The following is a 72,089-nucleotide window of genomic DNA, read 5'->3' as shown; positions in this document are numbered from 1 at the left end:
CGTTTGCATCAAATCCAGTAGTTCTGATTTTTCGGAGTCTTGTTTATGATGTTGGCTCAATGAATAATCCTTATAGTTAGGAACTTTTAAAGAAAGTGTAATACTGTGTTTTATGACACCTATCCTATGTAAAAAGTTCTAAAACAGCTCTCGGATTACTCGTATTTTTGAGTGTTGTAAAAAATACATAACTTTAGATTGAACTGCTTAGCTTTCAATGTAGTGAAAGAAAACGCTTAGTCACTATAATATTACTTACAGCTCACGGAGTAAAACAGGCCAATGTTGAGTCATTCGTCTTATTGGCTTTTGCTAATTTCACGGGAACGGCGATTCGCGCCCAAAGCCATTCCTGATGTCCTTGGGCAACTAAGTGGTTGAAATATAAATGCCATTAGATTGTACAAGAAATTTCGTCTCGTAAAAAGCTGCTAATTGCAATCTTCATTGGTCAAGTTAATTATATATTTGATTTTGGATAAAGTGTCATTCTACGAGTATAGAACTTGCTAATTATCTAAACAAACCGCCATATTGAAACTGTCACTGAATGATGATTTCAGTATGGCGGTTTGTTTACATAGTTAGCAAATTCCATAGAATGACACTTTATATAGAAAGCATTGACTAAAAATATTTCGTAAACTACTTACAACAACTTAGGTGTTTTTTTGTACAAAAGCTATATACATGGGGGTCAAATCGGTAGTTTTTAAGGTTCTATTATCATATTGACCTTCTGCTTGATCCGTACTGAATGTTACACCTTGTATAAGTAAATGGTTTCTTAAGCAACAAGACACTTGCAGTTAAAATCAGAATAATAATAATATCTCCTGGTCGGCGATGGTGTTGACGCTCCGTCAATAGATATGAGTCTAAAAAGGCGAAAATAAAATCTATAAGTAAAAAGAACAAAGACAAAACTTTCCGAAAAAAAATCTACACCTTATAGAACTCCTTGGTGAAAGTTAAAATGTTTTAATGTAGTTAGAACGTTTTGTGTAACTCGAGTTTTTTTCACTTGACCGGTTCACTTTCAGTTTATTTGAATTCTAATGAAACCCTTTTCCTTATACCTGTTTTACTCCCATCGGAAAAATGTTAAGCTCCAAACAAATTTCATCGCGTTTCGTTCTCAATTCGTTTTGTTATTATATCCATAACATTAAGCTCAATGGAATTTGTGATTAAATGAAAAACAATTGTTGTTTTACTGTTCCATTGTCAGAGCTAGTCAGATATAATGAAAGTCAGTAAGTTTTATGCGCAAAATATTTAACATGAAATTGGAATTTATTCATTGAATAATTTTACGGTTTAGACTCACTTGTTTTTAGTCACTCGCGCGACATGTTTCGGAGAGCCTAGGTCTCTAGGTCGTGTCGGGTCGCAGCGTGCGACGCGGCGAGCCGCAGTGCGCGATACACGGCCGTCGTGAACGCTGCTCGCACTGTTTAGTGCTTGAGAAAGGAGACCTAGGCTCTCCGAAACATGTCGCGCGAGTGACTAAAAACAAGTGAGTCTAAACCGTAAAATTATTCAATGTTAGTATGTCTCACAACAGTTTAAATTCGATTATTGGAATTTATTCGTTTATTTACGAACTCAAAGTGATAATTTGAATGGTCTCGAATAAAGTGCTTGTACAATACGATCACAAAAGCTCACAGTAATACGAGGCACTCGTTAGGCCGTCAAAGTTACGGTGTAGGCTGTGAGCTGTGAATTTCAACAATCGATATGCAAAGTTCTCTTTTTTTGCAGGCTGGAGAATTTGAAAAACTGACGCAGTAGTTTTATTGTACTGCTAGTTAAGCTCTATCAATTAATTGTGCATGGCAAAAGAATATTATTATGCTATTACTAACTGTTGCCCGCGACTTTGGGCCCGATTCGGATTTTGGAATAGAAATCTATTAGATATATTTTAGACATCACCAAGATACGATAACGATATGTTTAAACATCTTAAGATCTAACCTGTCAAATTTGACATTTGCGCGATTCTGGAGATACTCTAGAACGATTTCCTCAGGATATGACTTAGAGATCCAATTCACATCTAATAGATATCTTACGCTATCTATCGTAAAAGTGACATTGGTTGCCCGAATTGCGCTGCAAAAGAGAACTAATTGATATCTAAACTATAACGTATCTAGTACGTGTCGTCTCTTGTGAATATCTTGAAGTTCGAATACGGCAGTTTGTTCGGTTTCCCTTTTCACTCCTTAGTATAAGGATTCGTTCACAAGGAAGTACCAACGTTACTTGATTTTTTTTGTTCCACAAATAAATCAAGTCAATATGGCAGGATTGGAACTAACTACGTACATATTATAATGTTATATACTCGTAAAATCATCAGAAATCCGTGATTAAAATCTGTCGGGCTACGCGTTTCATCATCTTACCTATTTCTAGATTTTTGAGCACTATAAAATGTACAACATTTGTAAGGAGTCAAGATGTTTCAAAGAATAAAGATTCCAAATCAAAACACTTTTTCGATATTCTCGACAAAATTATGCTCGAACACAGATGTTCACTTTAAAAGTTAAACATTAAAAGTCGAGGTAAAAATGATAAGTTCGCGAACAAAAGGGGCCGTGTCTCCAGTATATGAGAGGGCTTTAAGGGTGACACTAAATTATTGACAGGCTCCAACCCTCATTAAATGTCCAAGGAACGCGCAATCATAAAAATTCGCTAGCATTTTTAACCGACTTTTACAACGAGAAGGGTCTCATTAAAAATTTCGGCGTGAAAGTGTTAAACGTGCTTTTGCAACTTTAGAAGTAAAATTGAAGTAATAAAAGCAAAAATATATTTTTGCCCAAGAATTTATATTACATTTAAAATCCATCTTTATCCACGAGAGAAGTCACCACGTGCCCAGTAATGGGATGTGTACCTATAAAAAAATACAATCACATCAATTTAGATTGAATAGGTACAGTCAACTAATTTGATTCCGAGCCAGTATGTAATCATGTCATAATGAATCAATTTATGTCAATCTTCTAGGGCAGTGCTTATTGAGTAAATTATGTTAGTTATATGTATATCTAGTAGTTTGAGCGACAAGGTTATATACCTATAGTCGTCTAGGAACCAAATTGGTTGACTGTACAATATGGTATCAAACTAGCAAGTAAAATTAATTGGTTTTCAAAACGTCAGCTGAATTTGATCAGTCAGTAGCTAACATGTTCGAATGGATGACTAAAGCGGTTTTTAACAGGTCAAGAACTGATTTTGGGCTCCTGCAGAAATCAAGGGATTTCTTTAAATACTTATAACAAGTACACCCATTTTAGTTTTGGTATTTTTAGCCAACTACAGCAACGGTTATAATTTTAGTTCTTCTCATGTGATTTTAATCGTAGCGTCAAAACTACACAACCTATTGTGGTGGCAATCGATTGTTTTTTGTGACGCGGGTGAAGTAACATTTTTGTTAAACTTTGAAGGATGTTTGATGAAAAAAGAGAGGTACAATAGTGGGTACAAGTTTTTCAAATGTTTTGCTTGTTAGTAACTTGTGTTTGATTCCCTTTTGGTACTGTACTATAATTTCAATATAATATGATAGTGAGAGATAAGTTACTCATAAGACGTCGCTAATTAGGATCGCTATTAGAAAATAAATACTTTAATATATACCTAAACATCTTTTTTATAGTAACTTTATTACGCTACGCTCAAGTTAGAAAGGTACCGAAAATTTAATTAAGTTCGTAGTACAAACTAATTAACCAAAAATCGTAAATAGTGTGTGTATTTAACAGAAAATGCGTTCACAGCTATTTATATCATTTACGCCATACATCTTCGCATACCTTTCACAAAATAAGGCTCACAGGGATTCGTATTAAAAATACCAAGCTTTAAGTAGCTACATTCTGTTAGGAGCCTACATTCAAACTCTGAAAGGAGCTGGTCTCATGAAAATCGCTAAAAGAATACTTCACTTAGTATTAAGCGTACAATATTGACAGAAGGGGACAATAGCGATTAATCCTCTGCGACTGATGTGCGGTCTATCAGACACCGCCAAATAATTTATTTGTTTATATGTCGGCGTACGGGCCGATATAGCTCGGTCTTGCTCGTTACCTTCCTCAAAAGACTCGCGGCATCGGACAGTGATGCCCGAGCGGCAACGTGGTGCATGCACCGGAAGATATGAGCTGCGGGTGTCCCACAGACGTGAGCACAGCAATAAGACGTGGGTCTGACAGATCGCACCTCAGAAAAATATGTATTTGTTCATACTAATTATGGTGTCTGTCAGACGTCACCTCACAAAAATATGAATGTTTCTATAGTGTTTGAGAGACCTCACCACATAAATAATTATATTTTACATGGCTGATCGAGGAAAATCCTTTAAAATAAGTACCAACTTCAGGACTGATTGATTAGTACCTTATTCTGTCTTTAGATTTTCTTTATGTTTTTTTAGGTATAAATACAATGTTCAAAAGAAGGAAAATTATTTAAGTTACTTGAAGTTGTTGATTATTAAGATTTTTTTAATTTTTTTGTTAGCCTAAGTACAAATTGTAAGAAACTGTGATGTCATTAAAGTTTGTTATATATTTTTTTATGTAAATTTTAAACCTATTTTACAAATGAATTTATTAAAATATAAATGGAATGATAGTAGCAGAGGGTACACCAAACTAGCCGCAGAGCTTTAAGTAAGTATATGCGAATATATTCTACATGATGTCTTGCAAAATATTGTACATTTTTCTGTGAAAAACTTTAGGAAAAAGTACAGTAATGAAGGTTAATTGAAAAAATAATTATATGATGTAGACAATATCCGTGTAGGTACGCTGGTATAGAATACCAATATGTTATGTAAAAAATGATCTGAAAGTATGTGAAAATTTCCAATTTTCCTATGCTGATTCCCTTATGGTTCTGTGACAGACTAAAAAAGAAGCAGTTCATTCGTTTTCGACTTTTTTTACGTTGAATAAATAATGTGAAAAGTACATTTTGGAAATTGAAATAAGAATGGTAAATAAGGCTGAATATTTGCGTTTCCCAAACAACGTTATCCTTGTCATGGTGTCTCGGCGTTCTCCGTTTATCACGCTCAAGTAGACGGCCCACTAATGTGTTCGGAAGTGACATATATCATGTGATATTCCATCTCGCAGGTGATGAAGATATATAATATACTTATAACTACTTATAACTTTTGAAAGCGCTGGCTTGATTATTTCAATCCCTATGATAAAACACGCTTTAGTTATTACTGAATCGCGATTAGAAAGGGATTGAGATAGCTGTCAATCCATATTGATTTTGACGTAAGTGTATGGAAATCTGTTATTTCTAATCCCTTTCTGATCGCGGCATGATAATATATCGGTATTGGCGCATAAGTACAAATATACTTATTTAATTAACGGATTAAAGACCTATTTACATTAATTATCCCATATGTGAGCCTTAAATTATACGTATTACCTACGTATACTATGTCATTAGTTAGCTTATAGTGATAGAGTAGTTAATTGAATTTCATTGGATTATTCTTAGTAGAATTAGTGATAGACTATTCTTAGAGGTAATATCTGTTTTTTTTATATATTTAGTTGTGAGTCAACAATTGTTTTCTGGAGATACCTATCAATTATATAATCCATACAACTACCTTTTGAAAACAATGCTATTTCTCTACACTCTGAAAAGTAGCTATTGCTAAGTTCTTACAAAAATACATTAGATTACATTGCACCAACACTGAAAGTTACTCACAGGCTCACACTGCTCTACTGTTATTCCCGTCACTAAAATATCATTGTCGCCTGATGTGAGCCAGTATAAGTGTGAAATTGTAAAAACGGATCAAAAGATCGCACTTTTTTTACCTGACCGCCCACTTCCGTTAGAGCTCTTTGGCACTGGATATCCCGTTTTTAGAGGGTACGGTTTTCTTCATGATCCCGTTTTAGTAGTATGCGTGCAGTATCCCGCAAACAAAATGCTCGTGTGAAGGTTACTATATTAGCCCTTAGATGTTAAATATCTCTTAGGGTTCACAAACGCGCTTGCTTAAATAACTGATTCACTTAGATTTGAAGACACCTAGATCATATTTATCTATTGGCAGAGATCCATTCATAAAGCTTATTCGGAATTATATGCGACATTTTTTTTTGTTACATAGATACGAAAGAAATGGTAGACCTTAGCCTAGCAGTGGGACCCATAATAAGTTTTAAAAATTGTTACTGTTTCACCTAAAACAAGCGCTTGGTAAGCGATGTTAGTTACAGTTTTGCAGTAGGTTTCTGTAAATCAATGCCACGCGCTCGAGTTCACGCGAGGTGTCCAGGCGTCGAGTCGGGAGACTGGGTCAAAGCAGTTTAATCCGGATACTCAACTTAGCTTTCCAAGCTAGTAGGGCATTGAAACGTCTTCAGAGCCGAATGGTTGAATTTCGATTGGAATTGAAAAGATCATTCACTCTTCGATTACGATTTGGAGTTACTTTTTTGTTTAAAGGTGCTTGCTTTGTTACCGGCGCTTGGAAAATAGGAAAGCCATCGCTTAACTTAGTAACTGCTACTTTCCTTATCCTTTTACTAGACCCTGGGGTTTATTCTGAGTTATGAGTTTGGTCTGAATTTGTTGTGGATATGATCTGTCAGTATAAATACTCACACACACTCACACTTCTGATTGAAGAAACGTTTTCAACTGACTTCAATGTGTATTTCAAAAAGAGGAGTTTGTAAATTCAGTTGTATAGGTATCTTTATTATTATTTTTACGTTTGTTACCTCAGAAATCCTCCTTTGTTTAAATATATTGGTCCCATTTTTGTAAAAATCCAGTTCTGATATTGGGATCCATGAAAAATCAAATCAAACCTTCAAATCTAAGGCACACATTACATATTGATTTGTTGTGTCACCAAACTGAATTGGTACTTAACTATGACAAGGTTATATCAATCAGTTTACGTATTAAGGATGATATGATAATACGTGTAGGTACATCACCTGCTATGTAGTCTGTTTCATGTATGAACAAAAACTAAGATAATACGTCCAAATGAAATATAATATATTAAAGTATAAAATGCTGATCATTATGATTACTCTAGGTTACCTTATTAAGAAGAAATAATGCCTCGATTCTAATCATCCGTCAATTCCATTTCTAGATCCTACTATTATTTATTCATAATTTTACAAATCGTATATTATAAATGTAGCGATTTAAAAACTAAACTAAAATTAAAATAAACCTACTTAAAAATTTAACTAATACTTATAATATTATATAAAAACTAAAATATACTAATAAAATATATGAAAATAAAAAGAAGTTATAAAGAGAATACCCCTTCTAGAACCTCCGCCTGCGGCATTGAGCCCATAACTCTGGCTGCGTTACCTCTCTGTATTGCCAGCGATATGCGCTGGGAGAGGTAAGCGCCAGCTCTATGGTCTCCCGAAGCGTCGACCAGCCGTGTCGACAGGTCCCCCATGAAAGTTTTCATGTCCGCCGACCAAGGACCCATTGTTTCCACTGCAAGCGCCGCAAACTCATAATCTTGCAGTAAAGATGAGTATTTGCGGCGCTTGAGTAGTTGGGCCTGGTCGGCAGCAGCGCCAGCCTGTGCCCGGGTAGCCTGGATGTGGGACTGCGCAAAGGTGTCTACGCATGTAGCGTCCCACACCAAAGGCCTACCCAGTCTCCACGGCACCAGTGTGGCTCCGTCCGGTCGCTTACCATCGTCTCTCGCCATGCCTGAGGGTTCTAAAGTAGCAGGCACAGAAACGGTAGCAAGCGACCGCCGGACCAAATCATTAATGGTGCCGTGGCGATATAAACGGCCGGCGCTTTTGATGCAAGAGAGGCCATGTCGACCTAGCTGGTCCACGTCCTTGCCGCAAGCGCAGGTGTGGGCGGAGCATATTTTGGCCCCAATGCGCAGGCAAACTGATATTCTGAGCGTGTTTTTTTCTAAAACAGTACCAATATTGCGAGACGGTAAGGCGTTCAGCCAGTGACCCGATTCGTAACTAGAGACAGCTAGTAGGCGGGCGCGATCTGAGTCGTCCGGACTATTTTGTATTAGAGACGCGTGAGTAGCTTTAAGGCCGGGGGTATCCCAGGCTCTCTGGACATGTTTTGTGGCCGGGGCGGTCACCCCTGGGCACGTGCCACACCAAGCGGTCTCAGCCTCCGCCAAGCTCGCTATCTCAGCGCCGGAAATCTGAGGGAGATTTAAGATTTTACCGACGAGAGACAGCGAACAGTAAACGGAAGACAAGATTTCTAGATTCACGATTTAACATGTTTAACTTATTTACTTACTAAATCTCCCTCAGCTTGACTCTATCTCATTAGTTGGTGACTATTAATTTTATTAATAGCAATGGAAGTGCCAACTAATATTTAAATTAGGGTGTCAAATATTGAGACGTTTACCTTATAAACAAACCGTAATCACTTAATAAAAGAAGAGAAGAGTGTTATCTATGTACTACGTAAATGAAATTTTTACTTTACAAAATACTTTCAAAAATACTATAGTAACTTACTTCTCTCAGCTCCCTAGAATAAAAGCAAAGTCTCAATGTAAATCTAACTAATTTAATCCTTTGTTAAACAGCCTTTGTACGCAGGTACTTATTAATCGCAACTTCTCAAGAGCTTTGGACATTCGGAAAGTTTAAATCTTTTCGTTAATACGCTGGATTATGAGCCTGAAACTTTTTATTGTTTTTGTGCAGAAAATTACTTGAAATTGTACACTTTATACAGTTATACGTTTTGTTTGTGGCGGGAAAATGAGCGCTTTTATCCTTTAAACTTATTACTTGGCAAAGGGGCGTTTTTAACAGTTTCGTTTTGGGTACTAAACCGTTATCTCGTTAAGCTGTACTAATGACATTTAACTAGGTGTATTTAAAAGATTAGTTCGTTGGTACATTTAGAATGTAAACAGCATTTGGAAAGTTCCGAAGTTTGTAATCGTTAACTGTAGACATTAATATAACTTACCTACAATTAGAAATAGTAACATGTTGTTTATAACCCGCGAGCATTTATAAATATTGACACACATATGTAAGTGCGCTAGTTAACGATCCGAAGCTAAATCCTTATTTACTTATAATATTATTACACATATTTTAGGGTTCCGTCCCACAAACGGAAAAAAATAGAACCCTTATAGGACCATTAGTGCGGCTGTCAGTCCTTTTGTCTGTCAAAACCAGTTTGCTCCAAAACTATAGACAATTCAATATATATACAGTGGTACTACTAAACGAAATTAATAACTTGCTTAAATCTAAAATAGACCATTCAGTTGAAATAAAATGGTAGGAGAGATCAAGGTGAGTTGACACAAATTTTACTATTTGGGTCATTTATTTAAGCGTATGGCGTATTAATATTGTAGGCAATATAATCATGCTACTAGTATAACTAATTATAAGTCGACATCCAGGCTACGCAGCCAATCGATCGCATCAGGTGTCAGATTGGTGTAGAGGTCCTCCGGGCTGCCCTGAAAACGTCTCTTTGGGCACCGTTCTACAATGTGCTGGGTAGTTTGATCTTCAACGCCGCAGTCGCACAACGGGCTCTCTTTCCATCCCCATTTGTGTCGCATATGATTGCACCTGCCATGACCTGTGCGGATTCTGTTGAGGCGGCACCAGTATTTTCTCTGCAGTGAGAAGCCCTTCGGCTTCTGAGTAGGGTCATAACTCTGTTGTATAAGAAGCTAGATTTACGAAGTCTGTATCATCTGATAGCAAATTTCATAACCATTTACCATCGAAAACAGAAACACCATAATGTACTTAGAACTATTTAAAAACATTTGTTTTCTGCATCAATCCGATCTGTTTAAACTCTCCTAAAATTTAAACAATAAAACGTTTCAACCGGTAAACGCCAGCTCGATTTAGAATTTTAGTTTTCTATTTCGTCTTTTAGCTAGGTAGTTATAATTCAAAAAAGAAAAATATGCTACATTAATCAATATTTTTGTTGAGTAAACTAGTTGTTAGTGACTGAAGCCTTATTTTATAATGCTTATTTTATTTCTACGCGTATTTTTCAATAAGCTTTCAATTGGTATCCAAAGTTTAAAATAAAATTGAAAAAGATGATTGAACAGCCTCTGCTAAACTCAAACAAAAAATTTACGAGGTAAGTTGCAACAAGGTGTTTCAACATACCTCACCCTTGTAATTATCAGATGTTTACACTTCTTTGCACTTTTAGATTATAAAACATGGACTTTAAAACGTTGATAAGTCGAAATATATGATAAAATGTACTTCCAGAATTCTTCAAACATACAGTATGTAACTGAACGAAAAGCAGTTACTCAAACCCGTTAATGTTTAGGTCATACTAAGCAACTTTTACTATGAGACCAACCCCGAAATCGCGAAAAAAAAATTTACTCTTCTATAAGAAATTTCAACATCAGACCAGCAAAATGTATGAAACATCCAATTTTTTTTTCGCGTTTTCGGGGTTGGTCCCATAGTAAAAGTTGCTCAGTATGACCTAAACATTAACGGGTTTGAGTAATTGCTTTTCGTTCAGTTACATACTGTATATCGGAAAAATAACAAAACTGATAAAGAATATGCCTTTGAAAAAATGTCGAGAAACTTACTTTTAGTATATTCTAGCTCTTACCGCTGTAATACCTCAACTGATTACCTGAGGCCTAAACCATGTATTATAAAGTTGGTAAGAATGAAAAATGAAGCATTTCTTTTTTGGGAGTCATACTTCTAGTTTGCGAGATATGGACACTGTGTCAACTTATCTTTGTGTTAACCTACCTCGGTCTCCCCTACACATTTTTGTATATATGTACATAAATGTATGTTGGTGGCCTAAAGATGGACGTCCACCTTTTAAGGGGCCAGACCAGGCCGCTAAGGGGTAAATTAGAACAGAGCTCCGGTTATCATACGAAGGTTGAGAGAACCGGATTAAAATTTGAGATATATACATATGTATCGTGCTATAAATTTCCCCTTTCTCATATATGTAATTATGTATTACGGACTATTTTTATATTATTGGTAAAAATGGCATTTTAAGATTTTGCGTTACTCTTTTTGAAATTATGTGAGAGCTGGTGACACATTAGGTATACATATTTAAGAACCTGTTAAAATTTTACTTTGTTAAAACTATTAGGTAAGGTAAACGTACTAGTGCTCGACATACTAATGCCCAATTGATGACACCTTGCTGTCACCTCTATTGACAATGACTTAAGTTTCAAGATGACATATACTGGGACCGTGTCGAGCACCAGTACGTTTACCTTAGGTAGTATCAAACAGAAAATATTTTTAAGCACCTCTTAAATAAAACCATTGTAGGAGCTAAACCTGATCATAAGCGAATTGTCGGATTTAGTTATTCAAAAGTGTACCAACAAAAATTGATGATACGAGCTGACAATAACAAAGTCGCCTAGAGGCAGCACACATTAGATTTGTTTACATTATGTCTGTCGTTGTGCAAGTTATCTAATTTACATATAACATAGTTGTTTTGAAGAAACGATAAACACATAATTTCACGGTATCGTCTTGGGTTGTCCCATTCGTTTTTCGTCAAGTTCTTAAATTAGTCTTATTCTGCTTTCGTCACCCATTCTACATTCGTCACAATCGTCGGTGGCTTTCAATGTAGAATGCGTGACGAAAGCAGAATAGGACTCATTTAAGAACTTGACGAAAAACGAATGGGACGACCCAAGACGATACCAATTTCACATCCATGGTATATGCACAGCGCCTAATTGAAATGAATGTAGATGTGCATTTCTATGCTACTGACCTCCTCATTTTAAATCTAAAAAATGCCTGAATGACTAATTTAATACTTCTCTCAGTTTACTAATAATTATGGGTGTTAGGTACTTTGAGCATCTTAGAAAATACATTTTTTGCTAAGCAAACAAGTTGTGTTCGTTAACGCTTAACAAAAATAGGCAATGTGCGAATCAACGGTAGATTCATTTTTTTCACACAATCTTACATCATGAAGTCTAAACTGGACTTTGATTTATTGTCACAATAACAGATTTAGATAAATACGACAACTGAAATATGTTTGATTATTCGGTACAATTCCGTTGAATGATATTGAAATTGGGGGTCAAATGTTACAAATACTACGTGAACATTATGTCATTGTGTTTACATTTTTTACTACGATTTAACGTAATTTATCTCATACGCAATAATACACACGTTAAGTAAGATAGTAGGTAAGATTTCTACCTTACTACGAAAATCGTATTCGAAAGAATTTTTCAAGTACGCCTACGCAAAAATGAATGTTGTTATACACGGTGTCTTTTTCTTAGAGGGCCTAAAGCATGACTCACGCTAGACCCGGCCGGGGCCGGGCCGGAGCCTGCGGCGTTTCGTTTTCTATGGAAAAGACCACGTGATCACCGATCAGCCGTCATAGACAATGACATGTCGGACGCCTCGGCCCGGCCCGGCTCGGTCTAGCGTGAGTCACCCTTTCATCGTAAGTGTTACCAAATTGAACCCCATGTAAGTTTTGTGAAAATGCTTTTAAAAAACACTAAAAGTGTTTTAAAGGATAAAATAACTACATATCTAATTTTTAATATATTTATTTATACGTTTTTTTGGTCTTACAATACGACTATACTACCATACAATTTAAGAAGAACAGTTCGCATTTAATCTTGTGTGCAATTTTCCTCAGGTAGTCACGTGTCGCCTCCGGACGTCGTCATCTCGTGACGTAGTGCCGCAATATATTCGCGGTGGCTTGCCCTCGCAGATAACTGCTGCAAATAATAACCATTAAATGCGCTGGAGAAAAATTTCAGGTGCCTGAATGTTTTGTACATTTTGGTGAAATGTTGGACTTAGTTGTATGTGAGGTAATCTGACACAAATAATTTAAAATATCACCAGAGTGAGTTTTTCTATAGCAGCAATGACTGTAAAATAAAAGGAGGACCTCAAAAACACGATTTTATTTAACTCCTAACGTTTGTATGTAAGTATACGTGTGTATCGTGTTCGGACCAAATTATTGCCAAATTTTGCAAGCTACATTAGAGACACTTCCCATTATTCGATTAAGCTGAAACTTCATATACTTACATAATTATGTAAGTTGGCTTACAATGCGATATTATGGCATTATCGAGCTGATCTGATGGTGGACACAGGAGGTGGCCACTGAAACTATGTGATAAAACATTAACGCAACCTGACTGTGTATGGCGACTGGATGCATAAATCGGCAGACCGGGCTCTGTGGCGTACCTTGGGAGAGGCCTATGTTCAGCAGTGTACTGCAACGAGCTGATCATAATGATGATGAACTGTGTTTGGGTCTGTTAGAATTTTCTCAATGAGTATTGGTTGCCTGTTGTAAAACACAGCAAGCTTTTATTAGCTTGAACCGCCGATTTATGAGAAGATTAAAAATTTTCCTATAAAGGTTACTTAGAACGATAGACTTATTTGCGTGAACCAGAAGTTTAGTTTAGTTTAGGTGCAGAGAAAAGTGAACCTCCTGTATACATTGTGGAAAAATAAATCGGGCCCTGGAGGGAACCTACCTTAAATCCTTAAGTTGGCTCATTTTACTTAAAGGAGACAATCCATTATTTTTAAAAAGAAACCAAACTGCATTCATAGATTTTCTAAAACTCGCTTGCCTCGCCCGGGATTCGAACCGACTAAAAATTCCAAAAAATAAACACTCGCAATTTTATTCTACTAGTCGATACAGTTAATGTTAATGATAACATTTCTCCAAGAAACTTTGGGTGTTACACTCGTCTGTCGTACAAAATATCCATAAAATCTAATATTTAGTACTCAAGATTTTCTATTAGACAAGCCTAATTGAAGAAAAAAAGAAGAATCTTTGAATGCAGTTTTATTTCTTTTTAAAAATAAAGGAATGTCTCCTTTAAGTAAAATGAGCCACCTTAAGGATTAAAGGTAGTTTTTCTCCAGGGTCCGACTTATTTTTCCACACTGTATAAGTAGGTATTTCACCGAAAAGGGGATACCTACGTGTCAGTACATACGAACTTGCCTTACCCTTTAAGCTATCGCAATTTACATTGTACGGACGAATTACACCACAAGAGTAAACAAACAAGTGAATAATATTTACTTGATTTAATTTACTCAATCAAAATGGGAACAGTATGAATGCAGATGAGGCTAAAGTGTTTGCTGAGGAAAATAACATTGCAACGCTTACAATAACCATTGTATAAAAAACAAACTTTGTAAATAAGTCTATATTACCAGATCCATAAACAGATATAGTGCATAAATGTTAAATTACTTATCTATAGGAACTTAGGTAATGGAACGTACTTGCAATAAAAAAACAAGTAGTAACCTACTTGAATTAATTTACTTTAAGATTTTTTTAAACATCTCGTTATCTTATTATCGAAATTCTATTTATGTTTAATAGTTTACTTAAGACATGTTGTTTTAAACTTAATTATGTTTAGTTAGTCACCATTGACACGTGTTATCGTTATTGTAAAGATTGGTGCAGACTGATTTGTTGTTATTTTTAATTTATTACTTATTTGGTCATATCGAATATGAAGAAATATAGCTGAGCAGTGCTGCGATAGCGTTCTGTTGTCACATGTCTAAGTTATAGTGGAGTCAAACTAAAGACGAAGTTAAGTTTTTGAAGATTATTTAAAGTGGCGGTAAATTTTAGCTGGATTTCAAAAGCAAAAATACGCTTTATTTTTTATGGAGAAAGTAGGTACAGGACTATAAAAGTATATCTCTTAATAATTTTACTATTCAAAACTTCTGGCTAAAGTATACACGAACGTAGTTTTCCAAAGTACGTTCAATGTCAATAATTTGGATTTATTATAAGAAAAATTATTAAATAACAAAATAGTAACAGTTAAATAAAAACGTTTGCCTACGCACGTGAAGACGCGGATTTACTTATTGCTGAGGCGCTATCGTGGATCAGACGGAAGCACCAGACTGTCGCCAAATATCCACCGAGACAGTTTCCTACTGTAATTAAAAATATAGAAACAAATTTAATATGTGGTCAAAATTTTGTCCTCCGCTCTACTACATAATAATATTATACGTCATGTTAACTCACGTTGTAATTATAAACGGTGAAACTAGTGACAAGGAGATGACAATGAATTCCGTGTTGCATGATGTATGCAGCAGGAAATTGTCTCATTTGATTTTCAACATTTGTACCGGGAACATTAAGGTGCCAGATTTGCCGGAGTCGCGCCTTTCCAAAGTGCGGGCGAAGAGGGCGGCGTCCTTCTATAGCATGCGGCTGAAGAGGGAGATTGTCAGCGAGTGTTGTAAAGCATCTTGTACAATATCGGATATTCTCGATTATTGCCCAGAGTTCTGGTGAAAGTGGCTGTGGTGACAGTGATATATATATTAATATCTCCACGGTTTTTTTGTGAATAGTGATTTGTGATAATTTATCTAGTGACAATATTAACTTGTACATGAATAGTAGTATTAACGTGTTGTTAGGTACTAATAAACTTGATAGGGGTATAAAGTATTATGAAGTATGTAGGTTACTTATTTAAGAGTCAGAAAGGGTTATCGCATATATTTATTATGATCGCTGTAACACGGCGTTTAAATAAGAATTTTCTACGATCTCATTAAATTATATAGGTTCATTTATAATAACTATATGTTTTACGTAAGGATATTTAGGTAAGTTCATAAAATAAAACTTTTTTTTTATCAACGGAAATTCCTTTATTCATTAAATAAATATAAATGTTGTATAAAAACTTATAAACTAAAATGAAACTAGCTTTTATTAAGATACGAGATAGGTATGATACACGTAGAGTTAATCTTATCTTAATTATTATAAAATAAGTACGTCATAATTTAATTTTATTTTAATAATGTTATTTTATTATTAAATGAGCCTTTTAGTAAACAATCATTTAAAGTCGTATAAAGTTATGAAATACGAATGATTAAATGTTGTATAGTATTTTAATAAATAATCAGTGCGTGTTTTTATAATTTGGCTCGGCATTTGCATTAAAAACCACATCGCATCTGGCATTTCCCACGAACATCGTGTTTTCCTGGCATTTTATTTTCACTGTACCTACATTTTATCGTCACGCTTGTGGCGATTCAATTTACTATTAAAGCGCTTTTTTACAAATATAATAAAAAATCTGTATAAACGCGTTTTAATTTACAAAAAGATCCTTCCGGACGGTCACGTACCGCATGCCAAACATTTCCTGTTTTAAACAATGGAAATTGTTGACGATTTGTTACAGGACATTGTGCGTGACATATCATGGTAAGCCGAGGTTTATCTTTGGGCTCTTTAAGGATCATTATCCCGTAGCAAAGTGCGGTCATTTAAGCTCACAATTATAACCAAACCTCATACATTATTTTTCGGTACCAAGTTAATATATCGTATTGGAGTGTCCTAATCGGACCTTAATTTGATTTGCGTGCGGAATGGACGCCCGATAAAACGCTTAGTAAAGGCAAAATGGAATTTATGGTCTCGTGGATAACTCCGCAAAAAGGGCTATAATAAATCTTCTCTCTAACTTAATAAAATCTTGTTGAGCGCTTTATCTGAGTCTGTGACCGCCGCCTTTTTGAATATTCCCCTTTAAACGACGCACAGTCTGCTAAGTGCCCCCTTTGTTTTTTAACCTCCTGAGACCCAGAAGCAATTGTTTTGTTTTTGAAATTTGAACCCTTAGTTAAGTCTATAAAAGTTCAAAATAGATTTTGGAATATGTACAAAAAATTGTTCGCAGGGACTTAGGAGGTTAAAGGTGTTGGATTGTCTTGCAAGTATTTTTCTTGACCTTAGCTGTCAAGAAAAATACTCATAACCAATAACCAATAACTCATATCATAACATTTACGAATCAACATATTCAATGTTCTGCCGCCAGAGTACCTACAGCACTAGCTCATATTGTAAACCACAGAGTAACTTATACATAATATTTAATATGCCTTAAATATTTTTTTGACAAGTTTTCACTATGACATTGATGCATCTAGGCGATTTCTTTACAGAGGCCTACCGCGAAACGCGAAAATCGAACTTTCGTTACCTGCGTCTTTATTGCTCAAATATGCAAGAGTGATAGAGAGAGACAGATAACGAAATTTCGATTTTTGTGTTTCGCGGTAGGCCCTCAGTATGTGCTAGTGGCGCCCCCTACGCAGAGTTTTGCATAATATTCCCTATTATAGCCAATTTTAGATACGGTTGCACATATGTAGGTAAGTGCCAACCACTTAAATAGCCTCACCTATAATATATTGTGAGTATTATAATTATACGTGATATTTTTTATCAATATATCTTAAATTTGAATTGTACGCCCTGACGTTTATTGAACGACACATTAACAAGTCCGAACTTGTCTGCGCGCGAAACATCGTGATCGCAAGAGCTAATACGGGCCCTCCACATGAATAGCCTCAGTGTCACATAATCGTCCAAACCGTGCACTTAAGTTTCGCTTTCAAATTTATTTTATTATGATTAGATAATACAGATGGCATTCTATTAAGTACCTGCAGTAACGCGATAAACACAGTGTGTTTGTGACTATGGAACGTGGTAAAAAACTTACAAGTTTAGAAATTGAAAAGGTTAATTTTTATTTAACTCAAAAATTATCCCATCGTGAGATAGCTAAAAAAATAGGTCGCAGCCCTAAAGTTATTAATAAGGACGCACAAAATGTGCCACTACGGATCGTGAACGTCGACTTATTTTATACGCTCTGCTTCAAATTCCACCAAGACCGCCAGGCAAATAGCTAGTGAAATAAATACTAGAGCATCTCTCTCTACAGTTCGACGGATTATTAGAACATCATCCCACCTCAAACGAAAAAAAATCATGAGTAAACCTCCTTTGCGCGAACAACATGTGGCGGGTCGACTGTCTTTTGCTAAAAAGTACATGTGCTGGAAAATCGAGTAGCGAAATGTGATTTTTAGTGATGAGAAAAAGAGTAATCTAGATGGTCCAGATGGATTTAAATATTATTTTCACCACACCAGCTCGGAAAGGCTTACTTTGCACTTCAAAAACTGATAGCAAAGTTGCATCTTATTCACGTGTGAGGCAAAGTAATGAAATGCAAATTTTGAGTTGTTTTCTTATGTTTGCTGGTAGAATTGACTTTTAAATGATGATTTTGGATGATAAATATTTAATAACATTCATTTGGATTTGATTTGGTTTGATTTTGTTTGATATTTTACATTTAATATTTGCTTCGGGTTGGTGTGGTGAAAAATTTTGTGTTTCACTCGGGGGCAAATTTTGTTTTGACCCTCGTGCTTTGAAACCCTCGCAACGCTCAAGATTCCATTTTTCGAACCACTCGCTACGCTCGTGGTTCAATTTTGGAATCTTTCGCTTGCTCGGGTATCAATATTAGCACGAGCGGTTAAACAACAACTTTGCCCCCTTGTAAAACAAATAACTATTTCATGACCTAAGGAAAGAACCGTAAGTACTATCACGTCATCACTCAACTCTCGGATCGGTGATGGTTTGGGGAGCAATTTCTTACTATGGTTGATTTAATTGTGGTAGACGGAAGACTAAATGCTGAAAAGTATTTAAAAGAATTTATTAAAAGAAACAAAAAGTAAGATCAGTAATAGGTAGAAAAAAAAAATGTTTTATCAGCATGATAATGCTCCCATACACACGTCAGCCATAGTTACAAAGTGGTTTGAAGAAAACCAGATTGAAGTTCTAGATTGGCCATCCTTGTCCCCTGATCTGAACATCATGGAAAATGCCTGGGGTTGGCTGTCTCGGCAAGTTTATTAGAACGGAAGACAGTTTAGTAATAAAGAAGAACTGATTCAAGCTATTTACACTGTTTGGGATTCTGTGGACGTTAATTACATACATTCTTTATATGAATCACTACCTAATCGTATTTTCGAATTAATAAGGTCTAATGGAAGGTATACAAAATATTAAACGAAAGAGTTTTAATAACTAAACAGCATCTTTTAGCATGTGAGGCTATTCAAGTGGAAGGGCCAATTATTTGTTTGACGTTATTTCTTAAAACTTTGATTAGTTTACAATAAATATTTTATTTACTATTACAAGGCATTCTTGTTTTATTTCATATTTAATATTTAATGTATATCTCCTTTTTATATTAATATGAGAAATATTAATTTTGGTGAGTGAGGCTATTCAAGTGGCTGGCACTATGTGATGACAAAGACTATTTTGTATGGGGACGTGATCATGACAATTGCAAACAAGCGTACTATCCATGTGATAAGTGGATACCGTAGATGTAGCAGAAAACAAGTGATGAACAAACAACAACAACTTTTAATGCGAATTGTGTTTCATTAAAATATGTACCTACCTACATACGTATATTTATCTCTTCGTGTAATGGAGCGAGTGGGAGGCATCTTTCTCGTCAATTATTACAAAATATATAGGGTTTATGAAACACATATAAACCTAACCCATTCTAACCGCAATATATGTGACGCCCACAGGTACCAAACTACTTTTCTCAGAATGAAGCCAATTATGCTAATAGCATAGTTATCTTCTATTCCAGCGAAGCTTTGTGTTGAAGGTTGTAAAGATAGGCGGTATCGACCTAATTTTTATACGACACGTCCTAGAATCGATGTTCGTCTATAAGTGGGTCGTAGAACGCTTCCTCACGTGTGGAATCACGTCATCACATCGATATGAGATTTCTATGTCTCGGCGCGGGGAAAATATTGGATATGTGCAATCTGTACCTCGTTCTTGGAAAGATTTGCTTTATATCTTCTGTATAGAAAATGCGTATACTTTTAGTTTGAAGGAAACACAGCGGAATGTAATCTCGCTCAAAACTGAAGCAATCCAACTGGGTAAATTTTACAGAAAACTATTATATATATGTATAGCTCGTCATATGCCAAGCTGTCACGACCGTGAGTTCTAATGGACGTCTTATAATAATCATCAATACAATCCAATTCTATATACAAGTCCAAAATTATTTCCGGAAGAAATGTCTTAGGTATATCAAAATTTTGAGTATTTTATCAAGAATGTGCCTATAGTGCACTAGCGTTATTGCTGCAGTATTGCAGTGCAACGTTGCTGCCGATTGCATAGCTGCAGCAAATATCTGAGCTCTGAGAGTGTAAGGTCAGTGTAAGTGTAAAGGGGCCCACTGATTGATAGTCCGCCGGACGGTATCGGCCTGTCAGTTAGAACAAAATTTTGACAGTTCCGAACAACTGACAGGACGATACCGTCCGGCGGACTGTTAATCAGTGGGCCCCTTCAGTTATTTTCGGAAATTGTTTCTGCGTGGTTGTCAGGCGGGCCTTGAGACTCTTTGCAGAATATGCAACGAATGTGCAAGTTTATTTCATTTACTTTTGAAAAGTTTAGCAAATTTCCAACCGGTATCGAGTACGTAAACTATAATATAATTTGTAAGTTGAGTTTGAAACAAACCGTAATAATTTAATGTTCCCAAACTGAAAACAACCCATGTCAGGATGGTAATGTTTTAGTCTTTTACTGTTTAATTTATAACGAGTAGGTTGAGCTCAACTTTCTGGGTTAAACGTATAAGTAATGCCAAATGAAAAGTTATGCCACCCTTTAGGATATGAGCCCGGTTCGCTGTTTTAGCTTAAGAGGTTTTAAAACTAAATTACGGCGCTTTGAGAGATTTAGCAAGAGCATAATGAGGAATATTTTCGCCTATTAGACTCATGTATTAAGACAAAATAAGCTTCGGTCAGTTTGTAGTATTTTTTATTCCATGATATAACAACCAATGTTTACCTACGCATAAAAAATGGCTAAGGATTATTTCTTGCCAGTAGGAATATCAAAATTCCTATAAAACTTTACAAAAGAGCAATTCATTATTTTCTATGTTCACAAAACAAAGCTAAACTTGTTGAAAGCGATATTCTCTCTGAAAATGAAGGGATTTGCGTATTTACTTAAAGTTTAAGCGCGCACAGATCGAAACCAAAAAGCTTTTAAATGGATTTATCAGACAGTTGCGTTGCGCCTCTACTTAAACTTTATTTTAAGAAAGTAAAACAACATGAATAGCTACGAGAGGTTCCGTCCAATATTGTTACATTGTTCTTGTAGTAGATAATTTTTGTGGCCTACCTAGTCCATAACACGTATGTTTTACACTAGCCTAAGAATAGATATAAACTGTAAATCCAAAAACTACATATTTTATAATTTTTAAGCACACTTTGATCTGTTTGTAACTGATAGTTTGGTAAGTATTTTAAAATAAAGTTATATATACGAGTAATTACAGGAAATTATTCCCGCTCACAAAACTCCGGGGTCCTAATTAACCTTTTATTTTAAAAATGTTTTACTTAAAAATGAAAGATTTCGTAATTGGCCTTAGTGTGTCATTTTTTTTGTATCTGCAAAAATTCTATCAACATTTTCGTGGAAGGTAAAATATTCAAGGCTGGTAAGTATTCAACACGGACAACCTCCATACAATACTGCGTTCCTCGAGTTTCTTTTAATTTTTTTTCATTTTAGCTTTGTAAATATAAAGTCTGACACCTACTGCTATTTATGACTTCTAAAGTCCGACTTCCCTGGCACCTGGCACTTTTAAAATGGTTTGCACGAAAGTACATTTAAAGCATACCTAATAAAATTATTTTACGCTTATTTGTTTTTTGACGACTTGTCTGGCCTACTCGGTAGTGACCTAGTCTTTTCTAATGCATGGTAGGACTTTAGTATCTCCTGCTCCATACGTATTGGAGGGTGTCCTTCTGAATCCCTAACACCGTTTGTCCTAAAGTCACTTGCCCTAACTGGTTTGTCCTAATGGGCACATGCCCTAACGATCAATTGTCATAACGATTATTTAACATGATGGTTAGGATATATAATTTTTAGGCCTAACAATAATTAGGCAAAAAAAGAATTATGCTACATAACATTAGGATAAATACTCAATATGGAAAGTGCCATTAGGGAAAAACCTTCGAGCAACACGGAAGGGAGGCGGCATTCGCACTATTTCCCCTCTGCCGAGGTACAAGATTAGCGCGTCAATCTAATCTAGCGCGGGTAATAAAACTAGTTGCACTTGGATTTTTCACTAGACCGAGTCCAGGCGCGCGCGTGAACACTGCTGCACAAAAATGCCTGTTTGCTCGGTTTTTTGTTATAAAAAGAGGTCGGGAACATCAAATTTACAAAAAGAAAGTGTTACATTTCACATGTAATATTTTTTTTACATATCATACGTTTAATTACATTCAAACACAATTATTATATTTTAGTCTCATGTAATTGTTGGATTTATCGATTTTGCTCGCTCAGTACAAATTGCGGATCGGTCGAGCGACAAATCCGACTTCTCATCTCTCAGAATACAATAACATACTTCAACGAAAATGTGTTAGTGTGCGTGTTGTGACACTTGTCACTCGTCCGTACACAAAAAGAGATCGAGGTTTGCAAGATTTGTCTTTGGCGTGTGTCATTTTCTATGTATTTGTGTCGTCATTACAGATTGGATTTTGTATGTAAGTGTGAGAGAAGTGCGACTGTGTGCACCTTTCCCCCCGCGAAAAATGGCAGAAAGATTTGTACGGTGAGATATCGCTTGGGCCTCTCCCTTCCGATGTGTCGGAAGCCGGTGTTGCTCGAAGGGAAAAACATATCAGGACAAAAAAAAATCGGCCATTCGATAATAAGGAAACCATAATTAGGGTATACGAGTGTTAGGACAACTGATCATTATGACAAACAATATTAGGGAATGCAAAAATAGGAGAAAATACTTTAGGGATTCAGATATAGATCCGTATCGGAAATCTAATCTTTCCAAAGGAACTCTAAAAAATCCGTGGTCGGTAAATTTTAATGTCTCAGAGACGTGGATAGTGTACCTCAATCCTAGTTATATATTTAGTGGTCTACAGAGGATTGAGCCCGATAGGTTCATACAAAAGTTTCATGGGGTTTCTCAACTTCTGTGAGACGAGTCGTCTCAGACGACCTCGACTCCGAGAGCTTTTTATAAACTTTCGGAGCAAATATCTCAGTCCGGGTGAGCCGAGCGCTTTTAAATTTTTGCGGTTTATTTTGAGTGTCAGTTTTGTTGTTAGGTAGGTACCTACAACCTACCTACAAAATTAATCCAATATTTTACTATTTTCTGTTTTAAATATTCCATCTGCTATTTTCATTTATAAACTCTGGTTTATTCGCAACCCTTGACAAAGTCTTGAAAACAAATTTCATGTAAGGGACTTCTTATTATTCCTTTATATTCAGTCTTCGAAACGCGTAAGATACCTAATTTATTCATACCGAACCTGCCATTTGCTTTTCACCCTTTTGCATATTTGCCTTTAATGCTAATGTTAAATAAAATTCATAATATCGTAGCATTTCAACAGAAATGAAAGCTATATCAAATAGTATTCGTTCTTCATGCGTAGAGGGTGCCTAGGGACTGAACATTATTGGCATCGATATAACACGAAGCATCCCGCATGTCATTTCGTTGCCTGCAGGCGCAAGAAATTGCATGCAATACAACGATGATACGCCACCAGCATATTGAGATCCCCCGCACCTCGCCCGTATTCCTCAAACACGTAGATTATAAGGGCCGAGAAGTATAACGGGGAGTGTCTTTGTATTCTGGTGTTTTTACACTATACGGTATAGATGTACGGTTCATGCACTCCTACAGGGCATATTGGACGCAATCTGTGATACCTGACGTGGCTGGGAATTTCATTATAGTCCATTGACTGTTCATAACGAATAACGATCATCTACGTAGATTGAAGCGTGGCATCAAATTGTTTACCTTGGCTTCCCTCGCTGATACACCAATATGTATTATATTATGGAATCTAGGCTCTGAGATTAAATTCTTGGTCGCTTATCCAATAAACGTTAAAGTATTTTCTTTTTAAAAATGTCAGACAGAGCAGAATTAACTTGTGACAGCGTCGGGCATTTTTCTTACTAGGAATACGACAGTCGCATAGTAATAAGTAAGACCTTGATGTGATGTAGGATGGGAAGATTCATTTAAATATTGAGTAATTTTGCACAAAATAGTATATGCCTATTCATAAAAGCTTGATAAATCTCAACCATTTTTTGGTTTACTCGTAAATCATTGTGGTTCAATATAGTGCTTCAGCAAGAAATATATAATAGGTACATCACCTACTATACCGGGTGTGGCCTGTAACATGAGCAAAAAATTAAACTGTAGGCTCTACTCCTCATACTGACCAACATTTGATCAGCGACTTTTAAAAATAACTTGTGGTTGGATTTTTAATACACTTTAAAGTTTATTCTAAGACGCAATGTATTGCGAATTTTGTTATGTTTAAGGCGTGACAAGCAACGCCAATCACAATGATATGGCGTGGCGATGGCGTCCTGTGAAGATAATATTTATTTTGTATGAACAATAGGGAGTCTAAATACTTCGTAATTTTTAAAAGTTGTTGAACAAAAGTGTCACCGTTTCAGGAGTACAATCTATGTTTTAATTCTTTGCTCGTGTTACAGGCCACACCCGGTATATTTCTTACGTTAAGAACTGAAAACTGTTATTGAAACAAAATGCAATTATTAAGAGTGATTTTATTAGTCTAAATCTGTTATGCTATGATTTATCTGAAGTAATGTATAGGTAATATCTGTTATATGCTTGATTATTTTATAATTCGAACTCGTCAGTCATATCATGAAAATCGCAATTAAAATATCAAGAACATGTATTGAAAGACGTGAAATACATCATCAGTATACATACAACGGACAATAGAAACAAAAACAATTGCAGTGCAGTTGAGACCTGCATTTTCATTGATTCCACCACATGAGGTCAATGCACTGACCCTCGCAAACACTCATAAACGTATAGATGTATTGTATTAGCCGTGCAAATGCGGGGAAACACCCGGCGATAACACATGCATAGGATACTCGTGTTGAACGTTTATCACTTGTCAACTATGTAAGACGCCTGTCATTAATCATAGAGAATTATCGAATCTCTCTCGATTACCAGAAATTTGCTATGGTTCGAACAAGTACTATATATATATGTATGTATGTAAACACTTTATTGTACATAGGACAGGTTAAATTACAATGAAACAAAAAATATATATAATGTACAAAGGCGAACTTATCCCTATCCCTCTTCCAGTCAACCTTTGAGCAATTGAGAGCAAATATAAGTACTACTTTTTGCAAGTACCTTTGTATTCGATTTTAGTGTCTCGTTTAAACTTAGTACTTTCACAGTATTGAACCTATTAGGGGTATACACTGAAAAAAAAATAGCCGAACTCAGTTAGTAGGTAGTTACTTCTAAAAATAACGAAAGTCGATTTTGTAACAGGTAACACAATAGTAACAAAATAGTTTAATAGTTTATTAATATAAAGGGTGACTTACGCTAGACCGGGCCGTGCCCGGGCCGAGGCGCCCGACATGTCTTTTTCTATGACAGCTGATCGGTGATCACGTGGTGCTTTCCATAGAAAACGAAGCGCCGGAAGCTCCGGCCCGGTCTAGCGTGAGTCATCCTTTATGCAAACATATTTTTCAGTATACTTACTTTAAAAAACCCTCTCTCTCCTCTAAAACTCTCTAAACTCTTTTAAATAAACCCTCGTAGAATTAGTCGTTTGCAATTAGTTAGATAGGTACTAAGAACGTACCTACCTCGCAACTGGACAATTTTACTTTGGATACAATGTAAGTACCTATTTTCTTTTAATTTCCTTTTCTTTTCCTTCCTTTATTTTCCTTTAAATAGAAGCAGAGTACAAGTATGCACTCGTTTTTTTCTATAGTACAGTCAGCAGCAGAAGTTGCTAAGCGGGCGAGGTGTTCAAAAGTACCTTGACACGCTCTTATTCTCTTAATAATAAAGTCGTGTCAAGATCATTTTGAACACCTCGCCCGCTTAGCAACTTCTGCTGCTGACTATACCATGCGCACCCCATAAAACAAAAGCGGTATTACAGACTGAGCTAAGTAAACTAATCAACGAAGAATTCTAAAACAAAAACAGTTCTCCACAAAAATACAAACTATAAAATATACTTACCTAGTACAAAAACCAATCCAATTACAAAAAGAATACCCCGTCCAAGAGGTCGGACTGCGGCATGGACCCATGACACTGGTGGCGTTACCTCTCTGTATCGCAAGGGAAATACGTTGAGAGAGGTATGCGCCAGTCCTGGGGTCCCTTGTGGTGTCACCCAGCCGCGCCGACAGTGCTCCCATGAATATTTTCATGTCGGTTGACCAGGGACACAAAGTCTCAACCGCGAGCGCCGCAAACTCATAGTCGTTGAGCAGTATCCTCTTGCACATAATCATTTTTAACATAGATAATCACGTGGTGCTGAAATAATAAGTATAGCAAAATTATAGGTATGGACACATTTACTTCCAGCGGGCTTAGCAAGGTTATATCATATTGCGCGTGGAATCTACTGTCGTCTTTTAACGATAGTCGTATTTTTATCGTTTTGCTGAACATGGTTACGGGCTACGATAAGAATACCACGTCGATATCGTATAAAGTTATCCACTATCTTTCGTAAGTGACCACGATTGTCTATGCCTAGAGTTTATGAAAAATCCATTTAATGCCTGGCTTTATTAAAATGTCGGACGTGTGTCGGACGATGTTTGAAAACGAATAGTTAGTTTTATTACTACACTTCCAAATTGAAAAATGTTTAAATGAGTGACAGCTTTATACAAATTGACTTACATTATAACATGCACGGATAATCGTGTTTTCTCAACTGACAATTCACTTGACATTGACAAGCATCGCGTACGCGCATGATTCAGTGAATTTAGTGAACATACAAACTAAGTCGAAGAAAAATACTGATTTGCTGTGTGAACTAAAGGAAATGCCACCCAAAATGTAAGTTTCTCTAATTTATTTATAGAAAAAGTTATAGTTCGTTTGATCATTAACTGGTTTTGTCATGAATATGTTTAATTTCAGACGATGCTTCGGCACACAAGAAAATGCTAGCCAAATATATATAACTCAGCATCCCCTGTTCGCCTACACCTACAGGGAGATCCATGAGCCTCTCGGAAGCCAGAGATACAAAATGCAATGCTTCACATTGCACATAACTTCTAAGATCCAGAAGAAAGGATTGAAGATGTAAGTACACCTTTCCTAAACTAAAATCATGAAAATTTTCTGGTGCCTTTTAATATTATTGACACTTATTATCTATTTCTTCTCATTCTATCTATTATGTTCTACTAAGTGACAAAAGTTTGTTAAAAACCTGTTCTATCACTACTATAATTTCAGGAAGTTGATTTGGCAAAAATGATGTGTAAAAGTTACACTACAACACTACCTATGCATACATTTATTCACACTGCATAAAAAGTGCATACGCATTCTAACAAATATTAACATCCTTGAAACCCGTAGACCTCACTTAAAAAAAAAAATTTTTTTTTACTCTGTATATTCTAGAAGCTAGTTTTGTAGCAAGAATAAAAGTTTATTGACAAAGAAAAAGACACACTTTATGCCATAAATCTAAGACATAAAGATAAAATATTATTAATAAGTATTTAGTTTTTATGCCTGTTCCGGATGTGAACTCCCGCTCACTTAAACTTTAAGTCCTTCCTCTTTATAACCGTTTTATGTCTAATTGTTTTGCCGTTCAGGCAACCTATCTATGGAATGCACTCCCTCTACCTGTAAGACAAGCCCCAAGAAAATTTGTTTTTTGAGTAGTCATGCTCGGTAGTCATCTGCTAAATGTCTCGTCTAGTGTCTATCATCCCATATACATATTAGTACATTTATTTTTATAACATATATGTATGTTTATGTTAGTATGTATATCTAAGATATACCTATTGCATTTGCTTTTTGATTGGTTTTTGCACCAACCTTTAGTGTTTATATGTGACGTCCCACGGGTAAATGTACCTTATGGCGGTTGGCGCTTACTCTATTAACTATTAACGCCGCTCCAATATTATTGCGGCGCTATGCGACGTAAGCGCCAGCCGCCATAAGGTACCTTTTGCCGTGGAACGTCACATATTTGTTTCTATGGTTGACTAGTAGGTGGTAGATAATGCCTTTTGGCATTAAGTTCGCTATTTTTACGTAATTATATATGTTTGTGCAATAAAGTTTATAAAATAAATAAAGTAGCCATACCCACAAGTAACTTACAAATTCCCTGCAAGAGTTAGGCCGGCGCCCCACTGCTGCGCACGCTATGTGCAAGATAGGGAAAGCTGGAAGTTACTCCACCGACAAGTTACTTAGTAACTCTTAAGTTAATGATGATGATCTTCTTTTCCAGGGTCCGTCGGTCCTGGGCATTATGATCATCGAGGGGCGGCACACGGAAGCCGGCCGAGGAATCTTCGTCTCCGACTTACAAGAAGGCAGCGCTGCCGAACAGGTGACTGGCAATTGTAATTAAGTAATTGTCATAATATTTGGGTAACCGACCTTTATCTTTCTTTTATTTGAGGGAAGATAAAATTCAGATAGATTGAGTGCGATATATATTGTAGAGCAGGGGCCCATTTCTCGGACGGTATTAGGCCGGAGCCCCACTGCTGCGCACGCTATGTACATGACCCACGTTCCTATACAAAATTTCGTGGGCTTGCCCACGGTTTGTATTAAAACGTGGGCCGTGGATGTAGCGTGCGCAGCAGTGGGGCGCCGGCCTTATTCAATACAAATAAATTGTATTAGTACCTATTCTACTAAGATTATAAAATAATATAATACCTACTAGTACAATATTCTTACTTATAATATGTAATATAGGAATACTAGGAACAGTTATGTTAGCACTAAAGCTGGCCATATACATTTGACAGCTAAGTTTGACCCACTTCCCGATTTCCAATTGAGATGAAATTTTGCATACTTACATAACAATATGTAAATCGGATGACAATTGCAATATTATGATGACATGGAGCCTATCTGATGATGGAGATATGAGGTGGCCATGGGAACACTGTGATAAAACAACGCAAACTAATTGTGCTTGGTGTTGTTAGAATGGACTCTGAGTCTGAGTCTGAGTCTTAGTGAGTATTAGTTGCCTGTTGAAAGAAAAGTACAGTCAGCGATAAAAGCTTATACCAAAAATGATATTTTTGCTAAAAACTTATTTATATTGTTAGGGCTTGGGAGTAGAAGCTGGTTTCTTTACTGCTGGCAGCTGGAATATTTTTTTTTGTGTTTGGTAAAATGGTTTATTGTACCTATACCTGACTATGGGAATGATTTTAGCAGCCTATGTAAGTGTGTGGGTATGTTTGTGTCGTATAGAATATCGTGGTACAGAACTACACTTGATACATAATACAACTTTAATAACGGATAAATAATTACTAGAACAAAATTCAATTTATTTTCAATCGATAATTCGGACAACTGTAACATAAAAATCCCCCTGGCTTAAAAACGAGAGCTTTCTAAAAGTGACATTAATTTCACATAATTTGGCAATGAACCGCTGTAAGTACTAGCCTGCGCCTGACCTCATCTAATATAATTTGTTTCTGTTTCAGTCATGACATATTGGAGGCTTGAAAGTGCACATACCCATACATTGGACGTTAAGCTCAACGAGACCATGCGATGCATCTCAGGCACTATCCGATCTACAACCGCCACTGGCTGCCGGCATTGAGTCACATTGCCCCTCCTCACATCCGACGACTCAAGGCGTTGAAGAGGGAGGCTGAGAATATCACGAATAACCCCACCCTGACCCTGTGCTACAGCTGGGAGCCTGAGCAGCTTTAATATTTCGGATAGGTGGATAGCGGAATGGTCAGCTTCGGCAGCTCGGAGTTGCTGTATATCTGACCCAACTAAAAAACCAAAAGGGTTTGACCTTCCTCGGAAAATCTGGTGCCGCCTGAGAACCGGACACTCATACCCTGGGCCTGTTGAGGACCTGAAGACCGTGACACCTGACTTGGTTGCTTAGCTTGGCAACCTCAAGGCTACACTCTGAATGCCACTTTATTGGAGCATTCCACGAGCTGTCCCGTACAAACGCATTTTATTTCCTGTGTTGCGACTTTTTTTTTTCGCCATTTAAAGCAAGCGAATAATTTTCCGTGCATGTTTGACCATTTGTCATAGAAAAGGAAACTCTTATACCTGCAAACCTCCAGAAAATCTGCATTTCTACGGGACAAACGGTAGTCAATTTCATGGAATGCTCCATTGCCAAAACATGATAAGTTGATGGCAGAAAAAATATTAGGAATACAAACCATATACCTACATATAAATTCTATGTTAAGTATGTACTAAGTTATTCTAGGTTAAGTACTAACTTATTGTCTACTCTATACATAGGTAATTACATTTAGCAAGACATGTTGGCCGTGGGTACCAAGCTCAGCATGTGCTAGACTGGCGTCCAGCGCTGGTTTTCAGTTTGGCCCCTTTTTGTTGGAGGTCTGAGAGGAATGTTGATCTTTTCTACACCGTTAAGCATTCTATTTATATTGGAAACGAAACTTATAGATGAGCAGTTATGAAATAGCAATAAATGTGCCCCGGGCGACGTCCAAGGGGGGGCGCCAAAATGGGCTAAAGACTACCTCTCCGCCTTGCCAAAGGCAGCAGGGAAACTTATGTCAGTCGTATTTACCACCACTGTGAAGTGTGAAATGCGGATGGTAATCTGGCCCACAGCGCAAAGGGAGAAAGACGATCTTTTAGGAACTCTTTTTGCATCGAACTCGATCTTGAAAGACGACGGTAGCGCCCTACCGCCCACCATCCCGTAGTGTGAATACTCTATGCCAGAAACTTCTATCAAGCAGAGGGATATTCGGCGGGAGTTGCTATGCTTTCGTTTTATAAGGCGAGCGGGCCAAGTGCTTCAGAGTTGTGTCCAGTGTTAGCGCGTCTTTTACGTTAGGGGTCTCCTGTCGAAGTTACCATCTTATGGACTGTCCAATAGACTACCTATGCAAGTGGATCGCTAGCCCTTTATCCGGCTGGCGCATATGAGCCGTAGTTGACGGAACCTGATGCTTCAATAGCTGCTGCTGCATATCTGTGACATGTTGTCTATCGACGACATTCATCGATATGTGGACTACTGAGGATTCCTATACACTATACAGGATGGCTAAAAAATAATTACATTCCCGTTGCCAGGGAGGTTTTGGGATTATACTGAGCAACTTTTGCTACGGGACCAACCTCGAAATCGCGAAAAAAAGAGTTTACCCTCCCATAGACTTTCGACCAGCCAAAATGTATGAAACAGCCAAATTTTTTTCGCGACTTAGGGGTTGGTCCCATTTCGTTAGTTCATTTCGTTTCGGAGGGGGGGGGGGGGGGAGGCGCAAATTTGGTGCCTGCCCCGGGCGCCATATCCTCTAGCTACGCCACTGCCCTCGCTCCGAGACGTTCCTGGTACAAAAGCTGTTCATAGTAATCCAGCGATAAAGCTGCTGGCATGATGGGCACTTTCACACCGGGTACGGCAGTGAATGATTTGTTTGTACACCTACATTTAATGTGTAAATAAACTTTGTTTAATTTTTTGGCAATAGTTGTTTTATTTACGCATTTATAATATTCTCTCTAGCACAGAGCCGAAATTGTTAACTTATCTATAGAGTTTAGTAAACAAAAAAAGACTTGACAACACCACAAGTGGAATTTAACATAGTTTTTAATATTCAACATTAGTTATTGGCGTATTGAGTCTGACCGCAGTTATAGTCACTAAAGTAGACTTATTAGCATAATAGAGCATTTAGGAATATTTTTATTTGACCTTTTCACCGCCAGACTCACTAGACGTGTCGTTAAGACGCGCCTTTTCATACAAACGTAGTCCACATTTTTCTCTCTGGAGAATAACATTAAATATTTTGATACAATTTGTTGTATATCATATCAACATCAACTACAGCCATGCCCCTACATTTGTTCTTTTTTTTATTTTATTTTAATTATTATAAGAGTTAGGAGCATTTAAAAATTTGTATGAAATCTGTCTTCCGCTCCTAATTTTTACAATAATCAAAAATTCGAACGTAGGGGCATAGCTTTATGGTTAATATACATTAAATTATGTAAAAATATTTTCCATAATGTCAATATCCAGAGAGGAAAATGAGGACTACGTTTGTATGGAGAAGCGGAAGCGGCCATCTCCCTTTCCTCTTAAGTAAGAACGTGCCTAAAATGTTTTTATTACCTATGCTTTCATTGTACTATACTGCATATGAGTCGGATTTTACGTTTAGAAGCTATATATCACAAATTTTGTACGCATAAGGCTAAAATGAAAAATAAGAATAAATGACACCTACATTGAAGCATGCCCGGGAATGGTGTTCTGTGTGAAGATTATCCGTCTTGAATGTTTACTAGTCTCTACTTGTATAGAAATATAGGTAAATTAGGTAGGTATTTGTGTGATAGTAAAACATAGTAATAGGCGAAATATGTATTTATTAAGCTTATTAAGAGCCGGTTTTGTGTATGCTTGCATGCTTAGGAAGTTTTTTAGGAGCGTCTTCTCTAATTTTTCCCTTGATCCACGAGACGTTTTCTGGAAGAAAAAGAAGGAAATAAGTAAAAGTAGGTTCATGTGGCAGCGATGGAGTAAGTATTTTCACATGAGTGCAGTCTAGTGCACTCAAGATATATACTAAACAATCGCCAGGAATAATATCCATTAAACAAGGCAGCACATTAGAACTAGGTGCCTTAGTTAAACCTAATAAGTATTGCATTCCCAGATTATATATGCCAGAGATAACTACTTATCATACATAACTATCAAACAATAGGTAGGTACATATCTCAATGCACAATACAGCCGCACTCATACTTATTCAAAAAAGTAAAAGTTACTAAGACATTCCTTGTGGAAAGTCACAGTTTAATACTTAATTCAGTAAGTCAAAAGAACTTACCTTCTGTTTACAGCATCTACAAACTGCTTGAGGTTCAGGCTTACAGTAGTGTGGCCAATCCAGTAAGTAGTGCTCCAATAGACAAGCCATGATCTTGACTAGTCCCACGTTGGTAGTTGCCATCAGCTAGCAGGTGTAACTGTTACACACCAGCAGCTGCTGCTGCTGCTGGTGGTGTAGGTGTGCTGCTGGTGTGGTGTATACTGTTAGAACCTAAAACAAATAAGTACCTAATTAAAGTACCGGCCAATAATATATCACCTCCATGGTATAATAATATACTCCGCCTGGTACTCCATTCCCGTCTTTTCTAGGTCACCTAACTGACACGAGCTTACGTCATCATGCGACAGCGCTATATGATAATATGCGATAGCGCTATATATAGCGGCCATGTTGTTGTGACGTAGCCCCGTGTCACTCTGGGAATGGAAGACCATGTTTTATTAGACTATGATCACCTCCATGCTTTTACGGTATAACTTTTTTTATATTTGTGAGTGACTTCCACAGCTTTAGGTAGTTTAGTAGTATTCCTTGTCCAGCGATGAGAAAAATTGGTCTATGTAATGACTTTTTCATAGAGGTTTTTTGTTTTAATGTATGGTCAACTTCATTATTTTTAAAGAGCTTTTTTAGTAATATGCTGAGTCTCTTATTGTAGTTCACAGTATTTCAGTATTCATAATATCTTATACCTTTAAACGAGCAATTCTTGTATATTTATTTATTTATATGTATATATATTTCGGGGATATCGGAAACGGCTCCAACGATTTCGATGAAATTTGCTATATGGGGGTTTTCGGGGGCGAAAAATCAATTTAGCTAGGTCTCATCTCTGGAAAAACACGCATTTTTGAGTTTTTATATGTTTTCCGAGCAAAGCTCGGTCTCTCAGATATTATTTATATAAAATGACTAGTAAAATATGAAATCTACAAACTAACCTACTACAAGTTCATACAAAAACACACAAAGGTGATATGTTATTGACCGGTACTGTAAATCTAATTTTGTCAAGTAGATTTTCCCCCTTAGGTTCGGAGGTTAGGATATGAATGTTGAAGTAAATAGTAGCTTAAGTAACCTCTGTTAGTAGGTTAGTAGCATAAGTAAGAGATTGTACAACAGATATCTTAACATACTAACTTTTACATATAATAATGAGGCCGGTACCTAGTATTGAAGAGTTTAGTAGCATTGTCATTAAGACGTCTGTTTTACATAGAATCAATGATTTCAAATATAATAGGGTCTATGCATAGAATACATATTAACTTTATAAGAAACACTGCAATTTTATAGCTTTACCTTTGAGATGTTTTGGTAGGTAACCCATCACCGTTTTGAAGCTCGGCGTTAAATTCGGCACATAAGTAAATGCACTGCACACTCCTTACGCACTCTGTAAATATGCCGAAACTCTTCGTCCGTCATATCAAATGGGCTGCAAGTGTTTCTTAAAGCTGTTTACGATATTTTTCTTCAACAGCAGCCGCGAGTAGGAATAATAAAATTTGACTTCCCTGCGAAGAAAATATTGACAATATTATATACAGCGGAACATTGTAACTAATAACTCTCAATATAATCATAGAAAAACTGATATTTACCTGTAATTTATACCTTAAAATATGATTATTCACTACTTTTGCTTTCACGACAAGGCTTATCGTCATCTAAGAAGCACGTAGTTAAAATTAACTAAGTTGAACTGTCAAAATGGGACAATCTGTCAAATTATCCACATCTTATCCAACGACCATGTTATGCAAATTGTCTTCTATCATCTACCGCTGTCAAATGTGGATAACTCCATATATCGTCTGCAACCATAGTATGGACGATAAAACCGACGATAACGGCCGTTTTATCCACACCTATTGCGTGATAACTACCTTGTCGTACAACCTTGCTAAGCCCGCAGTTGTGTTTTTTTTTATATCAGCACGGAGGCAAACAAGGAAGCATGCAAGTGCCGCAGTCTATGGAAGCCTTCAGTTACAACGGTGTCACATACGCGTTGCCGGCCCTTTCAACTCAAAATTAATACAAGTAGGTACACTCATTTTTTGTAGAAATTGTAGGCTATGTACATATCCTACAAATAAAATCCTACAAAACTAAAGCGCGTAATCACTAGCTAGGTACAAATGCGGATAATTTACTCACAAAACTAATTTGGATACTTTACTTGTATATAAATTATATTTATTAAAATAGTAAATTATATTTATTAAAATAATAAAATATATTTATTAAAATAATAATCTTAGACCTATTATATCAGTTTGAAGTAAATTAACGTAAAGTACAACGCCCGAACTGTTATCCTCTTTTGTGGTTAAATAGTAACAATATACCTAAAATGGTATTACCATATTGAGGCAAATATACTCGTTTTCGAATTATTCAATAACACATTTCTTTCGTAGCCTTAACACACATATCGATTTCTTTATGTTGCATCTAGTTACATTATAATACGATAATACGTATACCTATTATAACTCTGATGCCCAATCAGAACTTACAAAAACTTAGGAGTGTTCAATCATTCTTTGACATTCGCACTTAATATAATAAATATATATCTGCCTATTTTTATTTACTTGCTTACTGCGACTTTACTCGTACAGCAATTACTTTCTGTTGATTGGAGTACAACGATTCCCCCTATTTGCACTTGTCACAGACTGAATGAAATAAGTCCGGATTGCCGCTTTGTTATTATATTTACGCCATTTGTTCATCGAAGCTTAGCCGCACGGTGCGCCGGCACCGTACCCTAGGTGGCATAGACGCCGGTCCATGCCCCCGCGTAGGGTACGCCAGCTTGGGAAATTAGATGTTATATGGTAGAACAAAGAAAAGGTGTGAAGGTGGGTTTATATTAATTTTAACGGGCTGTCACTGTTTCAACTCTTTTTAATAGACAATCAGTTTCAAGGTTTGTAATGTGGTGTGGGTAAAAGGTGCACACAAACATTGAAAAATACTTTATATTGTAACTCGTTACATATTTTTATTCCACTACGATAGAACTAGCAATGTGACCGTCGGACGATTCTGAGTTGTGACTACAGTTGGGTTATGAACCACCTTAGTTGGGGGAACAACTAAGTGGACCGATATACATATTATGATATGGTCATGATTGCATAACCCTTCAAGTGGCGGTCAACCCGTGAATGGTCGATGCGAAAACCAGTAAACTGTCATCCACCAGTGAGTGGTTAATGAGGTGTTGACGTATTTAGAGGTGAAATAGAACGCATTTATCGACGAATTTGTAAAATTTTCTTAATCTGCGCTGACCACCCACCGGGGCCCCGCCATTTGACTACTTTTCGCGTTTTTGCTGGCGCCACTTGAAGGGATAAGTACAATCGTTAGAAAAGTTCGACGCACAACCGGTGATTGTGGACATCCATGGAGCATGGGATGCACTGGATTGAAGTAGGGTTCATGGGCATTGTTTGAAAGGTTACTGTTACCGGGATCCTGAATTCCTGACCTAAGTAAACTGTTTACGTCATGTGTTATTATTTTACATGAGTAAGTAAATACCTAGTATGAACTATTTGCACGTTCGTGTATCTGTAGCTTCGTTAAAACAATGGTAATTACAGAGAATGGCGTGCTCCATTAAAATAATCGTACCATTTATAATTGGTCACGATGGAAACGTGTAGTGCACTCTAGTGAATTATTTATGGTGAAAAGGTTTGTATAGTATTTAACACTTGTGTCAAATAACTATGGAATATCCCTTAATTTTTTTTTCCTAGATATCAAATTTAAATATGAATTAAAGCATACTTTATTGCTTTTATTTGTACCTACTTCACAAAATAAATAACGAATAAGTACCTACATATTTATTATGAAATGAATAGAGAAACAACAAGCGCATTTATAAAGCAGTATCCACTCTCCAGCATGGATCAAAGTGGACAACCGCGCGTAACTGTTTCTCCATACGACCGTAGTCCCCATTTCCGTCTCTGGATCATTACAGACAATATTTTTCCATAATTTGATGAATTTTACCCGCAGCCATGCCCCTTTGTTTGATTTTTATGGTGTCCATATTAATGTATTAGCTTAGGTAACTATTCCCTACACTACGACTAGAAACTGATATATTGAAAATAACAAATTATAAAAGTAACCGGCCAAGTGCGAGTCCGTTTCGCGCTCGAAGGGTTCCATACCATTACACAAAAAACAGCAAATAAAATTACGTTTGTTGTATGGGAGCCCCACTTAAATATTTATTTGATTCTGTTTTTAGTATTTGTTGTTATAGCGGCAACAGAATGACATCATCTGTGAAAATTTCAACTGCCTAGCTATCACGGTTCATGAGATACAGACAGACAGACAGACAAACAGACGGACAGCGGAGTCTTAGTAATAGGGTCCCGTTTTTACCCTTTGGGTACGGAACCCTAAAAAATACACTACCTATTGCTTACCAAATTACCAAATTATAACAAAACACCTAGAAAATATCGTCTCTGCCTCGATTGAAGTTACATTTACCAAGCGACTAACAAAATTAAATAGGAAACGTGAAAGTTTAAGCTCGGATCAGACCGCTAGTGAGATATATGAAGTTCTGTCTCGGCTTGTTACGTCCAGAAACTTTTCAATAACTCTATCAACAACTTCCTAAATTAGCCTTGGTGCGGTACACTATACTTCAACTAAAGCAGAGGTTCGCAACCTTTTTTCGACTACGGACCACTTCTATTATTCAACCCATAGTTTGAGTACCTACTGCTACTTAACAAATTGGGTTCTGAAATGTTTTATTTATTTAGGTACGTAAATTTTGTGTATGTGGTTATGTTTTTCGTCCGTTTCTGAGATAGGTAGTATTTATATGACTCAACGAATAGTTCCTAGTAGGAACCTTCTACTTTGATATTATTGGAATATTCCTCTTGCAAACCATGTCCCGTAGCACAGCGTCTGCGAGCCACTGGTTGGGATTCACTGAACTAAGTTTTCTTTAGTTAACATTGGGAAAAGTTGCTAAACTCACTTTCCACTCTCATTTGAAGTTGGCTGCATGAACTCGTTCACTGCTATTGATGGTAATGAGGTTGTCGAAATATAAATTAATTTTAGTTTCTTGTATTCTCTCTAGACATAATATAAAACAGCAAAAAATTTATACTTGGTACGCCGTTACTGAAATTATGAAAGTGATGTTACGGGTACACAACAGTCGTACTAATGTCTGAGTTTTTTTTTTGTTATCGTACTAAAACATTTTTAGCTTCATGCCTTTTTGTATACTTAGATAATCATTTTTATTGCCTTCCGTGTACAATTACCCCTATGCAACTGTTTGGACTCGAGTAAAAAAAAGTCTAACCGACAATCAGTATCCTGTTGCGTTCCCCACGTAAAAACACAACAGTAAACTTTAAACAACCCTCCGGATAGTAGTAAATCGTAGTAAAGTAGGCGATGACAAGAAAAACACGAAACTTCGGTCATTACCTCCGCTGGGACGGAGTCGGAGTGCAAAGTTTGCTGTATATATTGTACCTACCTGAATGATTCCGAAACTATTAGGGTCTCACAAGGGTTTTAGTACCTCATTATTAAGTCATAACATTACAGCAGCTTTTAGTGTGCGTAAGAACAAATAAGTACTATTTTTAGGAATTCGTGGTTGAACTAAATTTTTTTACTTTGAGTTGTTTACTTTATAGCTTTATTTTTATAGCCGCTGATATAAAAATAAAGCTATACATGAACCATGCGTTTATGTGATCACAAAAGATTTATAATTTTTGTAAATTCAATTCAATTTTTTATCGAATTAATTGTCCCAACTAATCCGTCTACTGCTTGAGAGGATCACGATCACGAATCATACCTAATCATACCATAGAGTTATATCATGCCTTGAAGTTAGCTTAAAGCAAACATTTTTATGACAATATTGCTATTTACTATATTGATATTGTATTACGTTGACCTATCAGAGCAAGACAATTCAAACAGCGTTAGTTATTCCGAATTATCGGAAACTATTGTAAGTCTGGTTGACGTAACTGGTGACCGAAGAGCTGGCGGCTTCCTCGCACAATCATCAGCATTGCAATACAACGAGGAAATGCCGCCAGCATCCTTGATACAATGCCTCAAGGGCCTATGACATAAGCTAGTTATTAATTTAATTTAGTATTACCACTGTTTATACCTAATATGTAAATAAATGGTTTTGTTTTTGTAATTTTTCAAAACACAATCCATAAAAGCCGGAACCGTCAGTAGACCACATTTCCTCATCGCTTCGACATGTCGACTTTCCCATGTTCTCGGCCGTATTCCAAATGTAATGGAAGCATGATTTATCCTTCTTTGGGTCTCGACTTTGAACTTACAAGTTGCGTGTAGCTGTAGTGTAGGGTTCGCGTAAATTGTCTCTTCTTTCCTTGCCATGAACTTTGTTGGAGAAACGTTAAAGCTGACGCCTTTATTTTCTGTAGGTACTTGAGCGAATAGTTACTAAAGTTGGGAGTTAAGTTTATATTTGCTGTTATTGTATCTTAAATTTGTTAGAGAAGAAACATCTGGAAACAATTATGTTTTAGTGTTTAAATCCCGTAAATTGGTTACAATCAAAATCTGCTTAGAAAAATAAACCAAGTAAGTTTTTTTTAACGGGGTTAAGTATATATGCCTGTACATATAGGTACAGAGAACAATCACTACGATTACCCAACAGTTCTCATCTCATTTCCACCATATGGTTTGTAAATATATGACCCACTTTGAACAGCAGTGTACCTACCCGTTGCGAAACGAGTATTGCTTCAGTACCCGCTAAAAGCAGTCGTAATGTACCTCAGTATCGATCACCCTAATGGAGTTACCGGGAAAACTATAAATTCCAACCGCCCCTTTCTAAAAGGATAATCACACAGACAACTCCGAAGCAAATGGGAATTTAGCGCCCCCTGAGAGGAGGCCTAATTGACAAAACATACTCGATTACAGCCCCCTCTTGTGAGGACTAATCACTTCGGGAACGATTTTCCGGTGTTAAGTATAGGCGTTTTTAACCTGAGACAAAGTGCTGCTGGATTTTCTATTTTTTTTTAATGTTACGTAACACGATACGAAATAGCTGGGTTTTGTATAATTTTAATATTGCTGTTACTTAAATGATCCGTGCTGTTACACATAATGTTTTTCAAAACTAGCTTTCAACTAAGTATTAGTAAAAATAAAATATTAGACAAAAAAAAATTAATTGAAATTAATCCCGTAACTATTAGAGCCGTGATTGAAAATTGAGTAAAAATCAAAAATACTTTGGCCGCTTCGATATATCTAATGGCGACTGTACACTGTTGTTAAATATTATTTGGAAAGACCCAAATATCGATTTAAAGGAAGAAACTTAAAAGAAGGGGTCCCTTATCTCAGTTTAGCAGCTGGGCTGAGACAACAGAACCAATGAGCCGGACTGCGGAGGGTCGATCAGTTTGATAAAATTATATTTTAAGCCTTCTTTTGTCTTTGTCAATATTGGACTTGTCTTCTGACACCCAATTTATGTTTTATCATAAACTTACAGTGGTTGATGTTTGTATACGATATTGAATACCTATTGATTAATTAAATTGACCAAATCGACCACGATTTCTTTGTTATTTTGATTCACATATTTATTCAAACACAAGTAAAACGTACTACCATTATCTTTTCCGGTCACTTTGAAATATGTGTTATTTAAGAAATTGCAAAACGCAATTTTACTGTATATGTAAGATGAATTTTAAGTTCTATGAAGGTTTTAGTTTGTATTTATAATTGATACAGTCTGCCCTTTATATGCATATTAATAATTTCGTAATGCAATGCAGGTTGGCCCAAAAATACGTTGACAGAAATATATTATACTGGAACAGAACATAAATCTTCAAAATATTCTTCTTTGGCTTTGATATACAAACATTTGTTAAAATTACAGATGTAGTAGGTACATAATTTTTCCCCATTGTCTTTTCTCGGACACGTTCGTATTTGTCATGACGTGCATGCTATTTCAGTCAACCTCAGTACTTTTTGTACCGAGACTGACTGAAATAGCAAGACACGTACGTTTCCGTGAAAATACGATGGAAAATAATTATGCACTACATTATAGGGATTTATAGGTATCCCAATACTTAATGTATAGTTTTATCTGTCTGTCCAATTTTATAGTAAAGTATAGTAATAGTAGGTCTGTAAACGTTTGTCAGGTAACTCGGCGCTGATAATGACAGGGAACTGCCGCGAACGCCGCACCCCTTCTCCACTTACGCACCTCCGGGGACAGAGAGCGCAGAAACATTGATATTCTACTTATCACAAAAGTCTGGAATAATCTGGCAACATAAGTAGGTACAACATATCGTCAGGTGACAACCAGATTATATACAGATATTTTTAAAACATGTACTTAACCTTATTGTCATGTTGTCGATAAAGGTGCCTGCATTTTTAACAGTTTTAATAAAAGTTTATACTTACTAGCAGCCGTATTCGAACAATGAGATAAGTCAAATACTAGATATTGAAACAAAAACGTAAATTTTGACACTTGTTTGACACTGACATATCCAATCCATATCGTTTCAATATCTAGTATTTGACGTAAGTATCTCATTGTTCGAATACGGCTGTTGTTCTTTTAGGTTATTGTTAAAGTTATGTAAATGTAGGTAAATGTTTTTATTTTGCTTGAATTAATATATACCATAATAGCTAGAATAGGTCGAAGATATATTATATATTCCATTTTACATACCTAACAATATTTAATGCACGTGGCCCTACCCTTAGCAATATGTGTAAATTCAATAAGTCCCTATAACCTGACGTGTATTCCCATTTCAGCTTTGAAACAAATTCATTAAACGTAAACGGTGAGTTCTGTCTACGAATATTTTCCGAACTCTCTAGATACATTAAAATTCGACGTCCGTATCCAAACAGAATGCCTTCTCACATCTCTAAAGAAAAGTCACTGGGGAAATTCGTGGGGAGAGACGCAACGGCGTGTTTTCAGTCGCGGCAGTGCCGTCCACGCCCGAGCCGCGAGAGGGCGCCGCGCGCGCCTACGTACTTGTCAGGACTTGTTGCTCACCTGACATGCAGCCCGATATAACCTGATTAGTGAATTATGTACCACCCAAATCTGTCATGAATTTTATAACCAAACCACTCTACAACCATGCGAAACTGCTCATGCTTTTAAGTTTCGCGCTCATCATCCTTCTTGCCGGCATCATTCTCAAGAATAAAACTAAACAATTACAAACAGTAAACCCTGATTACCTCGAGGACGGTTTGCCGACAAATGCAACAGAGCCCGGGAAAACGAGGAGAAAAGAATACCTGTACCGTCTTTTGACAAATACGACCCGTTCGCTCATACAAATGGAAATAAAAGCTAGGAGACTGGAGGAAAATATGCGTAGGATTAAGGAAAAGACTGCAGATTTATTGTGGAAGAACAAGGATAAAGCGCTGTGGCATATTCTGTTTAAAAATATAAGCAGACATATTTCCATTCGACACGAGTTCCATCAGCATTCTAGTTTGCGAAGAATAATGCAGGACGCTCACACTGGCCTACACAAGGGCAAAAGAAAAGTTTTTCTAAGTTAAAATGCCTGTGTAATCGTGTTTAATATAAATTATCGTTAAAATATTTGTATAAAGTGCTAGATTGAAATTCCAAACAGACAATAACCGTATTTCATTCGAACCAGTTTCTACGTGTACCAACTAGAGAACCGGGCTCGATGTTCGCCTCCCAGAGCACGTACGAGTATGTACCATATGACTTATCTTATGGCGTAAAGATACAATTTTATAGAACCTTCAGTGCTACTTTCAGTGTAAGCTTAACCTGCTAGGTTTAACGGCGCTATGACTGAATTATAGAATTTTCAGAGACAAGCTATTGTTTTTCCCATAATTGAGGCTAAATTATCTTATTAAATTAACATCAATTTTAATATCATATTTTAGACCTTAGTACGTAACAATAAATGTAAATAATGTAGGTGTAGGGAGTTACTTTGGTTACAGTTTTCTTGAAGAATATTTTCCGAAATCCGTTGAAAATACATCAATTTGGCATAAGCATGTAACTAAATATGATAAAACATAACTGTGTTTAGATACTGAATATTGTAATAACTGTACCTGCTTATTTTTGTAAAAAGACTAAATTATTCTTTACTAGAGCCTCTATTATAGACCTCTATTATTAGAGCTCTGAATATAAGTTATGAAACTGCTCGGCCCTATGAGTACCTAAGTATATTTTATGCCTGCTAGTAACTTACTGTTACGCGAATAGGCAGCTTCAGCGAAACTAAATTAGGTAGGAGCTAGTGAATAGGGGGATCTTAGTAAGAAGTAGCACCGTTGGCAAAGATATAAGTTAAACAGTTCCATAGGAGAGCAAACTTCATACACTGGAGGTGTAGTATGTATCTAGTAGTAAGTTTTAAGTAACTGCTCGTATATACTTGCACTTTGACAACAGTAAGTTAAGATAAAATGAACATCTTAAAAATCTACTTTATAATATTTCCAAACTAGATGTTTAACTAGAAATTTCTAGAAGGATCTTTGCTTTATCAAAGTAAGTGTTAAAAAAATTTCTAGAAGGATCTTTGCTTTATCAAAGTCTTCTTCTTCCTCGCGTTATCCCGGCATTTCGCCACGGCTCATGAGAGCCTGGGGTCCGCTTGACAACTAATCCCATGATTTGACGTAGGCACTAGTTTTTACGAAAGCGACTGCCATCTGACCTTCCAACCCAAAGGGGAAACTAGGTCTTATTGGGATTAGTCCGGTTTCCTCACGATGTTTTGCTTCACCGAAAAGCGACTGGTAAATTCAAATGATATTTCGTACATAAGTTCCGAAAAACTCATTGGTACGAGCCGGGGTTTGAACCCGCGACCTCCGGATTGCAAGTCGCACGCTCTTACCGCTAGGCCACCAGCGCTTCTATCGCTTTGCTTTATCAAAGTAAGTGTTAAAAAATTCGATAAATTTATTTTTGAAAAGTATTACTTTTTTTCTTTGGTATAAAACCTCTAGTTCTAAAAACAGAATAAAGTAGGTAAACCGCATATAATAATAACGAAACAAGATAATGTGCAAATTCTTTTTATTATCCAGTTTCCTATTTTCTTTCACATCTGACAGTAGGTACCTACACTGTTGTTATACATATAAAAGCTGTTATAATGATTATGGACCTGCTCGAGAATTTGTCCACATAGTAGTTGTTAAACTGCCCGCAATATCGGAGTGGCATCGTATTAAATTACAATCCCCATTGAACCTCTTAAAGGGATGTATTTCGAGATAAAAGTACCTATCTTATATCCTGTTCTAGTATATAATAAAATTGATGTATGTGCCAAAATCCGTTCAGCCGTAGTGATGGATGGATAACCAAACATCCTAATATTCAAACATAAAAATGTACACATTTATTATGACCGTAACAAGCTATAGGTAACTACGAGTATGAATCCCTACACCATTGATTAAAATTTCTTCTTTCTTTCAGAAAGGAACTGAACAAGGACACGTGCGACTTGACCCCGATTTTTCTGGACTCATTTGGAATGGCTCCGAATTGAGATTAGGTATTGATATGCGTATTATTTTGGCAGAACTCGTAAATTAAAAAACGTGTTTTCCTGTTGTTATTTTTGGTTGAATGAACTGACATGACTATAAAAACCGTACTAATATTATACCATTAAATACCGTATAATTCAATGTTGGCACTGCCGGCGCGCGAACGGGTCACTCAAGTTTTTAAGCCCAAACATGTTCGACATATTTCAGTCTATAACGAAGAGCTGCAAAACATATCAAAACAATATTCGAGCAAATTGTAATCTTAAAAAACGTCAGTGACCAGTTTTATTATAGGTAGGTAGGACATATTATTACATATCTACCGGGTTAATATGTTTGTGTCTCAAGGATATTTTAAATCACTTCATATCATAATTGATAAATTACATTATAATTATATGTAAATAAGTATATAGGCCCCAGAAAATTATTATATATATTAAACTCCGTTTCCAAACCGATCTGTTTGTACTAAGTTTAACCCTTTTTTGTTTCAGGTACCTAACGAGAAATGTATACGGATTTCAACGATGAAACAAAACACTCGGCCCGATTCGAACTTTAAGAAACGTCAGTTAATAGATCTATAAACGATATGGATCAGATATGTCAGTGTCAAATGTGACGTTTCTTTAAACAAAAACGTCACTTTTGACACTGACACATCTAATCCATATCGTTTCTAGATCTATTAATTGACGTATCTTAAAGTTCGAATCGGGCAGACTGTATAATGTACTTAAATATTTTTGTATCCATAATGTGTCAAATAGCAGTATCTAAAATGTTATGTAACAGCAATTTAAAATAATTAAATAATATAAATTTAAAAGATATTCCACCTCTCTGTTTTACACCGTCCATGACTTCCTCGTAAAAAACGATCCTTTGAAATAAGAACTAATAAATTACGTAGGTACAAATAAACACAAAAGGAGAAATGAATAAATGTATAGGTATTAGTAGACAGTTACCTACCTACTATTAATACATTGCAAACAAAATGTAAATTGTCCACCGGCTTTTAATTAATATTTATTTCATAGAATTATCAAATTCTCTCCTTTCACTGACATTGTAATAAGTTAGTTTTTTCATTTGTTTCTACGAATGTTTTTTATTCAAACATAAACAAGTAAAGTTGTTTGACCAGTAACGCTAACAGTGCCTATGCTAATAGAGCGAGTTGGAAAAGGACAGAAATATGTGAATACTCGTTCTAGCAGTGTTTACTTGATCACTCAAAGTGAGTTTATCAACGTTGTAGGTGTTCGATTGTACGTTATCAACTTCAAAACAAACTGTCCTGTGTTATTTGTGAAAATAAATCCAGTGATAATGTCGTGCTGTAAGTACACTTTAAATTTTTATAATAATTGTTTCCAAATTGCTTTTAGTGGGCAAAAGGTGACGAGGTACATAAGGTTTGAGGTTAGGCCAATTAAATGACAACACTGGCACTAACAGAAGTTAGCACCCAATTTATGAGAATATTATTTAGTTATATATTAAAATAAACAAATACATTTCATTAGTTTGTAAAATATATGTTGGCGAACTATAGAATTCAGATGTATTTGTTGGATTAACCGATTAAGACGTAGACTCGTATCAAATGCTAGTGATTAGAATATTAATTAAGTGTATACTTATAATGCGAAGAGTAATTTATTACAATGTATTCAAACTGTAGAATGTTAAAACATTCTTACTTTGTTTTTGTAACTTATCAGTCTGTCCAAATGAAAAACTACAAATGAAAGTTACGAAGCTTTCCTGTTTTACCAACTTGGGATTATAATAAATAATATACATTGACAGAGTTAACAATTGTTTATTTTTATTTTATTACTGCATTGTAAAATAAATGCCGACTTTTATAAATACATTTTGAGATAAAATAATTCTGTAAATATTTGTGTAAACCACATTAAAATAATCTAACTGCAGGAGGACGATTTATGAATTTCGAGAGCTCGGTTTCGTCACTCGATAATCTGTGGAAAACGGCGAAATGCTATTTTTGAAAGGCACGTATTTAACCGGTCAACTAATTAATCCAAATTGGGTAGTTTAAAAAAATTGATATGGGTACTAAAATTAATATATTGGCAACAAAAACGGAGCCTTAAAATATATCAATATGAGTTGTGTTTTAATGCCGTTACGGCTTCTGATTATTTTTAGGCAGGTACCAAGTATTTATTTGGCAACTGAATTATTATATTGGAGACCATTTATGAAGCACATTTTAAAAAGAAAACGGCTATCTATTAATTCAAAAATGAAATTCTTTTAAAATATTTTGTTTGGTCACTACACGGTCAATCTAACACGCTCCTCCTCGCTTCGCTCGTCGTCGCACCTATCTTTTGACTCTGTTTGAACACAGTGGTAACTATTGAAATCAGTAATTAAAAATTGAAAGATCGAATTGTATAATGCCCATCAGGTGTTTCATTATTAGGAATTTCGAGTATAAGTATACTGACCATTGCGCATTGGTAAATTAATTTGAGGTGTTTTGTGTAAATAGTGACTAATATTCATTAAATTTAACTGCTTTCATATTAAAATGTTTACTACCTGAAACGATATGCTCAATATGATTAGGTACTTACTTTTAGATGTGAACAACTAGGTGACAATCAAATTTTATGATCGAGCTTTTCAATATTAGTTGCCAACTTATTATTTTAGACGCCAACTTATCACTTCAAGTTTCCTATAAATTATTTGGGTGACTTGATTTTGCTGCCAGTATTTTAATAATATGATGCTTATATTTGAGGCTAATATAAATTTATTGGCGTTAAAATATTAATGCACAGTCAAATTATATTATTATATGCCCAATGAAAGTTCCTGTTCAATATTTTAGCTGCCCGGTTAATAATAAGCCTTTTTGAAATACAAGCGATAGAAATTGGGAATCTAGTGTTTTTAACATTGACCACTCGTTTTCAATTCTATTACCTAGTAGAATTTAAATGCCTAGTAGTGAAAATATTATTGAACGAAATATACGAAATCGAGGGGTCGAAATTAAAAAAATCGGACCCCGATTGTATTCAGTACAATTTAGCAACTTATACATAATCCATTCTTATTTTGTCACTGCAATCCAGTGGGATGACATCCCGACAAGACAAGTATAATAAACGAACGAGAAAAGGTCATAGTGGGGATAAGTGTCAGCTAAATTCAACAGAAGCCATATTCAGCAAAGAAAACCTAAAATAAAATATTTATGGTATTTTTAGTATGATCAAGTACGGCATTCTCATGCACACTGTGATTTCGCTAAAGAGCCAGTGAGCAAAAGCAACGAATATATTTTTCAGTATTTGATGCATATACCTACGAAGCATGGTCCTAGTAATAAATCATTTGCGACCTTACAAGACTTCAAAAGATACAAAACATCTTTAATCTCAGTTCAGATAAAGAAAAAAAAATTTTTCTCATTATGAATGCTCAAAGACGAAGTTAACAATATTTTCCATGTAAGAATTTTTGTAGTGAACCTTTGAAAGTGGAGGTTTTGTAATATAGCCCGAGGGAAATGAATACTGAATACTGGCTTTGAGGGCAAAAATGAAATGTATTTTTACTTGATATTTGCGTGAAAATACAAGTAATTGCACGTTCCAAATCGTATTTCGAATTTTTGGTAAACATTGAACTTGTATCTAGCAGGTATTTCAGCTAAGGGAGTTTTTAGAAGATTGAGAAAACTTTAGCTAACCATTAGAGTTTCACATGTTGTACGTTGGAAATAACTTGAATGAGGGGCAATAATTATATTGTTTCCCATAATTACATAATTATGCAATACTTATTGTTTACTATATTAGTCACGTGCCAGAAACTTTGTTTCCCATAAAATCAATTTCAATAATATCATTTGTCATCATCATTGTAAGCCATAATTATCACTAGCCATAATATATTTTTTTTACAGAAACCAAATGCTACTAGAAAAATGGGTTAGGTTAGGTTTGAACTGCGACCCATACAGAAAAGTAATTCTACTGGAAAAGTGGGTTAGGTTAGGTTTGAACTGCGACCCTTATAGAAAAGAAATGCTACTGGAAAAGTGGGTTAGCTTAGGTTTGAACTGCGACCCTTACAGAAAAGAAATGCTATCAGAAAAGTGAGTTAGGTTAGGTTTGAATTGCGACCCTTACAGAACTCAAATGCTACTAGAAAAATGGGTTAGGTTAGGTTTGAACAGCGACCCTTACAGAAAAGAAATACTACTGGAAAAGTGGGTTAGGTGAGGTTAAATATTCTATTAAATAATATTATTACAATTAATAATATGGACAACAACACGTATGGCACTCGTACGTTCTGGAATCTAATAATCGGGTAAACAAAGAGTATGTCACATAATTTTTATGGTAAACAAACAATTAGGGCAAATGAAATTCGAGCAAATAAAATTCGGGCATATGAGTATTATTTTATATAATGTTCGGACAAACAATAGACAACCATCCTATAGATAGGTTAGGTTAGGTTTGTTTTATGGCAATCCTGAAACGTGACGCGTTTATGAACCAAATAAATTATGACTAACGAAAATGCGGACAAACAATACATTATGACTTAAAACTTTTTGGGAAACTATGAGACCGTAAGCATAACTATTTGTTATACTTATTTTTTTATCATTTGAGTGTGAATATTATCAGCACTCTATAGGCATCTGTGGAGTTTTAGGTACAAAACAAGAGTGACTAGATAAAAACTTAAGTACAAATAACAACCACCCTTTTGTGTTAGCTGGGACAATTTCATTAGTATAAACGGGATGCCAGGTACCAACGGATATTTAGAATTAGCGAAACTTATGATGAAAAATCCTGCTTGACAACTCTTACTCTTATAACTCTTACATGTCTAGAACTAAAAATATCTTAATACGCGAGACATTATTGAATAAAACTGCACATTTAACACGGCTACAAAATCATAACACTTCATATTTTCTTCTCTCAATCCTGGGCTAGGTAAAATAAACTCAATTTTCGTCGATGATTGCATTATTTTCTAATAAAAAGAACTGTCAGTCTCAATAAATAGTCGATAGGTATCTAAACATTTATTTTCCCCGTTGCATAAACAAGGGTGCGTAGTGAGGGGTGCCACGGGGGTGCCATTCTAACTATTTAGCGAGCACGGGTGATTCCTAGTTCCAAGCGAACTAGTATAAGTGCGTACTCCAACTATAGTCTGTTTCTCTGTAAATATATTTAAAAAAGTTTAAACAAAATCTACCCTCAAATGGCTTCTTATGCCAGTTGAGGGTAGATGAAAACATAACATGATCAAATAATGTAGGTTAAATTCAGGTCGTTCAGTGACAGATCCAGGTGGTTTTGTATTTGGTTGGTTAATCAATAAATGTTATAACTACCGTGGAATGGGGTACTACTTTGATCAATTTCAAAATTCATATTTATTTATCTCCCCGAATATGGAATCTAAAAATAAATTAAAAAAATGTCAATATCGGTTTTTGCTCCTCTGTCTATTTCACTATGTAATAAGAATACGATGATGTACGGATGCTTGGCGTATCGACGGCCTGCTTTCGACCACTTCTGTCACAGCCCGGTTTAAAACTTTTTCAGAGTAGTTCCTATATACTCAGGCATTATTCTAAAACAATAATACAAGAATCAGTTAAAACACCTTCAATATCTAAATAATCTTAAAAAAACTATTTGTCGTCGGTTGTCATTGATCAAAGTAAACCCTTATTTATAGGCGATCAATGACGGGTGTCATGCCACAAAAACCGAGATAGCCGCCATGATTATGATTTGCAACAAGAATCAATGTTATAGGCCGGTACATGCCTGATTTAATGGATTACATCAAATTTATGTATCTGCTATATTTCTCATTGCACATTAATTTAGAAGTTATACAGGCTATTAAAAGTACACAAAACTGATACTTACATATTTTAATTTTTTTCCCATCGATCGACATGCTTGATCCCACGGACACAAATCACTAACTGACAGTGACGTTCAATCTTGTCAACCGTAAAAAAACAATCCACAGGGTGCGTTCAGGAAGCGTAATATTCGAGTTTGAACACGAAGTAAAGTTTTTATCAAAGTAAACCCAGGATTCAAAGTAAATTAATTCCACGGTACCCAAAAATGTACAAATTATTTTTTTACTTTTATTTAAGTAGGTACCTACCTAAAGTGGACTATAAGCATAGTCGTAAAGAACCTCGAGGTTAAATCATCCTGGTTCGGATGGATGAAAACTTGACTTGTCCCCATTTGTGCGTCCGATGGGAACACGTGCCAGGTTCACTAATCGCGTCAGGTACCCTGCACATAAATTACTCCTTTGTCGCTGTAATTCCATCAATAGCACATTGTTTGTTTACCAAATATCCCAACGTTCCCCTAATTAACCGAAAAGGTATTTTGCGACGTGGTAAAATGATTGATGGTTTAATTCCGGGTGATAACAACGCATCATTTTTATTTTACGCGCACATATCAACTGTAATTCAGGTTAATGGTCATATTTTCAGAATATTCTCTTTCATTAATAATACTCAAAAAATGTACAGCCATTTATTATTTTGCTCTAATTATTTATAAATAATCCTATCTCACATACGTATTTAATGATGCCTCGTTTTACAATTTATTTATTATCAGATTTCCATAGTCACCTAATTTTATTCATATTTTTATACCTTCACTCCCTCTGACTCTCGCTCCCCTTCTTATTTCATCGCAATGATCATTTTTACTTCCAACAACGCAGCACTAAGTTAATTAAAGTATGGCTTAAGATAGCTGTAGGTGTATACGCAACGAGTTTTTTTTTTATAAGGGAGTGATTTTGTATGCCACCTGTGAAATTTATAGTGGAATCCCGTGCACTTTCGTCCTGGGCAAAATCACAATGCTTAATTAGGTGCTGCAGGCTTATCTGTCGATATTTTATATAATTAGACATTAATCTACATACATCATTAATTTAACTTTTTAAAGGCAAAGGTCCCGGCTACTCGTCGCCACTGGAGGCTTTCAGAAGTGGGCCGCGAGAGGAGCTTCTGTATGTGGTGTGTGTGCAACCCGACAAGACTAAAGAGGACTACTTGGCAACCGTCGACGTCGACCCTAAGTCGCCTACGTATAGCCAGGTTTGTATTTTTTTATATTACCTAAAGCAAAGACATGTGTAACTTCGTATAAGATGAATAAAGTCTAAGGAAAAAATGTGCCTCGGAAATCAAGAAAAAGTCATTCTCGAATAGATGGCGCACACACCTTTAGCCTATGCTCGGCTAGATGGCGTGACACGACACCGTTTCATATTTAACAATTTTAACACATAGATATTAGTGAATTTACATGGGTCAAAATGATATAAAAATAATAAAATCATTTATCCATACACATACATTTTTTTGATAATTTTATACGTTTTCATTTTGAGTTTTAGTCGTATGTCGATAGATGGCAGTAAATTTACTGTGACTACAAAATTTACTATGACAGGACCCCTCTATATAGGTAGTATAAAGGGGTTCTCTTTGCCTAAAGGCAATCATGTTGAGAATTGCATAATTGTAAGCCACGTTGTACAAGTCACATTGACAATATTATGAGATTTTGACATTTTACAATAATTTTCATTGTTACACCATACAATATGAGCTAGAAATTAAATACATTGCCTAAACGTACATCGTTACTTTTTGAAAAGACAAGTAATAATAAAGTATATTTGGAAAACCTTTTATTTGGAATACGTTTATTTGTGAATACCTAAATCTTTTCATCCAAATGGATTTTCTCTGAGATACTCATGAATTGTGTCATGTTCAGCAGACTGACATATAATTTGCGTTATAACTTATAATATTATTTTAGGTTTTGGTGCGTCTGTCTGTATGTCACAGCCATTTTTTATTCAAAAAACGAGATGAACGTAAGAAATATAGGTTTATAAACTTTTTTAACTACCTTTGAAACAGTAATGTTAATTTATTTGCGAGTGTTTCACACTTTTACAAAAGTATTAAGGCAGAATAGACGTGAAATATTTTACGTATTGTATGCAGCAGAACTGTGGACAGATTATAGGATAAAGCCACACATGAATAGTCTGATAATGAGCGTGAAGCTCAATTGTTTCATCACGTATGATTCATAGGACATGCATAAAACATCCTCGGCACGCATTCCATCCATTTGTGTCCTAGAATAGTGCCCTATCACGCGTAACAGCCATCGGCAAAGGCATTCATTTGGTGTGTATGTACATTTGTAGTATAAATATGGTACTTATCAGTACCAGAGTTGAATTAAAGCGCACAAAAACACATCATGTAGAGAATGGGAATGCTCGGGAATGAAATTGTATGACGAAAACCGGGAATTCCCGGTTTCGAGGCTGATTTTGTAAAAAAATAACTAGTACCGAGAATACGCCATAATGCCATGTCAACAGCGGAATTTTTAAATCAGTTTTTATCGTACCGGCAGCAATAGGTTCAACAGCGAAATTGTAAGATCGACTAAAAAGTTTCTTCAATGTTCACATTTACTCATTCGTTCATTTAATGCCTTCATTCCACTTAACTCTCCTGCCGTCGCCTATAAAAAGGAATAGAAATTTACTTTCTACCAGAAATTCAAAGGGAGAAATGTTAACAAGTTAATACTATATTAAAAATATAGATCAGATATAAGGCAATAAAGCTTGTCGAAAAGAGGAGTCGTAACTTTTTGTTAAGTAGGTACATTATGATATATATTTAGTAAATACATATTTCAAAGGCCCTGAAATAAGTAATTAATGGGAGAAAACGTTGATATTTTGGATGTTAATTAAGCACATCGTTGACTAGAATAAAATAAAATAACTGGCCTAAAAACTTGAAATACGAATTTTGTAATTCTCCTATAGTACAGTCATCGTTAATTAGAGCAAAACCTCTCGTTATTATTTTAACGTAGGTATTCTTTCTTCTGGCCGAAACAAAAAAATAATAATCAGAGGTATAAAGGAAAAAAAGTTTTTCTTCGGGCCAAAGAAAGTTCCTAGGTATAGGCTATTATATTTATCATGATGTATGGCTTGTTTAAGCTATTTATTTTAAATCCTTGCTTACCTAATAATGTACACCTATTAATAATGTATTGAAGAGCATCGTAATTCACTGTACTCCGTTTGTTAGAAGTTGAAAATATATATTTTAGGACACTTGAAGTTTTTTCTATATTTTCAGGTAAAACGCATAATTTGTTATTGCAAATGTTAAAATCAATGTGCGACTGCATTGTCACGTTATGTTCATATATCTAGTTTCTGGCTACATTGCCGTGAATTTAATTAAATGTCACTTGTTACTGGCTAAAATCCTTGTTTTATGTTTAAGAATAAATAGGTCGTTGTGTAGTGTAATGAGTTTTTCGTTTCGATTTCGATCGCGTCTGCGTCGTAGTTTCAAAATTTGCGTTATTACTTAGAGTTAGACCAAAACAAGTCTGCAACGATTTTGATAGCACACGCAGTGCCAGTGTTATTTTAAACGTCAAACTTCTATGAAATTATGATGTATGAATGACACTTGCACTGCGTGTGCTATCCAAATCGTTGCAGACTTCTCTTGGTCTAACTCTATCTGAATCATTATTTTCCCTCCTATCGAATCTTCGATTTGGCGGAGAAATAAATAAGGCACAAAATTATTATGGCATATCCACGAGTACGCACGAGTAAATCTCTGAGATCATTCACTGTCAGGATTATTCTCTGTATTCTCGCAATCGTAAATAAAATAACTTGACAGTAGACAGTAAATAAATAACTTTTGTTAGACTTAGTTTCAAAGATCTTGAAGGTCTTGAAGTTTAGATTTATATTTCTTTTAATTTTACTGTCAAAGGTACTTGAGACTTGGGTAGGTGAGCTACAAAATTGCATGGGCATATTATAAATGGAGTTCATTCATAAATTGGCTATGCGGTTTACAGGTGGGTATACATATAATCTATTTCAATTCTAGTTTTGGCCTAAAACACCCTGTTTTCGGTCAACTATCTAGTTAACCGTTTGGTGAACGCAAAGGGACATTTAGTTCAGAGCGATGTCGCACCGAGGCAATAACGTCGAGGTAATCCTGGAGGATTCCAGGCTTCAGCTGGTAGGTATTACTGTATACTTTGCTGCAATACGGACCGGGAAGTAAATTAACAAACGGAATGTAATATATCCGTCCGAGATTTGTTGTGGGGATTAAGAGATACGTTTCGGTAATTTTGTAGTTTTATGAATGTTTCCGTGGGCTTTGTGGGGTCAGTTTATGTCTAACTATTAGAATTATGTGACATAAAGGAAGAAGCGGTTTGTTTTTTATACCCTGGCAGTGAAAAACAAGCTTGACGTAAATGGCTCGCAAATGATGTTTAGCGGCTACCACAGCCTATGGGCCCGATTCGGATTTTGAAATAGACATCTATTAGACATCACCAAGATACGATAACGATATGTTTAAGATCTAACCTGTCAAATTTGACATTTGCGCTATTCTGGAGATACTGTTGAACGATTTCCACAGGAATTATATGACTTAGAGATCCAATTCACATCTAATAGATATCTTACTCTATCTAACGTAAAAGTGACATTGGTTGCCCGAATTGCGCTGCAAAAGAGAACTAGTTGATATCTAAACTATAACGTATCTAGAATGGATCTACTACGTGTCGTCTCTTGTGAATATCTTGAAGTTCGAATACGGCAGTATGGCGCTGCGACTCTAGTGGAGTTAAGAGTAAATAACCAATACCAGCCAAGTTATTAAATACTAGAAACAAAAATAGTTTTACTTGAAAAATACATAATATAGGCAAATATTAATTTAGCCTATATACATCCCACTGCTGGGCACAGGGCACGGGCCTTTTCTCATGCGCGAGAGGGCTTGGGCTATAGTCCCCACTAGAAAAATATAATTCAAAAATTATGTCATGCATCACTCCTTTGTAACAGATGTGACTTATTGTTAACAAACTTTTGAAATATGAACATTTTCCTACACAGGCGCAAACAAAAAAAGTATATATAGTTATTTGTATATGGGTATATTTTGAGAAGAATCAAAATATGCCACTTATCCACCTTCGAGGTAAATAAGAATTATGCTACAGCGTTTATTATTTCTGTCAATTTTCATCCAATAAATATTCCAAGCCCGATCTCAGTAAAGAATAGTGGAAACATTTTCAGCACACATTGCGAGAATGACTGGGGGCATAAAGCCATTGCATGCGTTGTTTGCGCTCCACATCCGAACCAAGAGCATGTCATTATGCTTAACTGGGCAATGCAAATTATATTCACCATACTGAAGTATAAATTGAACCTTTTATTTTAAACAAATGGAACTCGATCGATTGGTTCGATTCGAAGCTCCCGTACATACAGGAAATAAGCAAGTTATCTTATTTTTGAGCAGAGAATAAGCATGTGAATACAGTCACGTTCTTAAGTTAGCCGAAAGGGAAACATAATTTGCATTATCGTGCTCAAAACAGCCGAAATAAAATCTACCTGTAGACTAGAATCGTTTACAGACCACTCCCAAGATCTTTCCAAGTATTTTAATCCACATATTCCAGTAGTTGGTCGCCATCAACCCTTACGTACCGGCCACCATCGGCTCTAAACGCCCTGGCCGTTGTTACATCATTTATTGTGGCAACCGTCTGAGAGACGAGAGAGAAAATATCCTTGACCTTACTCAATATCGGACCAATTAATTTGTTATGTGATTTCGCAGGTAATCTTGACTAGGTCTATTGTCCCATTTTACCTAATACCTACAACAAATTAATTTATATTCATGAATTCAAATCGAAAAAACAAATTGTGATTTTTTTAGGTAATCCATCGCACGTACACCGGCCAATTGGGTGACGAGCTACACCACAGCGGGTGGAATGTATGCTCGAGTTGCCATGACAACGCTAACTTGAAGAGGGACTTGCTGATCCTGCCCGCGTTGGTCTCCAGCAATGTGTACGTGGTAGACGTTGGCACTGACCCGCGCAAGCCGAAGATGCATAAGGTACATTTAGTTTTAATTATTTAGATATTTTAGATTTTTATTAACAACTAAAACAATACTTGTACGAAGCAGGAGGTCCCGGTTTCGAATCCTGGTAAGGGCAATTCCAAACAATATAAAAGTCATTATTTGAGGAGTCTTCAAATAACGACTTTCTTATTGCTTTGAAAATTTTATAAAAGCCATATTTAAAAACTTTTCCCGATCTAGTGATAAAAAAGTTCTCTTTTACGACGAAGCACAAGATTGAGCCTGTGTCCGTGACTGACGCTATTATGTTTCAAACTTTTAACCATAAAACTGCATTTTTAAGCACTTGTGCAAATTATTTCCTCTTCAAGCCAAGGGCAATGTATGAGTTTCTCGCAACGCCTGTACCTATCGGGTCCAAGGACGGTAATCGCCATGTTTTTTGTTGATTCATTGTTATTTGCTAGAAACATAATATAAATACCTTACGAATAGGTAATGCTTGAATCATAAGCATACTTAGAAACCACCTTGTTCTAGATAATTTATTTCAAAATTTTACTCTGATATTAACTATTAGGGATAACTTCATAAAATATTCAATTATTTTTTCTCATACTACCTAGTAAAATATACATTGGGGAAAAAAGTCCGCTTGAGTCATTGACTAGTAATCTGGTAATTATCAACGCCTTGTCGGCCATAGAAACATTTCCCATATTACTTTATCGATCATCACCCAACTCCATAATTGCCGAGGGCGTCACATAGTTCGGAAGTGAAATTTCGCGCAACTAGCTCCGAAACCCATCCCGAATCTGTCGCCAAACTTCAAACATTCCAACTCACGCCAGACAGTTCGCGAACTCGTTATATTGGCTGTTAAACCTTGTGTTATCCTTTTCACACACTTTTCCGCCAGTTTGAACTTACGATTTACATATTCAGGTGGATGTATTTCTAAATACCTATCCACTTAGTAAAAATGGCATGTGTCATTTATTCAATATAGTAGGTTATAGGTTATAGTAGGGTACATAGTAAGATTTTAGTCAAAATTTACCAACTTGACGTTTGAGTAACATCAAAATGTTTTCATACTTTTATTTTTGGATAATGACCTATTCAAATTATGTATCTAAATCAAATAACATACATATAACAAGAAATAAGACTTAAAACGAATAGATTACAATCATATAAAAAATATATTCTTTTATAAAAATTAGTACTTAGTAGGTACATATTTTTGCCAAAATAATTATACTACACAAGGCTCAACCTAATAATTTTATAATGATAAATTAATTTTCTAAAAACCACGGTACTTACTTCAAAACATAAAGTTCCCGAGCACGAGCGGTACGAGGGTTACGACTTCACGAGCAACCGGCGACTCATTTTATTTTCCATTAGGAGAAACAATGTTTGTCCAAACTGCTTAATATTCTCACCTCCGTTTCTTTATCGAGTGTTCATAGCCCCTTTATCTCGTTACCAGGTAATCGACGGCTCGGAGATGAGGTCATTCAACTGCAGTTTCCCTCACACGACGCACTGCCTAGCATCTGGCGAAATCATGATCTCAACGATGGGCGATAAAGACGAAAACGGGAAAGGGGATTTCCTCCTCATCGACTCGCAGACTTTGAAAGTGACAGGTGAATGCTTGTGGACGTGCCTTTGGCCCGTTTTGACGGAGGGGAGAGATTATTCAATAGATTACGCCACACGCTCCTTACTCCCTAACCTACCTCTTGACATTTTGCGTTATTTTTAGGGACGTGGACAAAAGGAAAAACTGCGCAGTTTGGTTATGACTTTTGGTATCAGCCTTACCACGATGCTATGATATCTACGGAATGGGGTACACCCAAATATTTTAAAACGTAAGATTTTTTTAATGACTTCTTTTATTTTATACTTTATACTTTGATTTCTCCTAATGATATTTTCTAAAAAAAATCGTATTCGTATTAAAGAGGCTTCCACCCTGATGACGTGGCCAATCCGAAGAGATACGGCTCATCCTTAAATATGTACAAGTGGTCAACTCGAGAGCTGCAACAAGTCATAGATCTGGGCAAGGAGGGCACAGCTCCCCTTGAGGTCAGATTTCTCCATGATCCTAAAGCCGCTTTGGGATTTGTCGGATGCGGCGTCGAGGCTAACGTTTTCAGGTAAGAGATTTGTAAGGATTGAAGGCTGAATAATAGATGCCTTTGTCTTTTTACCTTTTGTAATAGGTATATTTACGAGTATTTGAACCAATATAATAAAAATTACAAATAGCCAACGTGGTATACTCGCGCTTATCGCGGGAGACATAATGCCGCCAATGTTACATTATGACACCACGCGTTATTATTTAATCGTGAAATGGTATTGAATTAATGCATGAAATGACATTGTCAAATGATACTGGGAAATAAAAATGATAACATAAAATTACATTACCTTAATAAAATTAAAGTGATTGTGTACCTACCTAAGTCCTAGAAACAACCAAAAATCATTCACTCATAACCTCATAAGTAACACCATCGTATCGCTATCAATCCGTAGGCAGGTATCATTACCTGCTACAAAGTACCTAAATAAATCGTTTTAAATACTTGTTTATATACACTGAATTTAACAAAATAATTAAATTCATTGACTAATGAATGCATTTTATTTTATGATAACGTAATGGATAATTACAAATAATATTGTGCTGACGATACATTCGAATGCCATTTTCATTTCGGTCGTATAATAACAAAAGACAAGCGTTATAAATATGTTATGCGTTAAGCGCGACCATAATTAAATACACCCTCACCTAAAGTTTCTTTTTCTACTTGATAGTTTCTACATATTTACAGCTAGCAAATGAGAACATTTGGTTACACAGTTTCAAAGCAGTCAGTAATGTAGTGACCAAAGCGAAACCAGCAAAACTTTCTCAATTAGGAATCGGACGCGGCAAACCAAAAAAAGCCTTACATCCTTTAACTTTAAACTCTTTTCAGATTCAAAAAAACCTCCGATGGGAAGTGGAGAGCTGATAAAATCATTGATGTGCCAGCAAAAAAAGTATTGCAAGATGGCGTAGAAACCGAGCTTAACGGTAACGATTCTCCTTACTGTCGCAAAAAATTACTGGTACCGTCATTTATTTGCTACATTCAATATGAAAAAAGTACTAGTAAAACCAGAAATGTTTTAAAACTACCTAACTTATTAATTTTTCCTCAGATTCAGCAAAACTTTTGCCGGTAAATGGGTCTGACACTTTTATTAACTTTTCCCCTCAGGATTGATGACCGACATCCTGCTGTCATTGGATGACAAGTATCTATACTTCACGTGCTGGCTGCACGGGGACGTACGTCAATATGACGTGTCGGATCCGGAAAATCCAAAGCTAACCGGCCAGGTCTTTTTGGGAGGACAGATTGCTAGTGATAACTTAACTGTTGTTGAAGATAAGGACAATAAGGTAAAAAAAAAAGTTAAGGAATGGGTTTCATTAAGTCGGATCTTAGGCGTTGCTAGAGTTTTAGGGTTCGCGTGAGGCAAACAAACTTTTAAAGGAAAATGACAATTAATGATTTTAGTATTTATCATTAAAAATCATGTCTTAAAAGTCCAAAGCCTTACCGAGCAGGAGTGGTATAAAACAGTAGTTTTTGAATGAAGAAAGTTGGTTAAAGCTATTGGAGTCTGTTCGGAAAGAGAAGAACGACTCTTCTTTTTCCGCACAGACTATAGATTCAGCTTTCTCGGCGCCATTTCCTTTTTATTTATGCATGGAATCAAATAAATTTTTAATTTTATTTGTCTGCGTTTTTCCAAATGCAATCGACTTTAAGGGTGTTAAAGTATTTAAGACAACAATAACTATAATTCTATATTTACCTCCTGATTCGTACCCGCTTTAGGTATAAGTGTATTACCTGTAGTTATATGCAGTGTAATAAATGATTATATGTATAATACAAGTTGAGAGGGCCACATGACTTTACAGTATTTCATACTGCCACGTCATTCGTTGTGTTCTGCGTCGCTGCTCTCGTATTGTTTCGTAAATTACTTTGTTCTGTTGTTCCTCTGTTTTTCGGCTGTGATTGCGCAAAACAAATAATGTACACGAAAATATAAGTAGTCAAAAGCAACATGTACTGTACTCCAGAATCTACAATAAAAGACAAAAGATCTGCTTTTGTTCAGGAAATAAAATCGTTGTAATTACAAAAAAAAATTGTTGTTTGGAAGACAAAGGTTGTCTGAATGTGATCGCTTTTTGTCTTTAGCGGTAAGAGTCAGTGAGTGAGAGATGTTGCCTTTACTTTTGAGTTTGTGATTTGTACCGTTTTCTTTTATTGAGGTGTGCGATAGAGAATATCGTTTTGTACTGTAAAATTTATGTAAACGATATCTTTGAAGTTTTTTTTTTTATTGGGCAATTTTAACAGTGTTAAGGGCCACCCCCCATTAGCGTCTCCCGAGCGCGAGCGTCTACCCAACTCTATGGCTGCTGCTCGACGCAACGTTGGGGCAACCGCTCATTGACGCTATTTTCCATAGCGCTGACTAGACACCGACGCTCAAAAGACGCTAGTGTGGGGTCTCTCCAAACATTACTTTAACTGTTGTTTCTAGGGCCCGTATAAGCAAGTGACGGTGAAAGGCAAGACTCTGCAAGGCAGCCCACAGATGCTACAGCTGTCTCTTGACGGCAAGAGACTTTATGTGTCGTGCTCGCTTTTCTCACCTTTTGATAAACAGTTCTATCCGAAAACCAGTGAAGAGGTATCAGATTTAATTATTTTAGTTTTATTTTACACACTTGAAATGTATTTAAAATAAACAAATTATACACCTAAATCTTCCTTAAGAATCACTCTATTGATAAGTGAAAACCGCATGAAAATCCGTTCAGTAGTTTTAGAGTTTATCGCGAATATACAAATTCACAAACAGACGCGGCAGAATAGTTTGTTTTGTAAGGTGTAGTGATAGTGAGTAGAGATGCCCCGAATAGTGAATTTGGCCGAATCCCGAATACCGAATATTCGGCCCCCCTCTCGGCCGAATACCTAAAATTGTGCGACCGAATATTCGGCATGACATTTTGAGTCACAGTTATTATGAAAACTGTTCGCCAACAAAACACAATGTTTGCTAAGATATATTTTTGTTGAACAGATTAATTAATGTAGAGTCAATCAAATCAGACCCATGACAAAAATAAAATATTTTGGAATCAACAAATGCTCAAAATCGTGCCTTCGTATTTAACTAGTTTCCAAGAAAACATTTTAAATATTAAATATACCTAGATTTTGTTTTTTTTTGTGTAATTTTTCATTTTAGGTAGGTGCAACAGATATTCGGTATTCGGCCGAATAGTAGACAACATTCGGCCGAATACCGAATATTCGGTAAAGTGGCCGAAGAGGCCGAATACCGAATAGTTGCCGAATATTCGTGGCATCTCTAATAGTGAGGAACCTTTCTTAAGGTGGCGTAAGTATAACGATTTTTATCGGGTACTTACTTTATACGGTATATTATAACGGCGTACCTAATCTCAACTATCACGACTACTCTTAATTGACTTCAAAATTTTACTTCATAAAATGTCTGATTTGGAACCTCGCGCTTACTTATGCAGAGTTACCTTAAACCACGGCACCTTAATGAGTACAAATATCTTCCTATAAAAATAATATTTACACATGATAACACTTAGCTTTTCTTAATAGTACCTAATGATAGTTTCGTATGTGTCTCTTGGCAATATTATTAATAATGCCCCTTTCATTTTATTTCATGGGAATGCCCTGAATTTTCTCCAAAAATACTGCCTGGCCTTTATTAAATTTCGCATTACTTCGAGTATGTGAGGGGCGCGTGGTATTTCCAAGATAATATTCAAGTTTAGTTGTTATTTAGGACATTAGGGAAAGTATGAATATTATTTATCATATATTGCTTATATAGGTAATGTATTAAATAACTGAAAACTAATTCCCAAGCCCAAGAGCAAAAATGAGTAGCTGTACCGTCTGAACTCTAGCCTCCTTATTCATAAACTTTAAAAGGCTCAGTTCGCTAATAATTTATGTTTTATCCCTGCTTTACACAAACGTAAGTCAAAATGACAGATTGCCAAACGATTAATTGCTAATTCAGGCTTGTAGTGTGTTTATGAACAATGCCATAAAAACTAAGACATTAGTTTTAATTGTTACTTAAAATACTATTACTTAGTATAGCCACAGAATAAATAATCTAGTACTAGGTTCAGAAGACTCACCCTCTAACAAAACGCGTCTGTTACGATCAGGACAGATATGGGCGCTAGGTGGCGACAGCGCCACGCACGGCTTATGGCTAGCCACCAAAATTGGTGTGGAACGGATGTACTTTTAGCTACATGTTGCAAAGCGACGAAATCGCGGAGTGAGCCACGCCTGCTATAGCATGTTTGTTACAGGGCGGCTGGATCGTGAAACTGGACATTGATACCGAAAACGGAGGTATGACTCTGGACCCAAACTTCCTGATCGACTTCGGACAAGAACCCAACGGGCCTGTCTTGCCACATGAAATGAGGTCAGAAAAAAATAAACTATCGGCCCGATTCAAATAATGCTTGCAAGAAGTCACAGCGGTACGATACCGATCTTTAAGTGTCAAAGGTAACTTTTCTTCAACCGGAAAACGTCACTTTTGACACTGACAGATCGGTATTGTACCGCTGTGACTTGCATTGTTCGAATCGGGACGTAAAACTAAACATTAGAGTCGGACGAAGTTAACTCTGTAATAATGAAAAGCGTGGCAATATCATCATTAAATGTCAAATTTCAATGAAAATATGAGTACATAGGTACTTTTATAATGACACTATACAAAGTCGGTGCAAAGGTAGCTTAGCCGGACTTCACCTGTTTGTTCTTATAGCGGCTATAAAAATCCACATACTAAAAAATAAACATATCCAGTTATAAAAACAAACATAATTATGGACTAACGACATAGTAAAGTTTAGTGATAGTTAATAATAGCATATTCCGGTTGACATTCTTCGAGCAGGGTCCCCTTAAAAACCATCAAACTCAACCATCAATCACGGGCGCTTTCCGTAGTGAAGAAATGCCATTTTTAACCCCATTGTTAACATATAGGTACTTACATATAAGAAGTTATAGGATCGCTGTATATGACTTACTTCAGGATATGATAGATACTACCTAAATATTATATACATAGATACCTAACTGCTTGATACGAAGTCTCCCCTTTTATACAATACAGCGTTTGAATCAATTTCCTTTTTGCAGGTATCCGGGAGGGGACTGCACTTCAGACATTTGGCTTGCTGATATTTAATACAATTGTTATATTTTACGATAAGCATAAATATTTTTAGGTTATTATTTAATGTACTCTTTTATCCTGCCATATATTCACATGTACTTACTCTCAAGCTTTGTGATAAAAGATTTATATGTATGACATTATATTTATATGTATAAATCATTGAAAAATCCCAACTATCTTACTTTTATTAAAACTACCTTATTTTAGACAAAAATACTTTTTCGTTTTGCCTTGTTCCGAGATGTAATTGGCCATAATCGAATCGTTAAAAAAATAAATCACCGTTTGGAGGTAGGTGTATAAGTTTTTAAATTATAGATTTTTGTACAACTACTTCATATGTACCAATAAAAATAGCAGATGAGGTTAAATAATTTCCAGTTTGAGTTCACACTAAAAGTTTGGATGTAGCCAACACATTCAGCTTTCAATTACGTCCAAAATTTTGGCAACAAGGGACAGAATAGTCCAGCGGCGCGCTGGTCGAATTAACAACTTTCTATCTAATTATTGTACGAATCCAGTTAGTTCGCTTTGCTCAAAACTGTTCAGTATTAACGCTGTGAATTTAGGTGTTGATTGTCGAGTAGCTAATATAATATATTAATCATAGAATATAGTGTATAAATTATATTATAATTTATACACTATATTCTCAGAGATTTGAAAGCATACACATCCTTCTTTTTCCAAGTTGAATCGTAAAATAGATCAGGGTCCGGTTAACCCATTCATGGCCACGAACCGCCGAGCGTACACAATACGCCAGGCCACCATACAAACCGTTTTTAGCTAAAACGTATGACTCAGCTTATGGGTCTCGAGCCTGGCGCGAACGGTAAATAAATCGCCGCTTATGAAGCCGGCCAGTTGGACAGCATTATGCAACATTTTTACTAACCACCGATTTTCTGTGCCTATCAAAAAAGAAACTAATTATTGCAGTTTGTAGGAGTGAATATTTTTATTCTTTCTACAAGCTTTTAATGTCTGAACAAGCTAAGTTGGCAGCAATTTTTATAGCCCAGCCTGTGCAAGTGTTAAGTTAAACGTCATAATTTCATATAAGTTTGACATTTAAATTACACTTAGGTACTCAGCCTGTGCTATCAAAATCGCTGCCAACTTAGCTTGGTCTGATTCTATTTAACTTGCCGTGTTTTTTGTTGTTGTTTTTTGGGGCAAATCTTGGAAGTTAAATTAGACCCGTTTCCCGATATCCCGATCCAGTTCATAGCACAGTCGGTCAGGTTAGGCGGGTTCAAATTCCGGTAATCCATAGCCATGGTCACAAAATACGAAATCACTAAACAGCACAGGAGGAGTATAAAGTCGCCAACGAATAAATCGTGACTAATAATATTTTCCATGTTACTCCAAAATACATCTCTAATAGGGGGGATGGGATGAATCACATCTTGAACTCTTGTGACAAATACCTCATGAAAGATAAAACCGCCGCCGCTCGGGTGCATTCCTTGTTCAAGTGTGTCCAATAAGCTTACACATGGTCGGTCATGTATCTTTGTTTTGGTAAACGCCATTATATTAGTAACAATAGACAACTTAAAATGTATTATAGTACTTACTTTCTAATCTGCCGTAGAAACCACGATGCTGGAAAAAACTTGTAAATATTTGTCACAAACTATTTGTAATACAATACATATTAGTTAGTGGTGACTGTTTCAACCGCCTTGTTCTATATTGAAACGAAAAAAATTAACATCATTGTTAGTAGGTAATTGCCTAAGATACAATACAACAATCACCAAATATTATGACATAAAAGTACAGTGGGAGAAAATCCTCGTTGCCTTACCCCTCATACAAAACAAAATATTATTATACTACGGCTTGGTTCCTACAAATTGTTGCTTACCATCATCCAAACAGTAATCAGTTGTAAAATGGTACAATATCAAACAGCTTCAACATGAAATAAGCTTTAAAACCAGCCAATAAAGTTTATTTTAGCCTGCTACGGAAACATTAGTAGTTTTTACAAGTAGCGCCAGGCCACGGTGACCCATACCTTGAGCCCTGTCAATAACTTCTGAAATATATATATTTTTGTATTTTTTTAATATAGATCTTTCTGTTTGCTTGCATCGCATTATGTATCTAGAATTTCAGTATATTTACTATATTGCACTGATAGTAAATCAAACTTGAATATTCGAGACCCTGTTTTCATTAAAAAAAACGTGTTTATAATTTTGTATCCTAATATGCCTTATAGAAATGGTTGTTAGCTTATATGATACTTACGTTATTACATCAAATTACGTTTCGTTTAAGTTTAAATCAGAATTTATTCAGGACTCACATGTGAGTCACTGGCCCTGCGGAACTGTTTGAGCATGACCCATACGCTGAGTCGCTGGCCCTGAATGGGTTAAGCTGCCTATTTAATGCCAAAAAGTTCATTCGGAAAGTATGAACTTTCGCCTCAAAAGAAAGACAATAGTTCTTCTCACAAAGGTTTTCTCACAATAGTTCAATAGTGTGTCAGAGAGCTAACGGCAAATATTTCAAATAATATTTTGTACAAAAATGTCGAAAAACCCATTGGTACCTAGGAGTCTATAGACTGGGATCCCTTTGTTTCCCATAAACTTATTGTTTCGAATTTCGATAGTCAGAAATTGATATCCAGATAATTTATGGACATAAACATCAAAAGTCATAATTTTTGTTAAGTATAACGTTTCATAGTTTAAATGTTAGACATCTATAATATTAAACGCTATAATCACAAAAGTTATAAAATTGATGAGAATAACATTCAAACTTATATCAATAATTATTCAGAAATATTTTAAGGCATATATTTTATCGGACTAATGGTCGTTAATCATATCGTTTTAATGTCATCCCTTTGTTTCCCATAAACTTACTGTTTCGAATTTCGATAGTCAGAATATGATATCCTCTAATATTCTAATATTTAGGAGCTATAATATTAAACATTATGACTTTCAATAATTATGTCAAACAAATGGACCCCCATTTTTAATGGGCAAAATATACTGGTAACAATGGTAAATTCCAGGTTTAACCGATTAACCCCGGGTTAGTTAATGGTGCAAGTGGCCCTTAGTCGGAAGCAGCACGGGAAAGTTCTTACTTCTCTTCTTTTTTTCTTAGAAACACCTATTTAAAAACGCGGCAAGCATTTGTACTAGTATCTATTAACTTATAAAAATACTAGTCTCTCAAAGGGGCGAAATATAAATGAATGTACTTACTCCATTTGGCCTAGGTAGGTACTTTAGTTGAGTTGATCATTGGAAAAAGCGTCTTACAAAGTATACTTACAAGGAAGGGTACCCAACTGTCCGACTCCGATTTCTATATTATATTTATTTATTATATTTTTTTTTATATAAAAAATGAGTTTGTGGTGAAATGATAAAACACGTCCCCATTCTTTATTCATGTTCTCCAACATATAACGAAACCAGTAATTAATTATCATTTTTTTTGAACAAATCTCTTCTCAGAAATTAGAAGGTTTGGTAAATTTTCAGTACATTGAAGGCCATTTTCTCCTAACATGTTGAGTTTGGGCAGCTAAAAAAAAATACGTGTCCGTTATTTTAGACTATTCTATAACATATATCAAAATAATATCCTTGTTAGTGTATAGTTTTTATAAGTAATAAGAGTACCTACATATATGTATGTAACTATAGTTCCCTGTACTTATATTGGCAAAAAACGAAGACCCACCGTCTAGACTATAGCAGTCTAGTTCTTTGTGACTTGCCCAGACGTTCTATTCATCTTTGATAACAAAGGACATCTTATATTAAATTATATTAGCTGGACTTAAAATCCATTCTTAACAATTCAAAGCAACTTCCATACCAAAATAAAAAAAAATGTTATGGTTATGGCAAGTTCGCAAATGTGTTAGAATAAATTGGCTTATATACTTCATTGAGTGTTCAGAGAATGTTCTTTTATCACCTACCCTCACTTACCTTCATTAGAGGTACTACTTTGTTAAGAAGAAGATATTAAATCAACGGATCTGAAAACTTTTCAATATAAGAAACATTAACTGCTGCAAAAGTTGGTTTAAAAGATCCCAAACTGCACTCTAGAGTACAGCCACCAGATAAAGTTGGTTATTTATTTTATAGAAGTGCAGTAAAAGTGATGTGTGGAACCTATTCGAGATACAGAAATCCGTTTGTTTACCTTAGGAAGTATTTATTTTACTTGAACCAAATTTAGTGTTGGAACCACTTCGAAAGCTATAATTTTAACATGTAATAAAAACGTATTCTTAGGATGATAGGACTATACTCAACCGATTGAACTAAAATAACATTTTAAAATAACTGCCGTACTTTTAAAATAGGTATTAAAAGAAATAAAATTTATTATCTAATTCTATCGGAATACAGAAATCTCCGATTGCATTTAAAGCTTAAAAAAGACCATTACGAAAGGTTTATAGTCCAAAACCCACTTCCAATCTTAACACTTGAATCGATTGGAATTGAACAAAATATAGATTGCTTTCAAGATAATGAAAGCGGCTTAAAAAGGGTCCTGAAAGTGTCCAGACGGCATTAGAAGGTACTCGTTACTGGTACCTAGTATACGCTTAGCAATACGAATTTAAATAAATATTAAATTTTTAGTCGGGTGTTGATTTTTTTAGGTGATATAGGTACCTACGTTAGGTGTCTCGTCAGCTCGTCACTACCTACTACATCAAAGGGGCTATTCATAAATTACGTCATTTCAAATTAGGGGGGGGGGGGGGGGTCTGGACATCGGATGACGGTAGCATGAAGTAGGAGGAAATGGGGTCATTTGAAGCATGATTTTTGGATGATTATAGGGGGGGGGTCCAAAATCGTCAAAAATCGATGACGTAATTTATGGACAGCCCCAAATACATCTTAAGGTTACATTCGGATTGTGACTGCAGTAGCGATACTGTTGCGCCATAAAGGTGAGTTTCGGATGGCAACTTCAGGTACATTACTGTTGCGGAATTACAGCTACAGGGTAGACGACTAAAGTCGCCTCCAGAAACTCGCGAACTAAATTGACATGAGTTTGACAAATAAAATGATACCAGCGGGCTCAGCACGGTTCCATTTTTATCGACTATCACTATGCGCGTCCCTTTCGCACTTACATACTTGTTAGAACGTGACAGGCATGGTGACAAGGGATAAAAACGCGACCGTGCTAAGCCGCCAGTAATAGCAAAGAAAAAATAGCCAGGGGTATATATATGTCGATAAAATGATATCGATAAGTAAGATATTGCACTTTTACTACCCATGTCATAATTATAAAGGGGTCACAAACGATTTCCATTTGTATGAATGTGACGAGAAAAGTGGTTGATTCGATTGTAAGATTGTGACGTTACCGATCAAATCAGGAGAGGCGGATGCGAAACTGTCAAATTTCAATGTTAGTATGCAGGTTTAGGGGCAAGCTGTTTATTTCAAGAGCTCGCGGTTGTCGTCATAAATCTAAAATTGGTGGTTGAATTTTATACAATGTGGCCGGTAGATGAGATTGATCGATAATTAAAGTCAGACCAAGAAAAGTCTGCAGCAATTTTGATAGCCCACGCAGTGCAACTGATGTTTAATACGTCATACTCATAGAAGTTTGACGTTTAAAATAATACTTGCACTACTTGGGCTATCAAAATCACTGCAGACTTTTTTGGTCTATATATTTAATTTCACAAACGGGTCTACCGCGATATAATTTCATTGTTTTTACCTTTAATTCCGACGTTTTTTGGTCTAACTGTATTTAAATTCTGACCTAATTGTCAACTTGAATGTTCAGTTTAGGGACTGGTCTTCTTTACAATCGAAGCAATAGGGATCACCGAGACGATTTTTTTTTTACGTCCACACCACACAAATTGAATGAGAAATCTTATCTTACTTCCCCGTATGGGTCGGCCTTTTTTTGTATTTTGAGCCAAAATCACTGTTTCTATGTTGTGACCTACAACTTGATACTCTAGCTGTAAGTTTTCCTAACTAATAAAATAAAATAAATGTAATAAAATATTCATTTAATTACCTACAATATGTTCATCCAATATCCTTGTATCTATCTATTACTATAAAATTGCACAATTTTCGAAATACCAAGTAACATTTCTAAAATAACTTACAGATACATTTTAACTGACCGCGCAACAGTAGCGCCGCTAGCGGTGAATATTCGCGATATTATCTAATTCAAACTTTTTCGAAAATATCGATATGAACAGCACTGGCCAAACTGTGGTATCATTTGTGCACATTGACCTGTCAATTTAGTTCGCGAGATTCTGTAGGCAACTTTAGACGCCAGCGCTGTCACTGTCAATTTCTTTGAAAAAATGAGAGTGACGTTCGTAGCCGCACCTTGAATATTTAAAAGGTGTTATCGTATGCAATATTTGATGAGAATTTTATCGTAACATCTCTATGTTTCTTAGATAGGTACAGACCTACATAAATACATAAACTATCTGAAGAAAAAACAATAAAATTGGTGTTGAAAGTATTACTAAAATAACTTCTAAAATGTCAATATGAACCGAGCTCATTTTAATGTAATACCGAACTCTACATTACTATTATCATTTGTCAGTATTATGCCAGTCAAGAGATAAACTTTTTGATAACGAATCGAACCCCAATGTTATCACAAGCGTTGTCAGTTTATTTCACAAAGCTGGAGTGTTTTGTTGTTTCTGTTTAATTGTAATATTGTTTGTGTACTAGTAAAGTGAGTTAAAATGGGTAAAGCAAAATTAACTACGGTTTTCGAAAATCTTAAATTTGATGAAATACAAATGAACACAAAGTTAGCAGTAGAATACATTAAAACAAAAGAAGGTGTATTCCGTAGCTTATACTTTGAGCCGGAAAAAACAATAAGTAAGGTTGATTCTTATTCGAACAATATAGAATGTGCAGATTCATCTTCATTCCTGCTACCGGGTACTTCAACGTTATCAACTACAGAGTCATGGACAAATATCACTGAAAAATTAAAAAAGTTGGCTACTAGAATTAAAGAAAGATCCAACTTGTTCTGCCAACTTGAATGGTTGATCCGGCGTATCCCTATTGAGAACACGCAACATAGTAATTTGATTATGAAAAACTTGCTTCATGCCAGTGCAGATTGGAAAGCGGCTTACATCGAAGAAGGAGTTATTACCATGGCTGACAACACTCCAATGCTGATACTTGGTTTTGTAGCTCAAATATTCAAAACTTGTGATGACCCAATTATTTTGTCGACGCCACAAACCGCTGTAGTGTGTCATCTCTTTACCGAACTGTGTCGTGAAGTTGGATGGAACGTGCGATTAATACTAATAGATCAACTGAACAATTTGATGGATGATAACAAAGTATATCCAAATCTATTCAACAGTCTATTGCCCGAAATTACTGGGATTATTACCGAACAATCTGACTTGGATTCTGCTATTCATGATTTCCTAAATGCTGAGCTACATCCGCTACCGCTTACACGTCTCCTTGTTCAAGAAAATGTTTTTGAAGATTTTAAGACTACTTTAGATTGGAAATGCAAATTACGTCCTGAGGAACCCGGACTTAATATGCAAGAAACAGTACAAAAATGCTCGAATTCATTTAGATATGGTAATAAATTATTTTTAGTAAATTATGCTGGATGTTATCATAGACAGGGGTCAGAGCAAGTTGTGTTAGTAGAAGCT

General features: G+C 35.8%; 2 protein-coding genes and 1 long non-coding RNA gene across 3 annotated transcripts in view; all 3 read left to right on the top strand.

Annotated features, from left to right (window-relative positions):
- The first annotated feature begins 42,181 nt into the window (after nucleotides 1-42,181).
- LOC134795777 (uncharacterized) lies at nucleotides 42,182-45,413 on the top strand. Its single transcript, XR_010144853.1, has 3 exons — nucleotides 42,182-43,028; nucleotides 44,792-44,870; nucleotides 45,366-45,413. It is a non-coding gene; the product is annotated as an uncharacterized LOC134795777 (long non-coding RNA).
- Nucleotides 45,414-46,062: 649 nt separating this feature from the next.
- Nucleotides 46,063-64,440, top strand: LOC134795413 (methanethiol oxidase). Its single transcript, XM_063767248.1, has 11 exons — nucleotides 46,063-46,216; nucleotides 51,909-52,060; nucleotides 56,813-56,998; nucleotides 58,470-58,629; nucleotides 58,749-58,857; nucleotides 58,951-59,148; nucleotides 59,983-60,080; nucleotides 60,268-60,452; nucleotides 61,616-61,765; nucleotides 63,456-63,574; nucleotides 64,306-64,440. Exons 1-11 carry the CDS (start codon nucleotides 46,207-46,209, stop codon nucleotides 64,352-64,354), a joined length of 1,416 nt encoding a protein of 471 aa, XP_063623318.1. The 5' UTR covers nucleotides 46,063-46,206; the 3' UTR covers nucleotides 64,355-64,440.
- A 6,543-nt stretch (nucleotides 64,441-70,983) lies between these two features.
- Nucleotides 70,984-72,089, top strand: part of LOC134795776 (uncharacterized) — a 1,811-nt gene continuing 705 nt past the window's right edge. Inside the window, exon 1 of the mRNA XM_063767712.1 lies at nucleotides 70,984-72,089. This exon is cut by the window's right edge and continues 705 nt beyond it. Coding sequence (XP_063623782.1) covers nucleotides 71,133-72,089 — 957 coding nt within the window. The 5' untranslated portion in view covers nucleotides 70,984-71,132.

This window comes from Cydia splendana, chromosome 12 (genome assembly GCF_910591565.1).
Source record: "Cydia splendana chromosome 12, ilCydSple1.2, whole genome shotgun sequence".
Classification (NCBI taxonomy): domain Eukaryota; kingdom Metazoa; phylum Arthropoda; class Insecta; order Lepidoptera; family Tortricidae; genus Cydia; species Cydia splendana.
This window is presented reverse-complemented; position numbering and strand designations above follow the sequence as displayed.

Excerpts from the sequence above, each read along its gene's own strand:
- LOC134795413 (XM_063767248.1), top strand. Across the intron at positions 56,999-58,469 it reads GCAAGCCGAAGATGCATAAG|GTAATCGACGGCTCGGAGAT; the intron begins GTACATTTAGTT and ends TCTCGTTACCAG. Across the intron at positions 61,766-63,455 it reads ATCCGAAAACCAGTGAAGAG|GGCGGCTGGATCGTGAAACT; the intron begins GTATCAGATTTA and ends TGTTTGTTACAG.